Below are 55,409 nucleotides of genomic sequence, written 5' to 3'. Positions count from 1 at the left end.
ACATCTGTTCCGCAAGGAAGTTCTATTCACGGTGGCGAGCATGATTGGAACTCCTCTGCAGATTGACGATGCCACACTCAATCAGTCCAAGCTCTCCAAGGCAAGGGCATGCATTGAATTGGATCTTCTCAAACCGCGCCTTGAGAATTTTCAAATCCAGATTTGTGGGGCCACTATCGTGCAGCGTATTGAGTACGAGGATATCCCACACTACTACTCGTTGTGCAAACATGTTGGGCATCGAGACTCAGACTGCTATACGGAAGGCGACGCTCCCAAGCCACACCCCCGGAAGCAGAGGAGGGCTGCTGTGGAAGTGGAGCGGGGCAAAGCAGTTGTTCAGGAAGTTGGTGAGAGTTCAAAGACGAGGGAGCAGCCAGAACAGCTTCAGCCTGCTAAGGACACCAGGTACCACGCTGAACACCAAACTGAAACTATGACTAGCGTCAATGAATTTTCTGTTCCTGCTGATGAAGTTAATATTCCCTGTGAGGCTGGAAAAATGGGTGATTTGCCTGCAGATAATCTTGTTGTTAGTTCTGTGGAAAATATTGTGGAGTCTAATTTGCCTTCCGATAATCTGGTTGTTGGTGTTGTGTATCCTCCGATTGGGGGAGTGGAGATCCAAATGAGGAAGAAACGGGTTAACCTTCCGCAGGCCTCTAAACTGTTCAAAAATCTGAAACTTTTTGGAATGATTACTCCACCACTAGAAGAATGGGATGAAACTGATGAATCAGAAGGGGAAGACGATGATGTTAACCCGGATAGCCCACGGCCGGTGAAGATCCAGGATCCAGTTTGCTCGCTGAACAGTAATCCAGCTGAGATCGAGGAAAGAGAACAGTTCTTTGCTTCTCCAACCCCGCCACGAAAATACAGACATCGTTGCACGCACTGGATCACTACAACCACTACAACCACTTAGAAACTTTTAACTATTTTCTGTTTCACAATGTCTAGGAGTAGTACTCCTCTGATTTCTCAAGTGTTTTGTAAGACATCTGTTATTTACTTTTTAATGAAGATGGGATGGGGACCCCGATAAGCATCTCCCACCTTCGGGTGTTTTGATTAAAAAAAAAAACCCTAAACCCTAAACTCTAAACCCTAAAACCCAAACCCTAAACCCTAAACCCTAAGCCCTAAGCCCTAAGCCCTAAGCCCTAAGCCCTAAGCCCCAAGCCCCAAGCCCCAAGCCCCAAGCCCCAAGCCCCAAGCCCCGAGCCCCGAACCCCGAGCCCCGAACCCCGAACCCCAAACCCCGAACCCCGAACCCTGACCCCTGACCCCTGACCCCTGACCCCTGAACCCTGAACCCTGAACCCTGAACCCTGAACCCTAAACCCTGAACCCTAAACCATAAACCCTAAACCCCTAAACCCCTAAACCCCAAACCCCAAACCCCAAACCCCTAACCCCTAAACCCTAACCCTAACCCCTAACCCCTAAACCCTAAACCCTAAACCGTAAACCCTAACCCTAAACCCTAAACCCTAAACCCCAAACCCCAAACCCCAAACCCCCTAAACCCCAAAACCCCTAAACCCCAAACCCCAAACCCCAAACCCCAAACCCCAAACCCTAAACCCTAATAACCCTAAACCCTAAACCCTAATAACCCTAAACCCTAATAACCCTAAACCCTAAACCCTAAACCCAAGTGTGTGAGATTTAACACACTAATTCTTCCACCACCAACTACCACCAAACCACCACTTGTTCAGCCTCACCACCACCTCCAACAGACAGCCCACCTCCTCCTCCACCGCGGCGTCACCGCCGCACCGCCGCCGGCCGGTCGCCGGAAAATTCCACCGGCGAGTGTAGCGACACGCGCACCACCACTAGATGCGCCTCTGAGAACCCGTCACAACCATGGTGGTTTCGCACTGAACGGCCACCGGACGCCACCGTACGCGCCCGTCGAAGTCGCAGAATTCGCGCCCAAATCGCCCCTTATTCGCCGCCGGCCTCTCTCTAAAAATCCGGTCGTTTCCCGGCGATTTACCGGCCGTGTCATATACCATTTTTATCGCCTTGATGAGCTCTACAATTCCCCTCAAACAATTTGAGGTTTCATGCACGCACGACGATGGGCTAAGTCCTCGACCGCCGATCACTTCCGCCGTCGATTCGCCGCCGTCACGGCGACCCACAGTCGCGGACCGCCACGGTTGGAATCCTCTCCTCAAGGCGAGTCGATTGGGACCAGTTTCGTCAAGTTTCATCACCTGTGTGCCGAGTTCTTGCAAATCTCCCGTTCGCGCGATCGCCGCCCGTCGCACCGCCATTGCGCCGCCGTCGGTTCGCTGGCGGAGCCACACCATTGCAGTCGCCTCGTCATGGCGAAGCCTCCCGTCCACCCAGAAATCGATGTTGGAGCTCCGGCAGCAGCCTCCCCTCCGGCAGCTGTTGCCCTTGAGCCTTTGTTGACCGAGTTGACTCGGTCAACGGTCAACCCTCCTTTGACCGAGTTGACCCAGTCAACTCAGTCAACCGAACAGATTCAGCACCCGTCTTCCTCAATTCCGACGCCGAATCTTCCGAAGAAAACATTTGCTGAAGTCCTTGCACCAACACGGGCCTCGAAACCTGCAACACCGGCACCGCACAAATACTTCCCTGCAGACTTGCCATCGCCCGGTATCGGTACAGTTTTGACAGGCGACAAAGGTCCAACATTGCTATTCACAGATGCTGAGACCGAAGTCCTTGCAGCTCCATTCAAATTTGCACTCGTGGGCAAATTTTTTCATGGAGCACCCTCATACAGCATCCTGCACAAACTAATCGCTGGAACGGGCATCAAAAATAAATTCACGGTTAGTATGCTCAACACTAGACATGTCTTAATTTCCCTATCTTGTGAAGCGGATTTTTCTCGTCTGTGGCTGCGGCGTATTTGGTATATTCAGGGGTACCCAATGCGCGTCTTCAAGTGGACTCCTACTTTCACACCGTCTAAGGAGTCATCAATTGTACCGGTGTGGGTTAGTTTTCCGGAGCTACCAGCACATCTGTTTCGCAAGGAAGTTCTATTCACGGTGGCAAGCATGATTGGAACTCCTCTGCAAATTGACGATGCGACACTCAATCAGTCCAAGCTCTCCAAGGCAGGGGCATGCATTGAATTGGATCTTCTCAAACCGCGCCTTGAAAACTTTCAAATCCAGATTTGTGGGGCAACTATTGTGCAACGTATTGAGTACGAGGATATCCCGCACTACTGCTCTTTGTGCAAACATGTTGAGCATCGAGACTCAGACTGCTATACGAAAGGCGATGCTCCCAAACCTCGCCCCCGAAAGCCGAGCAATCGTGCTGGAAAGAAGGTTGCTGAAGAGGTCGGGCGAGGCAAAGCAGTGGCAAAGGAAACTGGTGAGAGCTCAAAGATGATGGACCAGCCTGCAAAGGACCCCAGGTACCAAACTGAACACAAAACTGATTCTATGGCTAGCGTGGATGAAAATATTGTTTCTGTTGATATTGCTAACACCACATGTGAGGAGGGAAAAATGGGTGATGAGAATTCGGAAAATAGAATGGTTGAAGGAAATTGGATACAAGTGGGAAATGCTACCATGCTTCTCCAACAGAATCAAGATGAGGGCGAGAGTTTGGTCAGTAGTGCCAAACCATTAAAGATCTGCGACCCGATTTGCTCGACCAATCGCAACCCTGTCGATACAGATTCGGCAGAGCAGCTGCTACAGGAACTGGCCTCTCCGGCCAGACTGCCTAGGAATCAATTTCGCGTAGACGAGATACCGGAGTACCTGGTCAGGCACACGGAGGAGAAAATCCGAGTTATGAAACAGAGGAGTGGCTCGTGCGGTCCAAGAATTAAGACAGATAGAATCAAGAAAAAATGGAAGAAACAAAAAACTTGATATCGTATCACAATGTAAAGGAGTAGTACTCCTCCATTTATCTTTTGTTGCATTTATGTTGTAATTCTGACTGTGCTTTATTTTTTAATGAAGGTGGGATGGGGACCCCGATAAGCATCCCCCACCTTCGGGTGTTCAAACTAAAAAAAAAAAAAAAAACCCTAAACCCTAAACCCTAAACCCGAACCCCGAACCCCGAAACCCCCAAACCCCGAAACCCCCAAACCCCCAAACCCCAAACCCCAATCCCCAATCCCTAAACCCCAAACCCCAAACCCCAAACAACAAAAACCCCAAACCCCAAACCCCAAACCCCTAAACCCCAAACCCCAAACCCCTAACCCCTAACCCCTAAACCCTAAACCCTAAACCCCAATACCCCAATACCCCAATACCCCAAACCCCAAACCCCAAACCCCAAACCCAAAATCCAAAACCCAAACCCCAAACCCCAAACCCCAAACCCCAAACCCTAACCCCAAACCCCAAACCCCAAAACCCAAACCCCTACCCCTAAACCCTAACCCCTAACCCCTAAACCCTACACCCTAAACCCCAAACCCCAAAACCCTAAACCCCAAACCCCAAACCCCAAACTCCAAACCCCAAACCAAATCCAGTTTGTCAAATTCTCTCAACATCTCACTACAAGTGTGTGAGATTTAACACACTAATTCTTCCACCACCAACCACCACCAAACCACCACTTGTTCAGCCTCACCACCACCTCCAACAGACAGCCCACCTCCTCCTACACCACGGCGTCACCGCCGCGCCGCCGCCGTCCCGTTATCGGAAAATTCCACCGGCGAGTGAAGCCACACGCGCAACACCACTAGATGCACCTCTGAAAACCCGTCACAACCATGGTGGTGTCGCACTGAACGACCACCGGACGCCACTGTACGCGCCCGTCGAAGTTGCAGAAATCGCGCCCAAATCGCCGCCGATTCGCCGCCGACTTCTCTCTAAAAATCCGGCCGTTTCCCGGCGAGTTACCGGCCGTGTCATATACCATTTTGATCGCCTTGATGAGCTCTACAATTCCCCTCAAACAATTTGAGGGTTCATGTACGCACGACGATGGGCTAAGTCCTCGACCGCCGATCACTTCCGCCGTCGATTCGCCGCCGTCACGGCGACCCACGGTCGCGGACCACCACGGTTGGAATCCTCTCCTCAAGGCGAGTCGATTGGGACCGGTTTCGTCAAGTTTCATCACCTGTGTGCCGAGTTCTTGCAAATCTCCCGTTCGCGCGATCGCCGCCCGTCGCACCGCCGTCCGCCGTCGGATCGCTGGCGGAGCCACACCATTGCAGTCGCCTCGTCATGGCGAAGCTTCCCGTCCGCCCAGAAATCGGCATCGGAGCTCCGGCAGCAGCCTCTCCTCCGGCAGCCGTCGTCCTTGAGCCTCCTTTGACCGAGTTGACTCGGTCAACGGTCAACCCTCCTTTGACCGAGTTGACCGGGTCAACTCGGTCAACCGAACGATCCAGCACCCGTCTTCCTCAATTCCGACGCCGAATCTTCCGAAGAAAACATTTGCTGAAATCCTTGCACCAACACGGGCCTCGAAACCTGCAACACCGGCACCGCACAAATACTTCCCTGTGGACTTGTCATCGGCCGGTTTCAATACAGTTTTGACAGGCGACAAAGGTCCAACATTACTATTCACAGATGCTGAGACCGAAGTCCTTGCAGCTCCATTCAAATTTGCACTCGTGGGCAAATTTTCACATGGAGCACCTTCAGACAGCATCCTTCACAAACTAATCGCTGGAACGGGCATCAAAAACAAATTCACGGTTAGTATGCTCAACATCAGACATGTCTTAATTTCCCTATCTTGTGAAGCGGATTTTTCTCGCTTGTGGCTGCGGCGTATTTGGTATATTCAGGGGTACCCAATGCGCGTTTTCAAGTGGACTCCTACTTTCACACCGTCTAAGGAGTCATCAATTGTACCGGTGTGGGTTAGTTTTCCGGAGCTACCAGCACATCTGTTCCGCAAGGAAGTTCTTTTCACAGTGGCGAGCATGATTGGAACTCCTCTGCAAATTGACGATGCGACACTCAATCAGTCCAAGCTCTCCAAGGCAAGGGCATGCATTGAATTGGATCTTCTCAAACCGCGCCTTGAAGACTTTCAAATCCATATTTGTGGGGCAACTATTGTGCAGCGTATTGAGTATGAGGATATCCCGCACTACTGCTCTTTGTGCAAACATGTTGGGCATCGAGACTCAGACTGCTATACGGAAGGCGATGCTCCCAAACCACCCCCCCGGAAGCCGAGAAATCGTGCTGAAAAGAAGGTTGCTGAAGAGGTCGGGCGAGGCAAAGCAGTTGCAAAGGAAACTGGTGAGAGCTCAAAGATGATGGAACAACCTGCAAAGGACCCCAGGTACCAAACTAAACACAAAATTGATTCTATGGCTAGCGTGGATGAAAATATTGTTTTTGTTGATATTGCTAACACCACATGTGAGGAGGGAAAAATGGGTGAGGAGAATTCGAAAAATAAAATGGCTGAAGGAAATTGGATACAAGTGGGAAATGCTACCATGCTTTTACAAGAGGATTCAGATAAGGGGGAGACTTCCGTATAGCAGTCTGAGTCTCGATGCCCAACATGTTTGCACAAAGAGCAGTAGTGTGGGATATCCTCGTATTCAATACGCTGCACAATAGTCTCTCTACAAATCTGAATTTTAAACTTTTCAAGGCGTGGCTTGAGAAGGTCCAATTAGACACTGAAGGCGACTAAACATGTTCGAGACAATGTTTTAAAGTCTTTTCTCATCTTGATGTTAAATGCTTACACCAAAATATTTTCTACCAGCAGTGCTCGTATATCCTATGAATCTGGTAACGTTGAGTTTAAATACCTAACTAGAAATGTGGTTGGAGATGGTCAAATTCACCATTGTCAAAAGTTTTAGGTTCGGCTTTATAGACTTGAAGAGAAACATGGCTGCAGTACTCTTCCCATGGAGACTAGAAGATGAGCGGATTACATCTTATAAGAGTTGAAACCGACTACTTGGACACGGTAATACTAAAATGGTAACTTTCACCAAAATGCTATATATACATATGCTACTTATAACATGTGTAAGACATACCAAAAAATTCCTTTTGTTATGTTGGACACGTATTGGTCACTAAGTCCATACATATTATATTTGAAATTTAATGTTCTCTTTTCTCGTATATAGTTTAAAGTGTAGAAGTAACAAAAGTTAATTTTTTTAAAAAATACTTGACCAAATACTGCTATCTCATAAATTCAATTCCTTTTTGTACATAAAACCAAAAAAGACCAGAAATACATATATTTATGTGGTTTTTAACTTAATTAGTGACCTCGATGTGTCAATAAAAGATACGAGATGACCTCAAAGCAGAATTTACTTTTTAATAAAATTATGAGAAAGCTATCAGACAGATCATACTGAAGTTGAGATAATCAAAGTCCATGCAGCTTGACAATAGAATTCGAGAAATGTTAAGCATGCTCGGCCCAAAATAGAATAAGATCGCCAAATCCACTGCGAATCCTAGGAAAGAGTTCTCTATTTCCTAGATCAAATCCCGAAAAATATTCTTTTCAAAAAAATCAATCAAGTGAAGATCTTCAAAAAAAAATATTTTTTTGTACTGAGGTCCCCTTTTAAAAAGGATCTAGAAATAACCTCGAAAATGGCCCAACAAATTAAGACAGTTCTAGACCATCAATATTATTCTTGAGTTCTTTGGATCATCAATACTATCCTTGAGTAGATATATTCTTTGTATCATCATATAAATATAGAAAAGATAAATATATATATGTGTTATATGATTAATCTTTTGTATAATATAAAAAAATATTAGGTAAAGTATAGATATAGTGGTTTTTAGTTTTAAAATTGTTAAAGAAATGTCATATCTCATGTCTTATTATTATTATTTGGCCAAATACTATAAAATCCCTTATATTTTGAAAACTCAGCTAAAAATCCTCCTTTATTTTAAAAATAGGCTATAAATCCTTCTTTGTATTGTTAAACATAGTTTAATTGTCCATCTCCGTTAAATATAAATAAGGGCGTTAATTTTTTAATGACCGTTAAATATAACTAACGGTATTAAATATAACCCTCCTTTGTTCTTAAATGTAATTACATACTATATATTATTCTTTATTTTAATGATCATTGGACCCTTATTAATTAAATGAGAGTCGTCAAATCTAATCAATTAATTTAATTGTTAGATCTTAAATTTATTAAAAAAATTAAGAATTTAAATTTATTAACTTTAAATATATAATATAAAAAACTAAAATTATTACTTAAAATAAAATTAAGTTAAATTAACTTCCCCCAACACCCGTTGCCCTTCCCCGCCCCCCATCTCTACGCCCACTTGCCCCCCCCACAGAAGGGGGTGACGTTGCCATCGCCAGAACCTTACAGACTATGTATCGTGGTCATTTTGGAGCGTCGTCGCTGTTTTTTAATTATTTTTATCTTTTTAACTTTTAAATTTAAAAGTGAAAATGATTAAAATTTAAATTAATTAAATTGAAATAATTTATTTAAATATTTTCAAAAGTTTAAAAATAATAGAAAAGTATCAAATTTTCATTTTCAATACTTATAACATTAATTTAAATATAATTATAATTCATTTAATATTTTAATTTATAATAATTTGAATTAGTTAATAATGTATAATTTTTATAATTAATTAATATTCATATTTGTTAAGATATTTAAATTTTATGTTGTGATTCTAATTTAATTTTTAAATTTAAATTATAAAATATAAAAATTTTATATACTTTTTATAAATAAATATATTTAAAAAAAATTAAAGAGATGAAAATACAAAAAAATACTAAAAACAAGTTTAAAATTCCCAACACTATTATATAGTCATAGTGGGGACATTTTAATCATAAAGGCCCCAAAAATCATGCAACAAAGCCAAAACGCACTACTCGCACATTTTCTATACTTTCCATTAGTTTCTAACAGAAGAAGGATTTCACATTAAATTTTATAAAATCCGAAGAAATTTTTTCTTATTTTAAAAATATAGGAGAATTTTTAACTTTTTTTCAAAAAACACAAGAGGTAAATGAAGTTTAGCCTTATTAATTCGTGAATTCAAATTTCATATCTATATGTTTTGTGTCTGTATAAGATAGTGGCATTGTGCTTTAAATTTTAAAAGTTTATCATATTACATATCTTTTCGTTTTATTTTTGGAATGAATGTCATGTCTCACATCTGTATCTTCTTGTTGTGTTTGTATTATCACATCCATGTGCCATCAGTAGCTATAAACATAAAATTTAAAAGAGATGAATAAGAGAATGGGACAACAGCATACGAGGATAACAAAACGAGTGGGGCTCCCTGTGCAGTGGTCACATGGCTTGTCTCCACTTGCAGATGCATAAAATCTTTAACTGTTTGGATGGGATTAGGTCAAGGTAGTTACCAAGTCTTAATTCCAACCGACCAAGACAAACCCTCTAGCTACCTCACGCGCTCCCACGCACGCGGATGAATAAGATTTTGGTTGAGGTATAATTAGGAGTATGTGAGGTGGATCAATTTAGATAATTTTTTAGTTTAATTCAATATTTGTAATTTTTAAAAAGTTTAGCTTAAATCAAACTCAACAATCACTAAAACAGTACGTTGCGGTTAACTGGGTTGGCAACATTTTTACAGTTTTTAACATAGAGTCAATAATTTATACAACCATATTAATATTTTTGCGTTTATTATAATTTTTTTCATAATAAATGCGTTGTTAGATAGTGAGAGTTAACAAAAATATGAAATATGATATATCAATTACAATGTGTGAAATACACATGATTTTATATTTATTATATTATAATACCAATAGATATTAAAAAAAACACTTATCAATTTTTTTATGAATAACATTGTGAAAAAAGTTCTTATTTCGAATTAAACTATATAAGAATCCTATCATAATAATATATAAACATTAAACATGTATTACTTGAAATAAATTAAAATGATTGTGAAAATAGATTGTAATAAAATAATGATATAATCTATTTTATGTTCTTACATTTATTAAAGGGATAAAAAATATAAAAAATTGTCAATAATAGATAATTAATTAATTAATAGATGTTATTTATATATTTATAAATACTAGTGAGAAGCACGAGCATTGAATGTGATTCGCATTATCTCAATAAAATTATTATATTATAATAATAAGATAAACTTATGAAATAAAAATATATTAATTAAAGCTTAAACAATATTTTTTTTACAAAGTAAATGCAGACAGTTAAAATGAAATAACTATTCTCCACTTTGTTATTATTTTATATTATAAGAATTATATCTTTTCTGCATGCAATATATATACCTTTTTTAGTACAAGTAAATGTCAATTCATATAAATAAATTCGGATCGAGATAATTATATAAATACACAACAAGCACACAAAAAGTTACACAAATGTATATGTATGTGTGTGGGTAGGATATAGAATGACTAGAACTGATAAATAAAAATACATAGTTACTGATTTTTTTATATAGAGAAGTAATGTATATGCAAATATTTGAAAACATGTGCATCATATATTTCATAATATAATAATACATTTAAGTAAACTTTATATATTTATTTAGTTTATTTTGCCTTGGAGCTTTTCCATTGTAATTTAACGTTTGTTTTCAAATATTTTCTCAGTAAGGCTCTTACATTTTCAATAAGTATTATTTTACTATGATAATTATATTACAGGAACAAATAAAAAAAAATGGGACATTGTCCCACAGATTGCTTTTGCTTCTTTCAAAAAAATATTTTTTTTAAGTTTCTAAATCGTATCTTCCAATTATATATTCTATATTTTTTTTTCTAGTTAGTATTATGATATTTAACTAATTTTATTTAATCAGCTATTAGTTGTGAATACAATTCATTATTATTATTAGAATTCTGTTTCAATTCAACTATATAAGTAATTAACAACTATTATTATAAATTCTAATTACAAAATTACTTATTTGGGTACATAAATTTATAATTCTATTCTTATGTGAAAGGATATAACTGGCATCACAAAAACATGGCAAATCTTTCATACATTCATCATATAGAAGAAAATAGATATACTATTCAACACCAATAACAAGTATCGTAAATGTTATTATTGTCTTGAATATTAATTTATGTATTATCAAAAATTTTATATAAATTAGTTGAATATGAGACGTTCGATGTATGTGCATAAAAAATTTATAATAATTAGATATCAATTAATAAAATTTTTTGTTGTGTGAAAATGATAATATAAAAATGATTATAATAAAAATAAATAAATAATTTTTAAAGGAGAATATTTGCAATAGGAGAAATATAAAAAAATATTAACTAAAAAAAATTACCACTTGTAGATAGTGGGAGAAATATGAAAGTTAGTGGATGGGGAAAAAAAAGTAGACCAAAAATAAGGGAGACACCAAAGTTGTGCTCTCCCTTAATATAGAGTACAGATAGAGAAAGAATTGTAATATATTATTATTGTTGTTGTTGTTGTAATTTTGTTTTATTATTATTATTATCGCGGTTGAATGAAGTCTATGTAAATATATAAACAAACTCGATTGCTAAATGCGGCCATTTTTTACTAGCCAAAACCAATCCAACACATTCTTAACCTGCTAATTGCGGTGTGTATGGGTTGGGTCGATCAGTTGGGACGGCCCGACGATTTTTTTGAGCACTTGGATGTATGATCATATTACATTATTATTATTATTTATACTAGTAAAAAAAAGATTCATTTATACTCACAAAGAACGATTACTTACACCGCAATACTAACTTTTTAGATTATAAAAAATATTCTTTATATATTTTTCAACTACCCGAACTCAAATTCTTATTCTCATTTATATATTTATACTATCTATTTATACTAATATAAAAAAGAAACAACGATTAATATAATGAAAATCTCATTTTAAAAAGCAAGGGGACACTGGCGACGATGTCATGTACCCAAAAACTAAATTCTAACATTTATTTATATAATTGTTGCAGTTAACAGGAAAAAAACTAAAAGAGAAATTATGATCGCGTACGGCATTTTAAGATCTAGAGGGCAGCAGCAGGTATGAGAACATGCGTTTGTTGACCCAGAACAAGAAACCTCTTTATTCTGAATTAACATTACATCACCACACATTCGTACAAGGATATGACGCGATTCTTCCGCCCTATAACTGCTATTTCTTCCAGTCACCTACGTTAATTTTCCATTCCACAAGACTTCTTCAACATTTCAAGCATAAAAATGCTTTTACTCAACCCTAACAACCGCCTGGCTAATTCTTCGATATCATTAACTTTTGTTTGTCATCCATCACTTTTATATAATAATGTAAGAATGGACATGGTAAATTATATTTTATTATTCGAATTATATTTATTTTTATACTTTGTCATCAAAAATTTTGTGTCAATTTAACATCTTAATTTACAAAATTTGTACTTTATCATATATGACCATTTTTTATTGGTATTTCTGTTGAAAAAATATTACATATTGTGCATATATATGAAAAATATCACATCACATAATCCCCTAAAAATCACATGTACATTGCATGTGATGTTTTTTTGAAAAAAAAAAAACTTGGTTAAAAAATAGTTATAAATGGCAAAATGCAAAATTTTATAAAGTTTAGATGGTAAGTTGACACAAAAAAAATATTTAGATACCAAAGTGTAAAAACGGTCATAGTTCGAATGACAAAATATAATTAACCCAAATGGATAAACCCTTTTACATTAATTGGTGAATAAGTATAAAATGTTGGAAAATTAAGAGTTGTGTCTGGACAAACCATTGCTTAAAAGCGAAATTTCTGTACTACCGCGGTTCAGATAACATAAATCATTCGCTCTCCAAGGTTAAGGTAGTTATGAATCTCTAACACGTGCACTCGTGATAGAGAGTTTGGAACAACGAATGGAAGAACGCTCACAGAAGAGGAAGAGAGAAAACTGAAGAAGAACACAGAGAAGAGCTCGAATTTTTGTTGTGTGTCAAATGTATAAGAAACTAAGGCTATTTATAGAGGAGCTAGCTCAGTTGGTTGAGAAAATTAAGCAGTTGGACTGTTCACCGGCAAAAGAAAAAATCGGACTCTTCATCAGCAAAAGAGAAAAATCGGTAGGTGAGGAGGATTTTTCTCAACCTCCATGACTTGGTCATCTTAAAAGTCCAAAATCGTGAAGAAATGAAGGTTTTAAATGTAATTTTTTCCAAAAAAATATATAACAGCACGAGCCCAACCTAGACCGGAATGGAACGAGAGGCCGCGTGGTAATTCTTCCAAAATCCACCTACTCACACTTCTGATTTCAAAGATAATAAGTTGGCTTAATGTATATAGAAGAAAAAAAGTTTATACAACCTATATTGGATAAGAAAAGGCCCGTTACATTAGTCATTCCCAACATACATTATGTTAAACATCAATAATTATACTTTTATATAATTGAAAATCACCTTTTTATATCTTCCCTCACTCTTTTTTTTAAAATAATTTTTCATAATTTTCTTCTATTTTTAAAATATTTTTTTATCCTATTAATACTTTTTTAAAAATTAATTTTTAAAATTTAAATTAATTGTGCATTTACCTTGCGGTGTGCCAACCACCCCTATTCAAATTCTTCATCTCATCTATATCATTTATACTATCTACACTAATATGAAAATTTCACTCATATCAAATTTTTTTGGTGTCAACAATATCTCTAAATTAATTTAACTTTATTTATTTATTTATTTATTATGTGAAATATATCTTATTTTTATTGATAATATATTTTGAAGTGAAAATAAATATTTATATGCATCCAAAGACGGCGCGACATAACGGCTAGTATATAAAACAGAAAAACCTATTTTCACTCACAAATAACGGTTACTTACACCATGAAACTAATTTTTTTAAATTATCAAAATGTCCTTTTGTATTTTCAACCACCCCTATTCAAATTATTTTTCTCATCGACATAGTCTATAACAATCTATCTATGCTAATATGAAAATTTCACCCACGCTAAGTTTTTTTGTGTCGATTATATCTCTAAATTAGTTTTATTTTATTTTATTTTTTACAATATGATGTATTGATTTGTAGATCTTATTTTTATTTATAATATATTGTAAAGCGTATACAATTATCTATACTATATAAAAAAAATTCAATTTAACTCACAAATAGCGGTTACTTACACCACGATATCAATTTTCTAAATTATCAGAAATGTCCTTATGTATTTTCAACCTCTCTTACTCAAATTCTTCTTCTCATCTATATAATCTATACTATCTATCTATACTAATATAAAAATTTTACTCACACTAATTCTATTTTATTCATTTATTTATTTTTAAATATGATGTGTTGACTTATATAACTTATTTTTATTTATAATATATTTTAAAATGTATAAAATTACTTAATAGATAATAACATGCACTTTTTTTTATAAAGCCAAAAATTCCCTTCAACCGATAGATAATCAACTTATTCAACTTCAAATTTTATATTAACAAATAAATTAATTTTTTCTTTCTTTCTTTCTTTTTTTTAATGTAATATACTTATTTCTATATTGTACTTTTATTTATAATAATCATTTGAAAACGCAAAAAGTTATTTATAATTGACACACTGAAATTGTGTACCACAACGTCTAGTTAATAATAATAAGAACAATAACAACATCAAGAAGAAGAAGAATAAAATATTACAATTCTTCGTATATTTATATAAAAATTTTGGTAATACAACTAATATTAAAGACTAATAATTACGATACTTTTTATTGGTATTGAATTATATAGTTATCCTTTTCTATATAATAAATATATGAATGATTTGTCATGTTTTGTGATACCAGTTATATCCTTTTATGTGATGATAAAATTATAAGTTTATGTGTCCAAATAAGTAAATTTTGTAATTAATTTTCATAATGTAGTTGTTAATTGCTTACATAATCGAATTGAAACAGAATTCTATCATAATAATGAGTTTTATTCACAACTAATAGGTAATTAATTAAAATTAGTTAAATATTGTAATACTAACTAGAAAAAATATATAGACTATATAATTAGGAAAAATATTTTTTTGAAAGCAGCGAAAGCAATGATAAGTCTACAATTGTCACGATTTTATAGCGATTTAATCTTTCTTTTTAAGCCAAAACATCCCTAATTATGTGATTTTATTGCATATTCAGCAAAAAAGGAAGATATGAGGCAAAGATGACAAAAATCAAGCTAAAATCGAAATTGAAGGCATCAAAAAGGAAAAAGTAGATTACAAGAAAATTTCTGCAGAATTGACTAAGCGTGCCCACGCTCAATGGAGTGGTCAACTCGGGTGAAGGAGGAAAATGAGTAATTTCCGCAAAAGAAAAAGGAATGAAGTGTTTAGGTTTAGAAAGGATTCTTTAAAACTTATCTCTTGTAATTTATTTACCTTTTTAGAGTTAATCATGTATTTATCCCCCTACGTCAAGATTCGTAGGAGACTTTTATTATAAATAGGGGGGTCTCTTCATTCGAAGTTGTTGAGTTATTGATTGGAACTCTATAGAATTCTTTGTTTACCCTTTTTCTTTTATTTTTATTTTATAACCCGAATTAATGGAATTTCACTTTTTAGTGTGTTCTTTCATTAACATGCCAGGCTAAATTCCTTATTTTCTGGTTAAGGTATGGTGATTGCTTGATTCGTAATATATTGTGAGATCTAATTTGCTCTTTTACACTTGTTAAATGAATATTCATGTTATTCTCTGTGCTTTTATTACAAACGTCTTATTTTTTAATAATATGGCCAGTTGTTCATTATCAAGAAGGTTTGCTTAGCTAATTGGACTTTATAAATCTGTATAATTATTTATTTAGTTCAATGCTTAGTGACAACGTAGCATGATTAATTATGTCATAGTAATTAGTTATGTTATGAGGAATGCATGATCTAGTTTAAACGAATTATCCTCGTAGGAGTTTGTTGATTAGAATCAGGCATTTCTAATTCTTAATGCTGTTAATAGATTAAATCTGACGGACGTTCCCAGGGTTATCTGTTAATTAGGGATTTAGCCAATGGTCGTACCTTGGCTGACGAAAAGGTAAGGAAAGATGAGGTTGTTAGGTCGTACCAACAATCATAACTGATTTATTTGTTTACATAGTGTTATTTTTGCATCAATGATCAACTCGCAAGAATCAAGCATAATCCTAGCCTACCGAAAAATCTCTCTCTCGTATTTTCGTCAGGTAATTTCAATTATTTTCTAGTTTATTTAGTTTTTAAGTATTTCTTTTTATCAGCAAATCTCCCCCCATTATTTTCTTTTTCCCCAAAGAAATCCACTTAAAGTCAATCTTTGTGGAATCGATCATACTCCCACTTTCACAAGTGTTGTAGGAATTATTTTTGTGGTCTCGACACCCATCAAGCAATCTGTTGGAAAATGTCGCATTAGTTTTATTATTTGTTCCTGTAATGTGATCATTAAGGTAAAATAATATTTATTGAGAATGTAAGAATCTTATTGAATAGAGTAAAAAAGATAAAATATGTACTTTTATTTATCTTTTTTGTCTTATGCATTTACATTTTCGTCCAAAAACAAAATTAAACTTTGAAGAAATTTCATATTCATTCAATTTTACTTCTTCCTCATTTATTTTTCCTAACCAAACATTAACTTTATTTTTATATATTTGTTTTTATTTTTATTTTTTTATACACCCATAAGTCTCGAATTTCTGATGTTCACCACGTTCCACAGTGGTGTTCTCTTGAGGATCGTGATAGCAAAAAGACGAGGATAATATTATAATTCGCACTCGAAGACAAATGCTACGCTCCAAGCATGAAAATTTCAAAAGAGATTTGTCGGCAGAATTTACGTTGTTGGAGGGTAGGTAGGGACCACCTATAGCATGAAACGATAAACGGTCAAGCGGGCCACAGTTGAACGCAAACAGCACGTGTTCCCTTACGTGGGAAACTGCCATTAACGGACAACCACTCCTCGTCTTTGGCTTCGTGTCCCATGTATCAGCTCCCGTGTCTCGTGACCTCACCCCATTGCACAAGTGATGCTCTTTTTTCAAAAATGTAACAATTCTGTTGAATACGAATTATTTTATTGGGACATTCTAATCTTTAATGTAATTATATAAATCGTTTTTACTTTTTATATATTATAAAACCACAGTTTTTAGTTCTTTTTGGCCAAAAAAGTGTATAAATAAAGATTTTGAGAAAAAAAAAAGAAAATAAATGAAAATATTTTTTATTGTGTGACATATTTGTCCCTAGAAAGTATTTCTATATTTACCAAATGTTAGAAAGAGTGTTTGGCCATAATTGGTATGTAGAATTAGAACAGGAATGGAATTGACATTTCTTAGTCATTCCTACACATGAGATTGGTAGAAGTAAGAAAATAAATTGACGATTCCATAGGAATTCCTATTCTTTTAGAAAAGGGATTAGTGATTCCATCTCCACACTATGATATTACCTGTTACTAAATTGACGATTTCATTAGGAATTCCTATATACTGTTATTATTTTATATTTTTGATATGTATGTTAAAGTATGTAAATAATAAATATTTATTAAACTAACTTAAATGAAAATATTCAATAAAATATTATATAAATTTATAATTAATTTAATATTTTAAAATATATTTCTTTATGTAATAAGACGTTGCTTAGTTGTTGTTTTTTATTTTTTATTTTTATTTTTATTTTTTAAAAAATATATAAATGAATAATTTAAAAATTAAAAAAATTGGTTCAACTCCTTTTTTTCATTCCTCTTGTATACCAAACATAGAAATGATATATAAAAATTATTTCATTCTTATTTTTATTTTATTTTTAAATTTATTCTATTCCCCCAAATTTATTCCCATATACCAATCATGGGCTTAGCGTAATATTCTAGGAAGAGCACTATGACCTCAGATATAATTTATTTATTATATTGATGTTTAGTTTCAATCTAAGTTTCATAAAATTATACTTTTTAATATTTAAACAAATATTAAAATCTTAATTAATAAACTTTATATGAGCATAGTTATCCCCATCTTTATATGATTACAAGGTTTTAGAATTAAAATATAAAAATGTATTTTTATATGTTAATAAAATTAGTTACTACATTATAAATTTCAATTAAAAATTTCTCTCATCTTGAACAAATTACTATAAATTTTTAACATTAAAAGGATTTTCTATTTTTAAATTAGTATTTATTAATATATTATTCTTAATTATTTAATTTATTATAAATATTTATTAAAATTAATAGAGTATAATTTAACATAAATACTTTATAAATATTTAAGAGCATATTACACATATCAACACAAAGCGACAATAGGTGATGGCGGCAGTGAGGGGAAAAAAAGGAAAAAAAGAACAACTTATTAAATGAATTAATTAATTACTCATTTATGTTAAAATAATGTTTTACTAGTTTTCACAAAATTTATATAAAATATAAAAAGTATTTTAAAATATAATTTATTAATTATAGTAAACCTTTTAGTTATAAATAAAAAATAGAGGATAATAGATAATAATTAGTATGAAAATTTTACTAAACTTTTTAATCTTATAAGTAAACTTTAGTTATTAATTTGTAATTACATAATTAATAACTAAAGTTATTACAAAATTCTTATTTTTTTGTAAATAAAATTTATAATTACTTCAGGTATTATGAAATTTTAAATTTTATAAATAAACTTTAGTTATTATAGATAATTAATAAGAAAAGTTTATAAATAAAATTTAGTTATTAATTTTTTAAATTTTTTAAATTTATTAATTAATAAGAAAATTTTAATTTTAAATTTTTAAAGATTAAAAAATGCAATACTTTGAAATCTAATTTTAAATTAAAATTTATATAAAAATTATATATGTATGTGGAGTTATATTACTCTTCCAAAATATTACTCTGACACCCATCTAAAGTTTGATAATTATAAAAACACCTAGGATCCACGATAAATTAGATAAGTGTATGACGAAGTCGACAGGGGCATTTTAAGGTTTTCAAAGTATTTTGGATGGCTCTAGCCTTTTTTGGGCTGAAAAATAGGAGAGAGAGTGTGTCAGTATAATAATGTTGAAAATTTCTACTGAGCATACGTGTAATTATATAAAAAAAAAGATTCAGCAAAATAGAAAACCTAAAAAACCAAGCAAATGGTATTGCTCCTTCTTTTCTTGATTACGGAGGCAGGAACTGTGCATTATTTCACATTGTTCTTTTTTGTGTTTGTCTCTTCTTTTGTTTTCTAAATTGGTAGCACAATTGTATATGCTTTTATACTTCCTGTTTAATCAGAAGATAATAAGCAGTGGGTGTCTTGTGGTATATTTTTTAAAATTATTTCTACGATATATATTGAGTTAGTTTTTTGTAAATAATAGCTTTGTGCGAAAACAAAAATAGTTTTGTGTGAATTATTTTCTCAAAATTTGTTTTTCTAAAAATCTAATTTTTTAGCTTTGTGATACTCGTTGTGTGCAATCTGCTGTGTGCATAATTTTGATACTGCTCAGTGCATTCTGTTTCTGTTTAGTGTATTATTTTATTGCTTAGTGCTTATTCTATGTAAAGCTTATTTCGCTTAGTGTATAAAATATTGTTTTGTGGGTTTGCTAAGTCCTTAAAGTAATTCTGCTTATTATGTCCTTACTGCTAAGTGCATTCTTTTACTCCTTAGTGCTTATTTTCTTTCGACCAAAGACCAAATTCCTACTAATCCCTCACCTGGTCGAGCCCCTAAGGCTGCGGGGTATCTATTTGAGATTCAGCTAAGGTTCTTCCTTAAAATCTGTTGATATTATTGTCCTTCTGTTGATTTTATTCGGGTGATATTATTAGTTGACATTCTGTCTTAGTTGTTATCCTAACATCTTACTGCATTTGTTGTTGTTATTCTCTATTTAGCAATAAAAGATGAAAGATATTTTAGTTCAACAAAGAGTTTTCAAAGTCATTAATGACAAATACACTAAAAAAAATTTCTACAGAAAAGAAAATTGAAAATGATGAGTATGCTTATTCCTCTATAATTTTAAATCTTTCTGACACAGTTTTAAGAAAAGTTGGAAAGCAGGAAACTGCAAATGATTTATGGAATAAGTTAGAATAATTGTACATTGAAACTTCTTTGCCTAATAAATTATTTTTACTCGAAAAAATCTTCAGATACAAACTGGATCTGTCAAAAATATTGAGTAAAATTTGGATGATTTCACAAAATTAATCCAAGATATTAAATTAATTGGAGATAAGAACATAGATGATTATTCTCCAATTGTGTTGTTAAATACTATTCATGAAGCTTATAGTGATGTTAAAGCTACTATAAAATATGGTATAGATAATGTAAGTTTAGACAATGTAATTAGTGGTTTAAAAGGTAAAGAAATGAACCTTAAAACTAATATTACTAATCAGGCCCAAAATGAAGTTAATCATGTTAGGGGAAGAACCAAAAATAGGAATTTTGGATATAAACATAGGAGCCATAGTAGGTCAAAGTCCAGACTAGGAATAAAAAATCTTGGGATAGAAGATGTTATAATTGTGGAGAGAAATGACAATTTATCAAAGACTGTAAAATTCCAAAAGAAGAAAAAAATAATGAAGAAGCAAATGTAATCACTGGAGAAAATTCTAAAGAAGTATACCTGGTTTGTTAATTCTGTTTAATATTCTTTGCACTTTCTAACCCGTATTTGTGCAATTGTTTCTCTTCTCTTTTGCAAGTTCTAGGACGTTTTGGCTATGATGAAAGTCAGATCCAGTATTGGACTAGGTTCCCTTTTTTAGATCTGGTTCAAGATGGAGAATGTTGAGAAAATTGACCTAGAATCAAAATTGGTAGGCTCAAGCCAACAAGTCCCCCCTAAGCCCACTTCACTTGGATGGCTACCCAACCTCATGCTATCTCAGCCCACTTCACTTGGACGGCTACCCAACCTCATGCTACCTCAGCCCACTTCTCTCTTTGACCCACTTGACTAACCCGACTTTTCACCAATTAAAAGGGTCTCTCTCATTGACTGGTGAAAAATTCCTAACCCTAATTTCACCGACCCTTCGTTTTCTTCCATTGCGTCTCTTTCCCTCTTCTCAGTATCTTGCTCCGCCGTCGCCCTATCTCTCTCTGGCTTTAATGTCTTCCTCATTATTTATACTGCCAGTTTTTCTGGCAAATGAAGAACAAACAAAATAGAAATTGTCTTCCCCATTTCTTTGTGAACTAAGTTCTTTGTAAAATAAAATTTTTTGAGTGGAAATTTTATCTAAGTGTTTCTGAGTGATTTTTTGTGGTTCTAAGTGAGAAGTCTTAAGTGGTTTTAGTGGGTATTTGTGACTAAGCCTTGATGGCATGACTTGGTTCAAGCAACCTATATTGTGGTTGCCGGCCTTGGTGGTTGTATGTTATCCCCATCAGATCTGGCACCCTAAGCCTTTCATCTTCTTACTGTTCTCGTTCTTTCATTTTCTATTATTATCAGAGCTGTAATATTAGTTAATATTCTTGTAATATTTCTTGTTGTATTTTTGGCCTGTTTAAAGTGTTCTTGTAACCCACTATTTTTTCTGTAATAGTTAGGGGTGGTAGACGATTCGAGCTCGTGAGTCGGCTTTTGATTTTCAGCTCGAGCTCAATTATCTCTATCTATTAGCTCTCGAGCTGATTTCTAATTTTTTATTTTTTTATATAATTTTTATATATTTAATTTCATATTCAATACTTTATCAATTTTATACTCAAAATTGACCATATATTTTAAGTATTAATCAATATCATATATTTTATTTTAGATATTAATAAATTATGGCACTTTTACTTATACATGTAATCTTATACAAAAATAAATTTAATGAACAACTTAGTAAATTATAATATCTTTTATAATTAAAATTATTATTTAATATGACACATATAAATTTTATGTTATATTTTAATATATATTTGTATTGTATTATACTTTTTTTAAATTGACAAGTAATTTACTTATGATTTTTTTTTATCTATTTTTTAGTTTTATATTTATATCAAGATACATACTATGTATTATGCAATCTATTTTATTACTTATAAATTTATGTCGAAATTCAGTATATCCTATGAATTAATCTAAAAATAATGATAATAATAATAATAGTGATGGTTGAACAATTTTAATTATTTTTATTATTATTTTATTATATATATAATAAGATCAAAAAGTTTAATCAACAATTAGGATATTTTAAAATTCGGGCCCTCAATTCATACCAAATTAAAATATATATAAGACTGTATCCATTAGCATATCCGACGGTATGGATTTAAAATCACATGGCTTGGTTCAACGATACAACATTTTGAATGATTATTCTTATATTTTGAGTACGATATCTCGACATCTGTATATCAAATAAGTCTAAAACTCTATCAAATATATTTTTCTGTAAGTTTGATCATATCTAACGATTTCGTCTGAATTTTAATGACCAGATTAACCTATTTTGCTCAATAATATAACATGATAGTTACATTAATGTAATACTAACATTTATAAATATAGAAATTTATTGTAGATTGTGAACATATATTAATCTCAGCTATAAAATATTTTTATGTACTTCAATTGCATTATTCCAGATAATGGATACTTTTCTACGATTTTAAATTAATTAGTATGAATTTTTTTGGTATATTTTACTAATTATATTACTACTAAACTAATAAGTAGTTTATAATTATAAAAATAAATTAAAATTTTCATACTACATTTTGATATATTTATAAAATAGTATACATTATGCAATCTATTTTATTACTTATAAATTTATATAAAAATTTGGTGATTCTCATGATTTAATCTAATAATAATAATAAAAAGTAAAAAAAATTAGCTCGAGCTAGCCCGTTTACACCCCTAGTAATAGTTAAGTTAGGATTTGTTTATTTGGGCTCATCACTGGTGAATAATTTTCCAACAACTATGACCTAACAATGATAAATAAGTTAGAATAATTCATATAAAATGAGTCAAAATATTCATATTAAATAAAGTAAATATAGATAAATCCAGTAAAATTTAAACTCATAATATTACATTTGTTTATGAAATTTCAATATTAATTTTAACTATTGGATCAAGACAACATTGATAAAGTTGCAAAGCTATTTGTAAGGGATTTTTGGCTTAAAATCAACATGTTTGAAATCGATTGCATTTGCGCTCATGAGGTGACGGAAAGTCAAAATTGGGGATTGAAATATGGAATTAGTACTGGAATGGATAATGTGTGAGTCATTGCCACCTCTGCCCAGGACCACGTGTCATGAAATCTAGTCTAGATTTTAAAAAAAGATCTAAAGATAAAATTATTTAATTTTTTGTTATATGAAAATTGTACAATTTATAATTTTGAATGTATTACATATTATTGTTTCATCCTATTGTTAGCTTCTTACATAAACTGCAGTAAGATTTCCTAAATATCAAACGAAAATTGTTCCAATTCTTTTTATAAAAAAATATCATATGAAAATTGTCCCAATTCTTTTTTAAAAAAAATATCATATGAAAATTGTCCCAATTCTTCTCATAATCTCTCCCATATTAAAGTACCGTCATTGAATGTTATGACCCCCTTTCAACTTGATCCAAGATACAAAAGAAATTGAAGTTGATATTTAAAATGTCCTTAAAAGACTAAAGAAAAAAGAAAGAAAGAAAAATGATTTAAGACAGAGCAAAGAGAAATGTAGAATAAGGGGAAAAGAAGCTTAAATTGTTGCGAGTAAACTTAAGAGAGAAGGGGAGCGCGTGGGATTTGGTGAGGGCGTGGAGAAGAGGAAAAGAGTAATAATAGTCAATTCATGCCACATTTTCAAACTTGTGCAAAATTGTGGCTCCCACAGATCAAATTGATTAATAGGATGCGTAAATTGCAGGAGTGCAGTATAGATAATGTAATTTAATTCAGTAAGAATTGGAGATTAGAGAATAGAGAGGGGGGTGGGGTACCTCTCACTCGCCTCGCCGTTGCTCCGAACAAGGTAAATAGGAAAAGAAGCGAGGCTCCTCGTCCTCGATTAGTTAACCAACAACCAATGTAAGACTAGTAAGTATCGTGTGTGTAACGTCAGATCTGATGTGGTAACCACGTAGAACTGACGTGTGTCCCGTTGGGGATAGGTCCCACTTGGTAGTTACATTGACATCAACGATGACGGTTACATCGAAGCTGCGCAATGGCAGGCGGAGATGGAGCTACTCAGCTCCACGTGTGTCTCCGTCCTCCTCCAGTTCATTGTTATAGTGCGTGCACTTTTCTTTTTACCTGAACAAATTGATATATTGTGGATCATTAAACTATGATTAGTACATGAGACTCTGTATAATTCATCAAAACTTTTAGATTGATCAATTTTATTGAGATGGATTCACACTAAAATTATACCATGTATTTGTGGGAAAATATTCGCTATATGCATTTACTACTTTCTCTTCATCACATATTATTACTAAGTTTATTATAATTTATCTTCTTATGATATTGTAAATGAGTAAATTATTTTTGTATGAAAAAATCATAGCAAATTATCTCATCGTATTTTTCAATATAAAATAAACATCCTTAGATAAAGAGGTAAATTACTTTATTTTGAAAAATAAAGAAATTATAAATTGCTGTATTTTTAAAAATATAAAAAGATAAATTATTTTTTTTTATATCGGAATAATTTGATCAATTACAATATTACAAGAGGATTGATTGCATTTTCCCCTTATTACTAATATTGCATGAGCTAGTATGTATTTTAATCTATTGTTTGATTAAGTTGATTGTTTAATTAACTAGCAATGTTACTTTATCATTTAGTATTTTCATAATATCTTGTTTTATATATGTGCGTTTTGATAAAGAGAGAAGCCTTAACATATCAAAGAAAATATTTATTTTAGGTCAAATTACTTTAAACTAGAACTCACGAATAAAATATAGTTTATTTCTTCCCTTAAATTGAAGGGATTATTTATTATAACCGACCTTGAGAGTATGGCATGTGAGGCTTCTGTAAGCATAAAATCACCAACTTTTCTGGAAAAAAAAACTTAAATAGGCATGGTATGAATTATAAGTGTTACATTCAATTTATAATAATTGAAAAAAATGTAAGGAACTCTTTTGTGATGTTGTAAATGAATAATTTACCACTCTATGAGGCAAAAAATGCCAAAGTATCTTTCTGGGTAATTTAAATAATAATGAGGTAAATTACTTTGTTTTAATAATATAAAGAAATAAAATAATATATTTTATTTTATAGGGGATGATGAGGTAAATTATTTAGATAGTAATCCTTATTTTTCTACTCATTTTGCTTTTTAATCTCTTTTTGATATTTATTATTTAATTTTTCAAGGGAATTGCTAGTTTGCCTTTGTTATTAAAATTGGGTCCAGGCTTGTGAGTATGCATAGGGAGGAGGGGACCCCCATCAACCGTTGGTATAAAACAAAACGAGAAACAACCAACCGCTCCTTTCGAGTTATATAGTATGAAAATAAATGAAGATTTGCAATGATATTACACCCCCAACCTCAATTAAGCAATCAAACAAATATGGGCCATAGCTCAATCGTGTTTGGTGGCTTTTCTTTTAATATAAGGATTCGCGCACTTCTATCCTATGGAACTTTGACCATATCTCTCTGTTACAACCACAGGTCCACCTTCTTGTTTCTCTCTTTTCACTTTCTTTATCTTTTTGATCAACCTTTCGGAAAGCCATTGCAATCCAAAACTTGATCCATATTTATCACGACTTCTACTTGGAATATTCTTTTATTACAAACTCTGCGCTGGGCAATCTTTCTAATATCCACTTAATATTTTATTGGAGTAAATTTAATCAAATTACATAATAAATATAATACAATTATTATGTGATTAGTTTAAATTTGATCACTCGACTAATTTCCTTCTGACCGATGCATCATTCTCAATATCAAGACATTTTAGTGATGTAAAGCTTAAATTAAATGTTGTCAATTTAAAAAATAATGAGATCAGATTAAAAACAATAGAAATTGGTTATATATTTTCGGGAGAACAAAAACGGCCTACAGGAAAAAAGAGTAAAGAGTGTTGGGTCGGAGGGCGACTGCGAGGGAGGTTTTAATTATTATTGTTATAGAATTTTATTGATGATGATGATGATGAAAGGGCCGAGGGCTGCATTGTTGTGCTAAGTAGGGTGGCAGGCAGGAGTAGTAGGCGTCCAATGTGTACGGGGGGAAAAAAAAAAGTGTGTATTTTTACCCTCATATTTCCTCCTTCATGTCCTCCTGCTTGCTTATAAAGCCGCCATTGCCTCCTCTTCAGAATCAAATCTGGCTCATACCCATTTCCCCCACCCCTCTCTGCATACATTTCATTCCATCTTCCCTTATTTTTCCCTTCTGCCTCCTCTATCTCTATCTGCGTTTCAGAAAGATTAACGGAATAGATAAGATTCTCATAAAACACCCTTTTGTATAGCATCTCTCCCCCTCCCCCTTTGCTTATTTTTGTCACAAAAATGAAGTACGTCTTAGTGACGGGAGGAGTGGTGAGCGGCCTGGGTAAAGGTGTTACCGCCAGCAGCATCGGGCTTATCCTCAAGGCCTGCGGACTTCGCGTTACTTCCATCAAGATTGGTCCATCTCTTCTTTTTTCTCTCTCTCTCTCTCCCCCCCCCCACCCACCCACCCACCCACTCCACAACTGTTCCTTCTTCTGGTCATCTATGTAATGCCCGGAGAAATACCAAAGAGAGACAACCAACCACCGAAGATGACAGTATTATTCGATTTTACCCAATACGCACCATTCTTTTTGGTTCTCTCTGGCCTTTCAGAGGAAAAAAGAAAAAGGTCACAAGCTTCCATTTCTCTCACAGCTTAAAAGATTCAATCAATTCCTCATTCGTCTTCTAGTTTCAAACTTTTCACTCTGGTTTTGTCCCAAACTATTTGAATGACCCCTCCTCTTCCATGCTCTTGTTTTTTTCTCCTTTATAACTTCAGAGCTTCTTTGACATGGGCCTCTCTTCATGCTCTTGTTTTTTCTCCTTTAGAGCTCCAGAGAAGAAGCAATTTAAGTTGTTTTCCATGCCTAAAGACGTTCTTTTTACCTGTTTCCAGCACCACCCACAATATCCTTCCACATTTTTTCTTCACATGTTTCTTTGTTTACAACTTTTTGGGAGAGTTCTCTCCTTTATTTCTCTGCTGTTGACCGTCACCTTTCCTTTGCTCTCTTTTCCTTTATCTTTTCTTCTCCTCTTGATTTTGTCTATATCCCTCCTCTGCGCTTCAGGAACAGTTACATGCTCGCTTAGCACCCTCTCCCCAAGCTTATCTCGAACTTACATAAAAGAAGAAACTAATGTATCGTTTTCTATGTTTTTCCTTGCCCCACTTTTTCAGATCCTTATTTGAATTCTGATGCCGGCACGATGTCTCCTTTCGAACACGGAGAAGTATTTGTTCTAGATGATGGTGGGGAGGTTAGACAGCATGCTTTGTATAAATTTCTTTTCAGCTTATTTAACTTTGAATTTTAGGTAAACTTGAGTTGTTGGCTGCATTTCTTTATACTTCATTCGTTGAGGTGTCTCGGAGATGAGGGTATATTTCATCTACCGGATACTGAACGTGAAAGTTCGTTTCCAGTTCCAATTGGAAGTTCAATTTTATCTTTTCGTTGTCAGAAAAAAAAAATAAAAAAATAGAGTAGGTTAACACCACCAGTTTGTAAAGATTGTAGGTATTATATGTTCTCTATGATATGTATTTATGTATCAAACTTGCTTGAAATCTTTCATTTGTTGGTAGAGGAGAGTTGGATTTCCGTTGGCATACCAAAGCAAAATAACTTAAATTTCTTTTTGAAGGTGGATCTGGACCTTGGAAACTATGAGCGGTTCCTGGATATAAAATTGACACGAGACAATAATATAACTACAGGAAAAATATTTCAGGCAAGTATTGAGACTCATTATTCTTTTTGATACTATAATGTTTCTCAAATGCCTTTTAAGATAGCTACCAACTTGGCCAAACATTGACTTGCCAAGCGCTCTATTTCTGGGTTTTAGGCTGTTATTGACAAGGAGAGAAGGGGAGATTATCTGGGACAAACAGTTCAGGTGTGTCACTCTGTCTCGTCCAGCTTCTTTGTTGTGCCAACCTTGGTGCAGAAATTCACTTAGTAGTTCCCCCTTGGTCAGGTTGTTCCTCACATAACTGATGCTATTCAAGAATGGATCGAACGTGTTGCTGCTATACCAGTGGATGGAAAAGAGGGTCCAGCTGATGTCTGTGTTATAGAATTGGGTGGTACTATAGGTAAACAAGATATCTCACATGCAATTGGGTTAGTTATTTTATAGAATTTGGTTATTCTTCACAGAAATTTCTGTCTTGTTGCAGGTGATATTGAATCAATGCCATTCATTGAGGCTCTCGGACAATTTTCATATCGTGTAGGTAAGCTTAGGTTTCTGTGTCTTGCTCATAGACATATGCATATGACAGAGGAGCATCAATGCTGTTTTTCTACTCATGAAACTTAAATTAAGATGGTGTCCTTGTCTCACTGATTGGCCACTTTGGACCTTAGGTGCTGGAAATTTTTGCTTGATACATGTCAGCTTGGTGCCTGTTCTAACTGTTGTTGGCGAGCAGGTGAAATTTTGTGGGTTATCTTATAGTGTCTTTTGCATTAGTAAGTTTCTTTCTATAACATGATTGTGGCACTGATTCTACATGAGCAGAAAACAAAACCGACTCAACACAGTGTTAGGGGACTGAGAAGCTTGGGCCTGACTCCAAATATTTTAGCTTGCCGCAGCACGATGGTATCTAATCCCTCTACCCCCCATGTTGAAGCATGCACAAGCTATAGTTAACATTTGAGCAAAGATCTTTGCTCTTAAATGTTGCAAGTCTTCTACAACCTCCCATCGTCTTCACATTGCTGTCCACGTAGTTATATGTATCCTGCCATAGGTTATATCTTCTGCTAAAGTTTACTTCATTCTACAGGAACTTGATGGAAATGTCAAGGAAAAGCTTTCTCGTTTTTGCCATGTTCCGGTATCATGTTTAAACATTTCAATATCTTGTCATTACAATTTGTACACTGATCAAAAAGTCAAGTTAATAGTGGATGATGAATATATTATGCCCTCCAGATAGAGAACATTATCACATTGTATGATGTTTCCAACATCTGGCGTGTACCTTTGCTTTTGAGAGTAAGTAGTACTGCACCTTCACTTGAATATCAATTTCCTGTTGAATTTGACTGACATTAACCTCTGTTCTTTTTTATATTTCCCTTCAGGACCAGAAGGCTCATGAGGCAATTCTGAAGGTCCTGAACCTCAATAGGTTCGTCAAGCAACCATTGTGTTTTCTATTATTCAATTAGGATCAGATTGTTTCTGGTTCCAGTTTCCTCTTATTTGTTGCCTCCTTTTGGAATTAATATTTAAGTATATTATCTGCAGTGACACTAGGGATCCTGCACTAGGGGAATGGACGTCTAGAGCAGATCTCTGCGATCTGCTGAACGAGCCTGTAGGTTTTTGTCATACTAATTTGGAATTAAGTGCACTTGTGTTGCCTCGTGATTTCTCAATGTTAGGACTTTCTTTCACAGGTTAGAATTGCTATGGTCGGAAAGTACACTGGGCTTGCAGATTCTTATCTCTCTGTGCTGAAGGTGAACTCATTTTATCTAATTTTTGCCCAATGAAAATGTTGTCTCAAAATTGCAAAAAGAATAATTTCCTTAAACTGCTGAGTCCATCTAGATATTGTTTGTTCAGTGGCTTTATTCAATTAGATTAGCTTTTTTCCAACTAACATAAGTTATTAATCAATATTACCAGTTATCACTACTTTATCTTTGCAATTTTGAAGTTGTTAAGTATTGCACTCTACAAAAACTTTAAGCAATTGCACTCCAGAAAACCAACTCTAAGCAAATATCTCCTAATTGCTCCTGAGCTGGTGTCATGGACTTATCCCAAGATTGGATATGTTTGAAACAATAAAGGTGGCATTCACCACCAATTAAAACTTGTATGACTGATTCCTTCTGGAAATAATGAAGGAAGGGAACTCATTCTTTCGCTGATTCTTGAAAGCTACCCCCTCATTCTTCCTTATTCCTTGACCCTCTTGCACTTGTTCTGTGCATCAAGCTGTCACTGTTACTAAAATTTATCAACAGGCAAACAGGTTGATTGATCAGTTGGTCCTATTTACTAGTGTATGATGTGAACATAAACAAATATAATATTGCAAGCATGCCATGGCTGTGGTACCATGTATGTGAAGGTAGTGAAATTCGAAGACATATCTGCTGTATTATGTTCTGTTCCTCAAAATGATGAGCTTAATGGACATGAAGAACTAAAGTACCTGACATCAGTGAGATTTGTCATTTAGTGGAGAACCTATTGAATTGACCATATGCTAAGTTTTAGCAGCAAATACAGTTTAAATTGTTTCTTCTACCTCTGAAGTTGTCTATTTAAGATACGACTAACTAATTGACTGGCAGAGGGGGCTTTTATGAAGATCTTTGTATTTTCGGAAAACACCAAGTCTCCACAATGAAGCCAAAAGGCTTCAATACCATACTAAGTTTAATATCTTTATGCCTATGAGAATATCTCATACTATGAACCCTAGCTTGTTGCATCATTTTTCTTTATGTTTCAATATTATTGGATGTAATAAATTATCAGGGTGTCTTACTTCACTTGATATTGCCGTTCTCAATCAAATTCATTTGAAAACTGGAGCAGTGAGATGCTTCACCAGATTCCAGTTTCATTTTTACAAGGATTTATTGAAGAATTTTTCTAGGGAAATGATGATTTGCTTATTGTATATTAATAACTGTCTGCAGGCTCTTTTGCACGCTTCTGTTGCATGCCATAGGAAATTATGCATAGATTGGGTACCAGCTAGTGATCTTGAAGATGCAAATGCAGAAGAGGTAACTTTCTTGCTATAATTATTTGTCGGATCCCTGTATACATCTCACAGCTTGGTATGGCTACTTGCAGAACCCAGATTCTTATAGAAGTGCTTGGAAATTGTTGAAGGTCTGTGTTGTCTACCGTTTGATATTCTTGTCAGCTATTTGATTTATGCTAATTTGTAGCCTTGCATTACATTTTATTCTTGACCCTCTTGACAAATTCTTGCCTTGTAGGGGGCAGATGCCATACTAGTTCCTGGAGGTTTTGGTGACAGAGGAGTTGAGGGTAAAATTCTGGCTGCAAAGTATGCCCGTGAAAACAGGATCCCATATCTTGGGATATGTCTAGGAATGCAAATTGCTGTCATTGAGTTTGCCCGGTCTGTCCTTGAACTAAGCAATGCGAACAGCACAGAATTTGATCCAAACACTGAGAATCCATGTGTTATTTTCATGCCAGAGGTTTGTCCTGCGAGTGTGTTTGGAGAATACTTGGTCAAAGTTATATAGCTTTGATCATTCTGATTGATTTCATTAATTATATTACTCTGACCTTGGTGTTATTTTAGCAGGGTTCAAAAACCCATATGGGAGGCACTATGCGTCTCGGATCAAGGAGGACATACTTTCAGGGTAGTTCAAGTAAATCAGCAAGACTGTGAGTCCTCATACTTTTGCCTCTCCTTTCCTTACCACTTGCATATGAAAAAGGAAAAGGTTTTCAACTTTCGGATTGAACCCACAGTTGTGTCATTTGAAATGTGTGCAACTTTTCTTGTTTCTTCATGGGATATGGGATACGGTGCGAATTTTACTTGGGTAATCTCCTGTGTCATGATTATTGGGATGACAATACCTATTGGTTCAGTACCATTTGGATTTGATCTTTCAAGTTTCTGGTGCTAGCAAGTAGCAACATCTTTGTACCCCACAACCAATGACAATCATCATCTAGTTTTACTCCATTCTTGGTCCATCCAGGATAGTGTGAAAATCAGCCCCCACTTTTCCCAACCTTGCGACCTAGTGAGTTCTTACAAATGCATTATGGCATATTCCCACCCTGTCTACAGCACTAGATTTCTCTAGCAATAAGGTCTAAAGCCGTTTGTGGTGAAATGCATAAAAAAGAATACAACTGTATTCTGACACTTGCCCCTCAATATCTAATTGGTTTTAATACTTTCTGCCAGATATGGTAATCGGAGTTTTATTGATGAGAGACATCGACACAGATATGAGGTGTGTGAAACTATCATTACTGTTCTACTTGCACATTTACAGTAGTTAATGTTCCTCAAATTTCTTCCATCTTCGTGTTGGATTTATAGGGTTTTATGTTGAAAATTCTAGATTAATCTTGTCTAGGTAAATCCTGATATGGTCAAGCAACTTGAAGATGGTGGCCTCTGTTTTACTGGCAAAGATGAAACTGGTCGCCGCATGGAGGTGGTTTTTTTTATCTATTGTTATGGTGGCTGCCAATTTCTGATTGCTACTTTATTCTTTAGAATTTGGGTGTGCGAGTTTAACTATCAACTTCCCTTTGCAGATTATTGAGCTGCCTAGTCATCCTTACTTTGTCGGCGTTCAGTTTCACCCAGAGTTTAAATCAAGACCAGGAAAACCTTCTGCTCTTTTCTTAGGTACTTCCTATTGCATTCTTGATTTTTTCTTTTTCTTGTTCTTTTTTTCCAATATGATGTTACTTCCTGATGAAAGACAATTTGATCTGCTTGCATTTTTATTCTTAAATTGTGAAATGAGGTAAATCTGTACTCAACATTCAGATAAATTGAATACTTGTGCTTCTTGGCTAGGGAAATTAAAAGAGAAATTGCAGAGGGCACTAAAAATTTGTACATTATTTTACCTTTTTTGTGCAACAGGACTTGTAGCAGCAGCTTGTGGCCAGCTGGATAATGTTTTGAAGAAAGGTGCGACAAAGCCATGCAGGATGAGCAATGGCTCAGCAATAAAAGCACATCTCTATGAGAATGCGGCTAAGTTACCAAATGGGTCTTTAGATGGCATCTACTGCAATGGCAATGGTCTACATGTTTGAAAGTTTAGCAACCTTTGGAGTGTGACATCTTGATATCCAATTGCAGCTTCAGGATATCATGATTTTGTTCCAGGCGTTTCTATGTATAAAACCATACTAGTGTTGTAGGTTCTACAGCTTCTCATGGTGAGTCGTCCGCGGAGTGCAGCTTAATTCCGGTCTTTTAAACGGAAAGTCGTATTGCAGCACAATGCCGTGGAATAGAACAGATAGTTGCATTTTCGTTTATAGATCTTCCCATTTTAGGTTGCTCTCAACATGTATGCGACTTTTTCTCATGCTATTTTGCTTAGGGCTTGCTACCCTGTGCACGTTATTTCTAGATACTTTGTATTCTAATGGTTTTTATGGTACTCTCCATCGAGTTAAAACACAAGACCCTTATCTGAAAGCGAGACTATGATTACCGCACAGTTCGACTATTCAGGGCGAGGATTTTGTAGCTTAAATTCTTGCAGTATGGAAGAATTTTTAAAGCTTGTTATTCTACTTGTTTTTCTGATTCTGTGAATTTACGCTTGTGATGAGCACTGAGCATCTCGAGTATATGGCTTGGACAATTATAAAAGTTAACCCTGACTTATATACCAAAATATTTATGGTTTTCTAAATCAAGATCAGTTCTACGAAACAATGAAATAGGAATACCGAAAGACACGGCCTCAATTCTGTATTTATGAGCTGAAAAAGGAATACGTTTTTCTTTGATTCCCGTGGGCTTAACATACAGCCCCCTATATCCCCTTGGCAAATTCATAGTTCATAATCATAATTACACAGCTTTTTTTCTAAATCTTGGTGTAATTATACGCAAAGTTTTTATGATTTAAAAAATTATATTTATTGTGCCTAACATTGGCTAAAATTCTTTAAAGGGATAATTGCACATCCTTCCACTGAGATTTGATGTAATTATTCATAAATCTCTTATGTTTTGAAAAATTACATTTAGTAGTCCTAAGAATCCTAACATTTGTTTAGACTGACAAATAAATTCATCCGTTATTCGAATTCACCAAATTTGTTGATATTAACTAAAAAATTGAATAGTATTTACTTCTAATTGATTTATTGCAGGTCATGCAAATATTTTTTTGATCATACCATCCTAATAAGAATGAAAATATACCTTCTCATATGCATTAACGTGTGGAGATATATAAGAGATAGTCTGGTCAGAAAAATTTATTTGACCTACAATAAGTCAAAATAAATCAAACGAGAATACATTTAAATTTTTATGCAATCTATTTGTTAATATTAGCGAACTCGATGATTTTGACTCATGGGGACCTATTTGTTAAACATAAACGATGTCAATGATACTAGATGTAATTTTTTAATTACAGGAGTCTGCATACTACTACACCAAACCTTAAGCTTAAGCGAATGTGGTGTAGTTATCCCTTCGTCAAATTTACACGTGCTTAATTTGGATTCAAGAAAATTTAATGTTCGGTTACTTAGGTAAGCCCTTTTAATCTTCGATTACTTTTATACTAGCATACAACCGGTCTAATGCATGATTATATATATATATATATATATACATATTCTCTTATTTTAAAGTTAAATAAAATATTTTATAATATATATTATTTTATAAATGAATCTTTTATGCAAAATAAAGTTTTTATTTTTAATAGGTAAAATAGAATAGTTTTGAATAAATAGATCGTTTTTTACATATATATGCACTATACAAATAAAAAAAAAAAAGAATTTGTTAAATGTATAATAAATTTCATTCTATTTAAATACAAAAATGATGAAGACCATGATCCTTCGGTAGTTATTGAAGATAAATCCAAATTAAATTAGTATAATAATCTTGGAGATAAGATTTCGAATAAATAAAAATAAATATTTAATATACATGTTCCTAACCAATAAGATATTTTTATTTATAATTTAAAGATAACATTTTGAATAAATATAAATGTATAATATATTTACAATAGATCATGTTTCTAGAGACCATGATCATCAGATAATTATTTAAGATAAATACAAATTAAATTAGTTATAATGTTGGAGATAAGAATTCAGGTAAAGACAAAATAAATTATATTAGTTATATAGTTGATAATAAAATTTTAGATAAATACAATACAAAATTTTAATATATTTAAAATAAATAATGTTTCTAATTAATAAAATTTTTATTTGATAATTGAAATATGTAGATGAGTTTATAGATAAATACAAATTATATTATCAATTTAAAATATCGAGATTTTTTAAGGAATTTTTTTTAGTAATTAAAAAATTCAAACACACACACACACAAAAAATTCATCAAGATTAAACCAATTTAGTCAACCATCATTTTGCTGTACATATTTGATTCTTTTCTACTTCAAAACTTGTTGCATGTTTTATTCCAACTAATATATATACATACTGCATATATAAAAGTATGTTTTTATTTGATTTGAAAAATATTTTATACACATAGCACGTATATATTAAATAGAATAGAATAAATAATAAAATTTAAAATAAAAAATTCAATTTGCTACTCCAAACCATAAGGCCATGTTTCCTGGGGCATATGGGATAAATGGCTAAATTATTTGGGACTTTGTGGTGGATTAGTTCATAAGTGACTAATTTGTAATTTGTTTACTAATTTTAATTATCTTATGATTATCTATAAAAAGATTTTTAATGTGTGTTTACTACATTAAGACAATAAAGTTGATAGTTTGTCAATATAATGCCCAATGTAGGAAAAATTTGACTTTCTTGTCAATGCATCCACTTTATAGAAATGCGTGCACACCTATTCATACATTTCTTTACCTGCTTCATTTTTGGTCGTATTCAGCACCTTCTCATTGGAGGCTGATCTTCTCATCTGCAGAAAATATGATCGGATCAATTACATGCATCTACAGTTAGGAAATTGCTTTAACACCTGATGCCCAAGCAAAGTGAGGAATTCACTCAACGGGCCAGAAAAACCGGGGAGGAAAAAAAGTTATCAGCATTTCCAAGTGTTTATGGAATTTTCTAGTTTAATGAGGTCACTTGACAAGGAAAAAACTTGTAATGGCGAAGAAATACAAAATCAGAATGAGAAACCCCTTCCTTTGGCATTAGCTAAATTGTCGGTCTCAATTGCCATAGTAATTACACTATATAAAGAACTTAGCACTTGGATGTGACTTCAATACGTTTGATCTCCCCTAAGAGGAAGAATAAGGGCTGGGGAATGCCGTCTTCTCCTCTCAGAAAGGTTGAGTTGCTTCATCTGATACAGCGGGCAACCTTGAAACACTTCCCTTCCCTTTCTTTGCATTTGGTCCTATTACTTCTATCATGTACTCCATCCATCAATGGGCCTCCTACGACTATATATGTGTGTTTATAAAGCTGGCAATCTGAGAGGTCATATGAAAAATGACAAGCAAAGAAACGGAAAGTGTAATGACATAAACAAGACAGAAAGCTCCAAATAATATGGCACTAACCTGGAACTTGTTAAAGGCAACTCGATGCTCAAATTCTTGAACCAGGATGTCATCTTCTCTTTGCGACATGTCCCATACATTGGCAGCTGGGGGTTTTGATATCGTTTCCCAGCCATCAGGTTTGTTTTTGAACTCAGAGCTGGGAGTTTTTGGGTCTTCAAAATCATTGTTTGGAGAATCAAATATCCTGCATTTATTAATCCAAAGAGTTTTTAGCTAGGTGTCACAATTATCTAAAGTCTCCAATAGTGAGCAAATCTAGTGTTGGATATAATGCAAAAAAAGCATAAATGAGCGTATATGTCCGACATTGCCAAAAGACTAGGCCTTTTAATATGGTCATCCCCAGCATAAAACAACTATCTGGAGTAAGGAATTTCACCAAACCAGTTCCTGGAGAAGAAGTAGTTGTATGGCCATAGTCTAGCCTACATTATCGAACCCAAAATTCCATCCAATATGAAGGTCTCACTAAAAACTCTTACATTCTTTACTCCAATTTTGCTTAGGAAAACCCTCGAAGCAATAGACAGGAGGTGGAACTACCAAGCTGGAGAACTGTAGGGGAAAAGGGAATTTCGATGGAGCAGCAATGAACAGCAACACCAAAAAGCATTAGAAACAATTATGATGGAATGGAACACATCAGCAACTCATATAGAATTGACATGAATGCTCAACTCCCAAATGAACTTTCCCCAACAGCATACATAATGCTTGGTTGTTCACTAAATCCACAGATGACCGAAAAAAGGTGATGCAAAAAAACGGAATGAAGATCAAGAACACCATTGAGCAATGTATATGCAAGAGCCTAAAGCAATTCCCAAAGTACCAAAAATCATATTAATGAAAGATTTTCAAAGAAACAACAAAATCAGCTTCTACCATCACCCATTTCCAGTTCAAAAGCAGTGTAAGTATTCCAGCAATGGTAGCCCAAAAAAGGAGAAGAGTTGTTCAAGGGGTTATTTATTTTTTTATTATTAAAAAATAAATAAATTATATAATATAAATATAACGAGTCACTGATTAAATCCGCAACTCGAATAAAAAAATATTTTTTTAAATTTGATCAAACGCGACTTGATGTCGTGGATGAAATCCAAGAAGTGTGAATTGCAATGCAATTCACCAATTCACAATTTTTGAATTGCATTATTGCGAATTGTATTATTATTATTTTTGTAAATTAATTATATTTAATTAATTTTTAAAATTATATTAATTTTAAAAATACAATAAATCATGCAAATGTAATAGTGTATATTTTTCTATATAATTCTAAAATAATACAATGAACTATACTGATAAGTTTACAATAGTATTGGAACCCTTAGATTGAAACCTGAGGCCAAATTCAGAGTTTAAAAAAAAATACAAGTAATTCTTGTGATATTATTAATGTATAAATTATCTTATAAAAAAAATTAACAATTCACTTTCATTTATATTTCATCAACGACATCAAGTGGCGGTTCATAATCGCGACTTGATCAAATTTAAAAAAAAAAAGAAAAATTTTATATATCCGCAACTCGTTATATTTATATTATATAATTTATTTATTTTTTAATAATAAAAAAATAAATAACCCGTTGTTGAAGCCATTGATGAATGTGTTTGTGAGAAGAGCACTCTTCTTTTCAAACATGGAGGAGAGTGGAATGTGTCAGGTGCACTAATTGCACCTGACTCACAAACATGTAATTTTCATAAGCAATAAGGATATAGGGAGAATTTCATACGTAAAAATTGAGGATACGAAGAGAACAGAAAAAGAATCCCAAACAAGCAATGCTTTGTGGCGCCTAATCACCTAAAAAAAATTCGTGACTCAAATCAAGCAAATAATCAGGCTAATACCGGGCCATACACATTGATAATGAACTGGATAAATTACTAATAAACACACTACTAACTAAAATTATTCAGGATATCATCCCTTATACTCTTTAGGAAACATGGCATAAGTATATTATAGACGTGCAAGTGCATACTAGAAATAAAAGTTGTAATAGGAAATGGCAACATTATATCCAATCTGAGAAATAAGGTCCCACTTTTAGCAACAGCTACAAGTAGCTCGACCGATCCTCCAGGATTTTGGCTGAAACCCTATACCGATAGTACAAAAAGAACAATGCATCTTTTGCTGCTTGACAGGCCCTTTGTCTATGTTCTAACAAACTCATAATTCTCTTCCGTGAATGGAGCAACAGAAAAGCCTTGTATCCTAACAAAGGAACAGTAAAACTTGATGGCCTCTTTGAACTAAGCATCCCAGAAATAAATACATTTAAAGGCACCTACGAGATGGACTTTTCTGAAGAATATTCAAAGGCACTACTTCTTAAAATAAACAATGCCTATAGTTGAAAATACAATATAAAAGGAATAATAGCAACACATTTTGAACTCTATAAAAGCTGGAAACTTTGAAAAACTCAAATCCACTCCTTGGGGTTGATACAGGCATCCAGTAGTTTCCATTCCTCCGTTCCTTCTTCTGGTTGCTGCAGACAAAGCAATTAAGGTATTTCACTAGTGTCTAACACAAATACACACACCCATACAATAAACTGAAAATACATTCACACAAGAACAAGTTGGTAGAGAGCTCACGTGATCATACTCCCACCGTGCAGTTAATGGAAGTGAGACAAGAATACTCTCAATCCTACCACCAGTCTTAAGACCAAATGTAGTTCCACGATCATAAACCTTCACTTATAGAGGACAAACATTAGAATTGCTTCTGGTTTGTCTTTATCTTGAAACATTGGTTATAGTAGAGGTGTTTACCAAGTTGAATTCTACATAGCGACCTCGGCGCAGCTGCTGCCATGCCTTGTGTCTGTCTGTAAATGGCATGTCCTTCCTCCTCTCTATGATGGGTATATATGCTGGAATCACAGAATTTGCACACTCTGCAATTTTTCAACAAGAAGTAAAGATAAAAGATATATGTATAATCTGGTACAAATATGAAATCCCCTGGCAGTTTCTGTATGCAGAGAGCTTGCCCTTTTCAGTGCATTAACTGCATTAGCTTATACATAAAAGAAATGGAGATAAAGCCAGTTTTTGTCACATGGATCGACATCTAACTGGTCTTCTTTCTATAAAATTACCAGTAGCAAAGGAAAGGAGCATCTCTTGATCATAGGCATTCAAATCATCGAAAAATATACCCCCGAGACCACGTCTCTCCCCACGATGCTGCCAAAAAAATTATATAATGAAAATGAAAGTAGTTAAATCAGCTGCTGAATAAAATGTAGAAGCTCAATATATCCAAAAGGAAAAAGACACCAGGTTTAACAAAACGTACAAATACCAAAATGCTTGAACATGATTTTTCCCATCCAAAAAATTCAATACTTCTCAATTAACAAGCCCAATCACTAATCACTAATCTAACACAGGCAGAGTAAATTAATCTTAAAATTACTAAATCTAGTGGTGTTAAAACTTTGTTATCTTGAAACAAAAACCAGGTGAATAAATTTTCTATCTGCATTATTTTCTTGACTTTTCTTTTTTCCTTTTTTTTTTGAACTTATCTCATGGGGATTTTGGCAAATTTTCTGGAAATATAGCCCAATTTGGGGATGCGGGTTTGTCACAGGGAATTACGTGTAATTACACTAAACCTTAGGGAAAGGCGGTGTAATTATCCCTGTATTATATTCATCACTGAAATTTGTTTGGCTAAAAGAATCAAGCCCATAAATTGTTTGTCCTTTTAGGCATGATTAGGAATAGATGCACCAGACCATAATCTACTATCCACATATAAGATAAAGAGCGGATTATAGAAGCCACACCTTGATATAGAAATAATCATCACACCATTTCTTGAATTGAGGATAGAAGTCGCTATTGAACTTGTCACAAGCCCTCTTTTGGACCTACAACATGTACATAACATTAGACAGTGAATATGTCCGACTACTTTTCGTATAAACAAGTTTTTCTTGGCCCTTCTTCGAGAAAACAATGGAAAAAAACGCCAAAATGCCAGAACATAAGAAAAGGGAAGATGTTCACCAACTTTCAGAAATTTAAAAATGTAACACTTAAGTTTTTAACTCTCCTTGAAAGTGATAGAATAAATTAAGCAATCAAAACATTATGATTTCTAACTAAATAACAAAATACTGATGGTCCAATTAGGAAGTTATACTGTATTACCATAATATAAATGCTGATACTCATGCTATGCGATATTATTTGTCAGGGTGCTTATACCATGTGGAAATGCTTCACATCCTCCTCAAAAATGTAAGCAGGAGTCAAATCTGTACCCCCGCCAAACCACCACTGCCGTGGTGCTCCTTGAGCATCTGCAGGCGTTGAAAATTGGCAACAGTTAGTCAGGGTACATTGTAGATCTATATCTACTTAAAAGAAAAAAAAAAAAAAAAAGAATCGCAAGCTTCATGGGTACATTTTTAATCTACAATTCCTTAAATACAAGCTAAAGCCACCCTAGCCAGACCAGCCAACTCACATGCCAAAATCACATGGCTCTTCTTCCTTCTCTGCTGCTCAATGAATTGCTTCAAGCACACACTATGTCCCTAGGATCAGCAATTCATCATTTACCCAGCTGCAGACCAAATCCTTAGTTTCTGATTCTTGTCCCATACAATAATTGCCTCATCTCCACTATCCTATTACTGTTATTCCTCCCGGATGTAACATATATAACTTCAGCTTTTAGATTAGTATACCTTTATAGTTTTTTAGCATGTCTGAACTAGGATAATAAGTTCAAGCAAATTTTATGCAGACCAAGACGAGTTGGTTGTTAGTCAACCTTTACTTGCAGCATGACTTGTATCTACAAGATGGAATTAGAATGAACATATTAGGTGCGTTGAGCATCTTCTCTCTTGGATCTGATATCTATCTTCTAGTTATGGAGCAAGCATGAATAGCTATGCTCAAAAAGATAATTAAGAGAATGATATTTATTCATGTAAATCAAATTGCTAGTTTATACTAGAAGAAAATCACATGTCCACAAGATAATTCGCTATAAATGTGCTTAGAAATAATAGAACTTCGCAAACAGTAAATATGCATGGTACCTTTTGGAGCATCGGTCTCAAAATAGCGGTAATTAAAATGCAGAGTTGGAGCAAAAGGGTTCTTTGGGTGAAGCACCTAGAGCACCACAAAATTATACAGCCTCATTAAGCACCTTGCTTTCAACAGAAAGTAAGGGATATATAGCAGCAGCACAAGAAAGAAACTTCCTTCTTCTGATTATAGAGTACAGAAGAAAATGAAGCAAAGAGAATATGTAGTAAAATGCCCCTCTGTTTGATGCGATTCAGAGAGGACGACTTTAATAAGATTCATATTATTCACGAGCTTAAAAATTATGTTCATGCTGAAGTTATATATTGGATAATTGTACAGGTTGCACCTGTTATATAGATCTTACAAGTTCAAAGTGCTCAAGTGAATTCAAGAATTTGGCAGGAATTTCACAAAGTAATGCACCATTTCAGGTAGATATAACGTGCAGTATAACAGATTCAGAGTACAAATCCATTTCCGAAAAGCTACATAATTTTCTTATTAAATTATCATAGCTCACTCACCTAAAGTTTTAACAAATTTTGAGGTGATTTTGAAAATATACAATAATATGAATAACAATGTTTAGTATTCATTCAGCTAGCCATCGTGATTCCAATCAAGATAAACAGAATAAGTTGTGGCAGAAAATTGGGGGAAAATAAAGAGGAAGCAGATTTAGAAGTAAAAGAATAAATAAATGGTGGGAAATTACGGAGCTGATGCCAGCAGCGAAGAAGGGAACAGGGCCGGGCTTGAGGTCGCCATTTTCAGTGGGTTTCGCTGCCCTGTAAGCTTCGGGAGGCATAACTCCATAAACGACAGAAACATTAACACCGGCTTTTTCCCAAACAGCACCATCCTGCAAAACCCTGCTGATTCCGCCGCCTCCGCCGGGCCTGGACCATATATCTTCCTTGAACTTGCCACCTCCGTCGACGGTTTCGATCGCAGAGCAGACGCTGTCCTGTGCCTCTCTTATCATTTTCTCGAACCTCGCTCTAACTGAATTGGTTGAACTGGAAGTACTCCCGTCTGTCTCTCGGAGAAAAGTGGGGGGCTTTTGGGTCTCGGGCGTTTCCTTTTCAATCATTGGGGATGGGGAAGAAGATGATGTTGCTTGGAGTCTGAGAGTTGAGCTTTTCACGCAATTTGTACCGGGTGTTCTTGAGACAACAACGGGGAAACTCAAGCTGAAAGTGGGAGGAGGGGGGACGGTGAGGGAATGAGAGAAAGGTAATAAGGTGATGGGAGAAGAAAAAGAATATGATGTGGGGGAGAGTGGTGGTGTCCTCATTGCCGGTGAGGTGTTTGTTGGTTGGCGCAGCTGGGGAGAGAGGGATGAAGCGAATTGCAGTAGCGATCACTGATGATAAGGCATATAGATAGACAAAGTCGTACAGACATCCAACGGCGCGCAACAACTACACTACACACAATATTTGACTCGCCAATGGTTTTCAGTTACGATGTTTACACTTGACACTCTCTCAACATAACACACACACACACACACACACACATATATATATATATTATGCATAAAGTATGAACATCTTAATAATTAATTTCTTGTTATTATATTATAAATATAATTTCAGTTGAATAGATAAACAAATATATTTTATTTTATTTTCGTTTCTATTCTCTCCTTACTCCACATTTCTTCCTTGTTTAATTTTCTTCTTTCAATTATATTATTCTTGAATTATTTGGGTTCATTTTACATACGTTAATTTATTAAAATAGTTAAAAACTCGTAAAATCCTAATTTTTTAAAACGAAGGGGAATCTGGGCGTGGGCGTGGATTACCTATTTATATTTATTTTAGTTAAGGGTGCAAAATGCAAATTATTACCTTCTTCTGGAAGTTAGCAACAGCCAGCCACGAAACTGTGACTCTTATCTCCACCCAGTTTTTGATTCTTTGATCCCATTTTACAGATCAACTATCGGTGGTCACACTGATACTACTTGAGGAACGAGCAACCAAGAAAGCCTTGGTTTTAGGAATAGCTACTTACCCTATTGTGACTGCATATGTGATGGGGGTTTCCGGTGTACTGCAGCCGCCCCCGCCCCTGATGGCGGTGTCATCATTGTTCTACCACCGGTGTCCGTCTCTGCGCCCGTCTTACCTCCCATTTAGCAGTACCATAGCTGTTCGGAAGCACAATGGCCGCATTTCAGGGCTGGTGTTTGTTAATAAAGAAGATACCTTTTTCACTTCCTCTTCCACCCCCACTCCCCTACCCACCCAAAATGAAACTGAACAAGCCGCTGACCCAGATTCGCAGGACCTTGAATATGTATCACAGATTAAAACAGTTACTTCTCCACTTCCAAAGCTAATTTATAACTTCTTTGTGTTTCATATACCTTACTGTTAATGGACTTCTTCATTTAGGTTTTGGAGCGTCTTAGGAAAAACAGAGATATGCTCTTCAATGAGGTTTGTTATATTATTCCTTACTATTATATTATTTCGTTTCTAATTGCAGCCTCTCTCTGGTAATTCGACGTACTTGGCACTCTCTCACATAGTTCAAAGTCACTGTATGAGCAATAATTTTGTTGTTCGCAAATGCATTACAGATGCTTAAAGAATTCCAAAAATTAGTAAAATCATATAAGCATATAAATGACATAAATTAATGCACCTTAACATATCATGAAGAGTTGTTAGGAATAAGCTAAACAGGACACTATATCAAACTTAAATCTGTAATAAAGGATCAGTCATTATTAATAACACTGCACAGAAGTTCATATTACATGTAATAATCATCAACTGATCATATTATAAATGATCTTCAAAAAAGTATAATCCGAGATAAACTGATCTAGATCGGGCATTATAACCTCATATCATGGTATTAGTAATACAACGTCGAGGGGTATTACATGATGTCGGTTGAAACTGATATTATCTGATGTTGGTGGGCCATATATTTTAAACCTCTCTATAAGTAATACATGTGAAATATACGTCGAAGGGTTGCAGGTCAAATTAACTATAATGATTGAAGATCCTAGAGATGTTGAACGGAGGCGTCTGCTCGGCATTGATGATGAAAATGCTCCTACCAGAGATGATCTCGCTGCCGCTTTAGTCCAAGTACCTTCCTTTTTCTCTCTGCTTTCTTTGCTATCCTTTACATCAATGGCTTCCCATGTTTGTATATATGATGGAGGTATTTTACATGGCTTTGGTAATATTATTAGTAAATTATGTACTGGCTGTCTTTTCTTCGAAGCTCCTTATTTCTTTACTCTTATGATGAGCAGACACAACCAGGCATAAATTCTTAATTTAGCTTAGCTTAGATGATTGTGTATTCGATTTAAATGTTTGGATTTTGGTTCCCATAATATTGAGTGATTTGTTATCTGTGTTGCATAGAGAAATTTTCCATCTGGAAAAGGGCATCCTAGGCCTTTTGACTCGGTCCTCATTTTATTTAACCAGCGATCTGAACATAGTCAATGTATATGAAATAAGTATGATGGAATCAATAAAGAGTGCAAGTTCAAGGCTTAATCATATGGTTAAGTTTGAAAGTCAATATCACGGAGAAGACACAGTAATTACTATATTCTAGGTTTCTATGTTCCAAAAATTGAAAATCTCAGTATTCACTCTGCATTAAGATTTCAGCGCATTGAATAATGTCTTTTAGTCAACAGTTAAAGCTCCATAATTATCAAAAATAATTTATGTTGCAAATGCCACTCAATTGAGTCATTCATAATTTATTTTATGTTATGACAATTATTTGACTTTATCTTTAGGTAAATGAAGGACAAATCCCTGAAAATCGTGCCGCTTTGCAGATGCTTGCTGAGGAAATGCTTCAATGGCCTAATTTGGAGGTAGTTGCCACTTTAAGCTCTTTTTCATTTTCGAAATCTAAGCAAGTTATCCAAGCGTCCATGGTACTAATATCTTTTGGAGCTAAGGTATATGCTTGAACTATCAGAAAGTGCTTTCAATGAGAAAGACGCTCTGGTTGTTAGTGAAAATTGGTTCTTAGCACAAACTATTGCTTCATCCATTCCCCTGTTAAAAAGGTGTCTAATAGAGAAAAGGACTCCTGATTGCTGTAATGAACTTAAAAATGTCTTCTTGAGTACCCTATTTGTGATCATAAAGCTCAGACGAATACCTGTTAAACAGCCTTCCTCAAATTGACTGACCTTTTGTTATTCTCACTACAAGACAAGCTGAATCACCACTCCCTTGTTAGCCTTGAGTGTGTGTAGATAAAAACTTGTGGTTCGAGAAAACATAATCTCCTTTCTTTTGTTAAGTTTCCTTGTAGAATTTTGTTTTTAATTCTTTGAGAAGTTGCATGGCACATCAGTCTGACTATATTTTATCTTTTCCCCCCTGTATTTATTACTCTTTTAACAGCTAAAGTCATTTGTCCTGGTTTTATTCACATCTGCGCAATTTTAATTGGCTCACTGTTCTTGATTCATGCTAGGCACTCCAAATTGAATCTTGAATAAAATGAACAGAAGGGGCTAAAGATTGGTACCGTAGGCTTGGTGGACCATCAAGCCTACCTACTTTCTTGGAATGATGTATGGCTTGTCCTAAGTTGAAACACAGGTTTTACATTACAAAGGTGGACAGACTAGCATCAGGAATCGATTTGTGCCCAGGCTCAGCCACTTAGCTACTTAATGCCATTCGACCTCTTATTTAGTAAAGATTTGATAATTTGATCTTATGAACTTTTGGATTTACTATCTTAATGTTTCAATAAGAATATCGATTTAACAAAAAGAATATCGCTATGCCATCTTGACACCCATATCTGGGACTGGACGTGATTTTAGCACGACAGGTTTCACCGTCATGTGGGCTAAAGATGGACTTGGACTTAATATCTCTTATATGTCCTAGTTCTGCCTAGCCTGGAGATGCTTGACCCTGAAGATCATTTTAAATTTAGAAAATCAGCTAATATGGTTGATTAATAGTGAAGAAGGAAAGTAATTATACAGATGAGTAAATCATGGCAAAGCAGTTAGTTAATAAAAGGTGCATTTTTTCTTCTCCTCTTTTACCATTTGGTAGGTTGAAGCTCCAAAACAAAAAGAACGAGGCAAATCGTTGTATGCGAAATTCACAGACACCGGTGTTAATCCACAAGAGGCTGCCAAGAGGCTGAACATTGATTGGGATTCAGCTGCTGAGATTGAGGATGCTGAGACAAGTGAAGTGGAGGTGCCACCTGCTGTGGTTGGTTTCTCGTTCCCTACATATTGAAACTTCAGTTTGTATATGCTAGAAATTTTGTGGAAACAATAAAAATTAGAAAGAACGAGCAAAAATTTTAGGCATGGATCCATCTCCTCATTTACTTGTAAGTTTGGACATTGATATTTAAGTAAATCTTTCAAAGAATTGATTTTTATGGTCCAATTTCAGCAGTGATTTGAAATAAAAAAATAATTCTTAATCACATTTATAGATGCAAGTTTGATCCAATCTTCTTAAAAATTATAAGAATGATAAAATATTAAAAAATAAAATATAATTAAAGTTACCATCTTATGGTACTTTGTAAGTTTAAGCATTACGATAAAATAAATTTTAGAAGAGAATATCCTACATAGTGGACAATGAATATGAAATAAAATATAAAAGAGTGAGTCTTTTAGATTCTTTATAGTATTTTTTTTGTTATATTTATGATTTTAACATTTCTCATATTTATTTTGTTGTGAGAAGTGACAGAGAGGGAAAGGAATGAAAAGAATAGGTAGTGTAGACAATATTATACCCTATATATATATATATATATGTAACTAGTAACTATGATTAATATCACAATATTCTGCTCAGCTTTCGTACAAAAAACAATTTCTTGAGTGTTTTTGATTAAATGTGAAATTCCATGTTTTAAAGTATAATACCCGAGCTATGTGAGTCAATCACAAGAAGAGGATGTTGATAAAACCAATGAAATTAAATAATTGTAGTGCAAGTTAATTATGTACTCTGTTGAATTCCTACTTAGGTTCTAAGTATTTAACAATTCAAATGCTTTAAATAATAATCACTTCTTTTGATCCGTTTCTTTTTTATTTGTTGCGTTAATGTCTTTTACATTTATTTGTTCAAATTTATATCTCATACAATGAGTTTTGCAATTTTCACTAGCTGTCATATATACATGATATCTATCATTTTGATGCCTTGCCTGGAGCGGTGGCTGCTGCTTCCTATTGAATAGTGTAAAGGGACCTTGAATGGGTGAATTCCTATTGAATATTGTGTTGGGAACTTGATCGGCATTTCTTCGGCAATTTGGATGGGTGAAATGTTTACAACTTTCTCAGCCTTCTATGCATCCAAACTGATCATCACCTTCTGTTCGCAGGGATATGGAGCTCTTTACTTGGTTACAGCATTTCCAGTCATTATCGGTATCTCGGTTGTGCTGATTCTATTTTACAACTCTCTCCAATAAATCATTATATGCATGAGCTAAAAGATTATTATTTGAGTTTGTACATTTGAATTGTTTATAATGGCAGGTTAATGAAATTATAAATATCGGATCAGTTTCAGTTTTATTTATTTATGTGTTGGTTTGGAGTGCTTTATTCATTAGTCTGTATATGTGGCGAATTATTGAAGTTACGCTTTTCAAATTATTTAGTCGGCCTACAGCCTAGTTTCTGAACCCATAGGGAATATATCTGAAAGAAGCAAATTTGCCTCAATAAGAGCATGAATCCCCATCCTTTTAGCATCATCAAAGTCAAAGGCGACAGGCTCTTGTTGGAGTGTATCTAGGATGGTAATGCAGAGATGATTGGGCCAATTGAGTTTGTTGTTGTTTCACTCCCCAAATAGCCATATGTATGTTTTATGACCTGCACGCTCATGGAATACTATTTTATTCTATTAATATCAATAATAAAATATATAGAGAAGGAGGACGTGTTAATCACCACTAATCCTTTCTGAAGGCATGGGATCCACGTTGAACCTGTGATCCAGCCATATAAGTATGCCAATCTTGATGATCCCTACACCAAAGTCCCAAGGATTGTTCACCTGCGTTAAATATGACTGACTACGCACAAGAAACATGTCAGGCAGGTGGTGAAAGAATCCGGGAGGAGTGCTTCGCTGGTGTTGGGAGGAACAGGTCTCAGATCATTTTGGAGAAGAAGGAAAGCATACAAAGCGAGAAGCAGATTTTGGTCGATCCAATCTCTCTAAGAGAATCAACAAATATACATCCTACAATGACGTATCCTGTTACTACAGGACCTAAAACGGAGGTCACGACTGTTCCACTGCATAATTTGCTGCCACCGGCTGCAAAGTGTAGCGGTAGATTCTTGAGTTGCAGCCTTCCCAACTCTGCCTCTTCCTCACCTCGCCTCGGGTCGAATGTTGCAATGCACAAGAAGAAATGTAAAAACCATCAGGAGCGAGTGTCTGAATTGGGCCGCCAACACTCAGTGGCCCTCACTAATCTGGAGCGGCTACGAGAAAGCCGCTTGCGGAGGAGTAAGTCATGCGGGGAAGAAAGTGCGTGCCGGCCATCTCTTGACTTTGATCTATGGTCCACCACCAATAAAATGGACAATCAGCAGAAGAACAAGGAAATTGAAGTCAGAGTAGATGAAGAAAAAGTAATATTCCACAAGAAAGGAAGTGAGGAGGCGGGATTGTACGAAGACAAGTTCAAATGTGGGGCGTGCTTGTTCCTCCCGGGCTTTGGCAAGGGAAAAACAGTGAGGGCGAGGAAGGAGGTGGAGCCAGAAAGGATAATAGGGAATATTGACATAGTTTCTCAGAGAGTGTCTCTAGAGAAATTTGAATGCGGGTCATGGAGATCATCGGCCATCATAAACTGTGAAGAGGATGGAGATACTACGGCCAGTCTTTTCTTCGATCTGCCAGTGGAGCTGATACGTTGCAGTAGTGTCAACGACACTGAGTGCCCAGTGACGACAGGTTTTGTGTTCGATAACAAGGACCAGGAACATCATCTTCATCTTCGGAAAGGGGTTCTGAAACATTCGACTACAAGCACTGGAAGTGGGCAACCTAGTAGGAAATCGCACGAATCCTGTACTTCATCACGTCATGTTCGTTTTTCAACCTCCTCTCCTACATTATGCCCAGCTTCGCCAACTTCTTCTTGCATTACGCCTCGCCTCCTCAAAGCCAGGGACGACTTCAATGCCTTCTTAGAAGCACAGAGCGCTTGACATTTTTATGATTGCCTGAATTCATTATAGCATGAGTATTGCCGCTCATGATCTTCAATCCTGGAATATTCCTCCTCCCTGTTCCTTTAAATCTTTGTTTGTATTTTTCAATGAGCTGATGTACTTATTGACGAGTCGACGTTTTGGTAGTTAGCCTTTGTTTGTACCTTTGGACTGATAGACCTTGAAAAAACCGATTTTCAAATTTTCAGTTGCCAGAAACTATCAATAGCACCTATAACAAACAAATAAATAATAATCTTAGTGACGGTTAATCATATCAGATCATATTATCTGTGTATCTACATCTACATATATATATATATATACAAATAAAAAAAGAATCTATCTATATATATAAAAAAATGATAGTTGACCACAGTTAAGCCAATTTTGACGAAATATTAATTTTTGCTAACTTTGAATTTTTTAATTGTCAAAAAGAAAATTAGTTAGAAATATTATCTGTTTTAAATTAAAAACTAAATTTGTATTCATGTAAAAAATCTTATCTTCAAAAAATTAGTGCTTATCTATACTATATTCTACCTTCAAAATAAGGATATCACCCAATAATTCTTATTTTTAAATAAAGTTAAATTTTAGGATTGATTTTTCATCATTAGAATATCGATCTTATCACCAATAATTTGTTTTCATTTTAATTGTATACTTTGCAGTCACTAAACTTGTATCAATCTCTTGGTATAGTTCATACAGTAAATTTTTAATTATAATTAAGTGATATTATTATTTTTTGTATTATATCTTTCATTATTATTGATGCCCATAAAATGGGCTGACTTAAAAAAAAGTCCAAAAAGAATAAAGAAATGCAAGATTCATCGTAGCCCCCAAAAGGTCTAGTTTAGGGGAGGGCCCAAAATACCCCAAGAAGCCCAGTCCAGTAGAGCCCTCAAAGGAGTCCAATAGACGCTCCCAAAAAATAAATTGGCTAAAGAAAGGCAAACGACCCAAATACAAGAGATCCCGAATTCAAGAAGGCTTCACAAGCCCACAAGGAAGCTTAGAGACTTGAAGTGCCCTAACCAAAGTAAAAACTCATCTCGCATGGCGTCATGGGTGGTCTAACTGGCATCCACGTAAAACACACCTCACAAAATTGAATAAAAACCAGCAGCCCCCTTGGGACACATGGTGTTTCTAGAGACAAACGACCTAAACCTTAAAAGCTTGAGTGATGGTTGCAAGAGAGCGTTTCCTCAAGCACCTCCATAAAAATCTGAGAATGTATCCTTATGCCCCACAAGATATCTTCAGTGGACTCCAACTAACTCTCCTAACTCTGGGGATCCTCCAACTGCTGGGAACTTTATACTGAATTTGAGGGGGGATACAACATCATCCAATAAATTTGAGAGACATTCAGCATCACCATGATTATCTCCAACCACCTCATTTTGCCTATAGATAGAGAGATCCCCCTAGTATGAGAGGATATGTTTTTAGATGTTTTTGAAGTTTTCTATACTTTGAAACTACATACTGCAACTCCTATCTTTATGCAACAACTTTAGCTTAAAGGAACTCTTGCATTTCGTACTTAGGGTGTTACTTTAATGTCAACTCTCACTTGTATAGGCAAATTAGGCAATAACATTATCCTTTTAACTCATTTATACGTTTTTATCTTCTAGTATTTATTTTGCTACTTTTTCGCTCCAAGTGCACCTAGCATTACTATTTTTTGCTCGCATTTGACGCTGTCTATGAGAACACATAACTAAGACATGAGAACAATAGAAGCTACCAACACGAGAGCTAACACCTCCTTGGATACTTTCTCCAGGTGGATCATCCCCCTCCCGTTGGAGCACCTCCAACTGATGATTACTACTTCCGACCAGGCCCAACTTCAATGGCCCACCATTATCATTTACCTAGTGCTAATGTCCCTACTGACTTAACTTTTAATGTGCAGGGAATCTTGCAACAGGACGTCCCATCTAGAAGAAAGCGGGGGCACCCAACCCCATAAGAAGGTGCCCCAAAAACTGGAGGGTGCATATTGATAAGCTTCAACATGCGCTCTTAGACTTGCAGAGACGCATCTTAGAGGTCCCCATGGAGGAGTCAGAGGGTACCCCCTTTAGAGAAGAAATCCTGACAGACGATGTCCACCTTAATTGGAAGTGGCCCAATCTGTCGGAGTATGATGGAACCACGGATCGTTAGAAGCACCTGTCCTACTTCAGGAATATTGCCCTTTCCACCGTTATACCATTGGGAGCGAGTGTCGTATGTTCATAACCACCTTCACACGGTCAGCCCAACAGTTGTTCAACCAATTGCCCATGGGATCAATCCTATCATTCAGAGAATTTCGCTCTCTTTTTTCACTAATTTGCCAGCAGTAAACGATATCAAAAGACGATTGAGGAGAATCGCTGAGGCAGTATTTTCAACATTTTAATTTAACAGCCTTACAGGTCCCTTCTGCTACATCTGATGTACTGACCTGTACTTTTTTACAAGGATTGCAAGATGGGGATTTCTTCAAATAAAAAAAAAACAAAAAAAACCCCTCAAATTTTTACAATCTTCTAGCCTAAGCTGAAAAATACATTAATTTGGAGGAAGCTGAAAAGTACAAGCATAATTTCCTTGGTGAACAACTAGAGGAATAAGAAGATGAGGCCACAAACCTCGAGGAATAAGCCATATCCCTAAACAGATACCCTTTAATAATAAGTCATGCTGTAGGCAAGCACTATCCCAGAATAAAGCCCTACCCACAAGTAGACATCCTTCTCTCAGGCAGGCTTATTCTTAGAATAAGCCCTACCCCCGAGCAAACACCCTCCCAAAATAAGCCACACCCAGGTTTCACGAGGTGCCTTCTGCAATGCGGGAAAAGGGACACCATGTGGCTAACAGTCCGCAGTAAACGATTACTTTTGCCAATAGCACACAACAACAAAACTCTCGCCGACACTAGCACAACGCGCCGACAGGAATAGCAGCACCAATAATAAGCAAGGTGTAGTAAGAAAGTAGTAAATTGAACGCGGGATTGAAAATGTGGATTCTTAAATAGCAAAATGCATATACATTGTACAATCGATGCTAGCGCAAGGGGATCGCCTTGAGGGAGACACTAGTATGCAACAGTACACCTGTAGCGCCCCCTACCCGCTACTTCTAATTATCACTATTTCATCCTTACTTAGTCAGAACTCATTCTATAAGTAATTCTATTTCAACCCGTAAAATAAATCTAATTTGTCAATATAACATTATATATCACAAAAGATAATATATACCACCAAAAGTAATATTTACCCTTACTACATGTTCTCGTGTACATAACCTCAAGAAAATCATACCACAACTTTAAACACAAATCCCGATAAAAGACCAGAATATTTACAACCCAATAATAAAAAAACTTTGGCTTCAGAAGTCACGGCTGACCCACCTAATAAAGACGACGGCACCGCTCAAAGTCCAATGTGGCTAATCAGTGTGACCTACCTCCTGAAAAGTACGTGGCAAGGAATGAGCTGCCTACTCAATAGGTATAGCTTATCAGTTTATATATATACACAGGCAACAATTTCACTTACATGCAGTCATATTGACTAACAGTCATTATCAATAGCAACATCAAATATAAGTAGTAATACCTACTCACAATTATAAATCAATCTATAACACAATATCCAACATTATCGTTTATTAGCTAAGGGCCCCACTTACTCTAATTGGTATACATCAGTCAATGGTTTCGCCGGCCATCATCATATCATATACAACACAGATACCCGTTGTGTGATATCCTCACACTCTTTTACTCCAACTGTGTAGCAATATAGCACAGGACATCACCACAAACATGGTACCCCCACACCACCCCAGTGTGTAGCTAACAGCACAGGATATTCCCTGCTGCCCCGGAATACCCCCGTACCCTACGCGCCATGGTACCTAGCTTAATTCAGATATTTTTCATATCTCAATAACAACTCCCAATTAGATTTCATCAACAATCAATTATACGATCACGTAATCATACCACGCTCACGTCCAACTATTACAAACACATATGACACATAATAACAATTTCACTAATATTCAAATAATCCACAACTGATTATGTAAACAATTAATATACGAAAGCCACGTACAATAATATAAAGCCAAGTCCATGATCGCATCCAAGAAACCAATATATATAATATATACAATACTACACATACAGATATATATAAATCCGATTAGCTATACTTACCTTATATCCCAAAATGCTTCTATTTTACGAGGGACTGCTCAACCCTCTACTTTGTCATCACGTCCTATAATAAAATGTTATACGTATAATCAACATATATATAGAATATCATAAACTCTAAATAACCTATCATATAACATTCGTACATTTTCTACCAATCTTTTAGTATTCTAGTTATATTAAAGTCCCAACCCCTGTTTCATTTCTTTCAAATAACTACCTTTACTAAGCTTCTCAATCATATAATTGATTTATCAACTAATTCATAAGAATTCATTTAATCAAACCTCATATATATTCATAACTATTATTTTTATAACACCCGTAAATTATATTACCACTGAAACCTCATTTTCTCTCTTTCATAACAAAATATTCTTTAAATATAACTTTTCGAAACATTTCTATGAATTTTTTGTCAATTTATCGTTGCTATACAATTTAATTAAGCAATAATACATAGAATTACACATTTGGTTAATCATTCCGATGGAATTGTGTAAATTAGCTATAACGATAATTAAATCTAACAAATCGAATATTTTAATTAACCAACTATATCATTTTTATAGCAATTGTGATATTTAATTTGACACTAATTTAAATAGCTAAAATTATAAAATACTCCGATTAAATAGTATATCGCTTAATATAATCAATATTTAATAAATAGAGTAATTAAATAATATAATTATCTAAATTATTAAAAATTAAAATTCAACATCCATACCTCTGTTTTTTTCCGAAATGTGTGTGCGTTGCTGTGTGTGTTTTTGTGAATGTATGTGTATGTGTGTAGTGTATGCGTGCAATTAACATTCATATATATATTTAATGGTTGGTGAGGCGGTGGCAGCACATGCCACGGCCCACCATCCTATTTTTTTTTTTTAATAATTTTTTTTCAATAATTACTTTTACATCCTTCCTAATTTTCTTAATTACTATAATTTGCCCCAAACATTATAACGAACTCCAATTTAATCTGTTCAAGTTTTATTATATTCCAAATTCAATCTATAATTTATTTACTAATTAAATTTAAATTCTTAATAATTACCAATTAGTCTTCCAATTACGTACAAAATTCTACGGACGTCACAACACCAAGCTTCAAAAACTCATTCCCCCCTATGATAGTCTTAACAAAAATTTTCTATTGACAACAGTAGA

The 55,409-nt window shown here is 34.6% G+C and overlaps 4 protein-coding genes and 1 pseudogene across 4 annotated transcripts; 3 read left to right on the top strand and 2 right to left on the bottom strand.

Annotated features, from left to right (window-relative positions):
* The first annotated feature begins 26,281 nt into the window (after positions 1-26,281).
* On the top strand, positions 26,282-33,557 carry LOC105175925 (uncharacterized). The gene is made up of 21 exons (XM_011098574.3): positions 26,282-26,756; positions 27,528-27,607; positions 27,995-28,081; positions 28,199-28,249; positions 28,331-28,448; positions 28,533-28,589; positions 28,723-28,787; positions 28,877-28,960; positions 29,148-29,198; positions 29,297-29,359; positions 29,449-29,495; positions 29,615-29,684; positions 29,767-29,829; positions 31,027-31,116; positions 31,187-31,225; positions 31,336-31,563; positions 31,674-31,759; positions 32,295-32,343; positions 32,470-32,550; positions 32,654-32,747; positions 32,991-33,557. The coding sequence occupies exons 1-21, from the start codon at positions 26,639-26,641 to the stop codon at positions 33,164-33,166; spliced, it is 1,797 nt and encodes a 598-aa protein (XP_011096876.1). The 5' UTR covers positions 26,282-26,638; the 3' UTR covers positions 33,167-33,557.
* Positions 33,558-36,357: 2,800 nt separating this feature from the next.
* On the bottom strand, positions 36,358-37,062 carry LOC110013017 (protein GAMETE CELL DEFECTIVE 1, mitochondrial-like; annotated as a pseudogene).
* Positions 37,063-38,887: 1,825 nt separating this feature from the next.
* On the bottom strand, positions 38,888-43,222 carry LOC105175924 (oxygen-dependent coproporphyrinogen-III oxidase, chloroplastic). The gene is made up of 8 exons (XM_011098572.3): positions 42,452-43,222; positions 41,742-41,817; positions 40,897-40,991; positions 40,473-40,556; positions 39,777-39,864; positions 39,448-39,572; positions 39,268-39,366; positions 38,888-39,158 (listed from the first exon to the last, which is right to left on the bottom strand). Exons 1-8 carry the CDS (start codon positions 43,031-43,033, stop codon positions 39,090-39,092), a joined length of 1,218 nt encoding a protein of 405 aa, XP_011096874.1. The 5' UTR covers positions 43,034-43,222; the 3' UTR covers positions 38,888-39,089.
* A 313-nt stretch (positions 43,223-43,535) lies between these two features.
* Positions 43,536-48,328, top strand: CEST (death domain associated protein). The gene is made up of 6 exons (XM_011098571.3): positions 43,536-44,064; positions 44,145-44,189; positions 44,742-44,855; positions 45,530-45,610; positions 46,824-46,988; positions 48,133-48,328. Exons 1-6 carry the CDS (start codon positions 43,783-43,785, stop codon positions 48,220-48,222), a joined length of 777 nt encoding a protein of 258 aa, XP_011096873.1. The 5' UTR covers positions 43,536-43,782; the 3' UTR covers positions 48,223-48,328.
* A 148-nt stretch (positions 48,329-48,476) lies between these two features.
* On the top strand, positions 48,477-50,195 carry LOC105175922 (uncharacterized). Its single transcript, XM_011098570.3, has one exon. The coding sequence runs from the start codon at positions 48,827-48,829 to the stop codon at positions 49,982-49,984; it is 1,158 nt and encodes a 385-aa protein (XP_011096872.1). The 5' UTR covers positions 48,477-48,826; the 3' UTR covers positions 49,985-50,195.
* Positions 50,196-55,409: the final 5,214 nt, after the last annotated feature.

Source organism: Sesamum indicum, linkage group LG12 (genome assembly GCF_026168435.1).
Source record: "Sesamum indicum cultivar Baizhima isolate 11 linkage group LG12, ASM2616843v1, whole genome shotgun sequence".
NCBI classification, from domain to species: Eukaryota; Viridiplantae; Streptophyta; class Magnoliopsida; order Lamiales; family Pedaliaceae; genus Sesamum; species Sesamum indicum.
Note: the sequence above shows the minus strand (reverse complement) of the source record. Positions and strands in the feature narration are given on the sequence as shown.

Bases quoted from the DNA above. Each gene is read 5' to 3' on its own strand.
- CEST (XM_011098571.3), top strand. From the start codon at position 43,783: ATGGGGGTTTCCGGTGTACTGCAGCCGCCCCCGCCCCTGATGGCGGTG. The intron at 44,065-44,144 runs GTTACTTCTCCA...TTCTTCATTTAG, and splicing joins ATGTATCACAGATTAAAACA to GTTTTGGAGCGTCTTAGGAA. The intron at 45,611-46,823 runs GTAGTTGCCACT...ACCATTTGGTAG, and splicing joins TTCAATGGCCTAATTTGGAG to GTTGAAGCTCCAAAACAAAA.
- LOC105175925 (XM_011098574.3), top strand. From the start codon at position 26,639: ATGAAGTACGTCTTAGTGACGGGAGGAGTGGTGAGCGGCCTGGGTAAA. The intron at 28,082-28,198 runs GCAAGTATTGAG...TCTGGGTTTTAG, and splicing joins CTACAGGAAAAATATTTCAG to GCTGTTATTGACAAGGAGAG. The intron at 32,551-32,653 runs GTGGTTTTTTTT...TTCCCTTTGCAG, and splicing joins AAACTGGTCGCCGCATGGAG to ATTATTGAGCTGCCTAGTCA.
- LOC105175922 (XM_011098570.3), top strand. From the start codon at position 48,827: ATGACTGACTACGCACAAGAAACATGTCAGGCAGGTGGTGAAAGAATC.
- LOC105175924 (XM_011098572.3), bottom strand. From the start codon at position 43,033: ATGAGGACACCACCACTCTCCCCCACATCATATTCTTTTTCTTCTCCC. The intron at 40,992-41,741 runs GTACCATGCATA...CAACGCCTGCAG, and splicing joins TGAGACCGATGCTCCAAAAG to ATGCTCAAGGAGCACCACGG. The intron at 40,557-40,896 runs GTATAAGCACCC...TACATGTTGTAG, and splicing joins ATGTGAAGCATTTCCACATG to GTCCAAAAGAGGGCTTGTGA.